The sequence below is a fragment of the Lygodium microphyllum genome, chromosome 4 (genome assembly GCF_053477565.2).
Source record: "Lygodium microphyllum isolate KBCC chromosome 4, Lygodium_microphyllum_v1.1.10, whole genome shotgun sequence".
Taxonomy (NCBI): Eukaryota; Viridiplantae; Streptophyta; class Polypodiopsida; order Schizaeales; family Lygodiaceae; genus Lygodium; species Lygodium microphyllum.
The window spans coordinates 121,551,782-121,623,870 of record NC_141138.1 but is presented as its reverse complement, the minus strand read 5'-3'; the positions used below and the strand labels follow the sequence as shown (position 1 = coordinate 121,623,870).

The 72,089-nt window shown below is 41.8% G+C and overlaps 1 protein-coding gene across 3 annotated transcripts; it reads left to right on the top strand.

Moving 5' to 3' along the window:
- Positions 1–31,129: 31,129 nt before the first annotated feature.
- Positions 31,130–67,933, top strand: LOC148037553 (protein ANTHESIS PROMOTING FACTOR 1-like). Of its 3 annotated transcripts, none has more exons than XM_087676498.1 (11): positions 31,130–31,447; positions 31,561–31,651; positions 46,701–46,801; positions 46,892–46,992; positions 47,109–47,175; positions 66,443–66,542; positions 66,621–66,737; positions 66,937–67,074; positions 67,148–67,232; positions 67,357–67,406; positions 67,543–67,933. In XM_087676498.1, the coding sequence occupies exons 2-11, from the start codon at positions 31,571–31,573 to the stop codon at positions 67,717–67,719; spliced, it is 1,017 nt and encodes a 338-aa protein (XP_087532624.1). In that variant the 5' UTR covers positions 31,130–31,447; positions 31,561–31,570; the 3' UTR covers positions 67,720–67,933. The 3 variants fall into 3 exon arrangements, with proteins under 3 accessions (XP_087532624.1, XP_087532625.1, XP_087532623.1); XM_087676499.1 differs by having other exon boundaries at positions 31,130–31,451; positions 31,565–31,651; XM_087676497.1 differs by having other exon boundaries at positions 31,131–31,451.
- Positions 67,934–72,089: the final 4,156 nt, after the last annotated feature.

Here is a 72,089-nt window from a genome sequence, read left to right as displayed (position 1 = left end):
ATATCAATGAAATGCTTAAAGACACTATATTGATCAAGAGTTTCAAGGGACAACCTATTCGGGATCAATTAGTAGTATACAAAAATCTCCCTAGTGCATGTTTTAAATGCCCGTCATGGGCATTTTATTAAAGATGAAATGGGGAAACACAAACAAGAAAGAAGAGAATCAACCCATTTCTCTTGAGGTGGAAGAATGAGAGTTTAAGAAGGTATAAAACAAGAAGCAAAAATCCAACAACACTAAGAATGCTAATGGGCAAAGAAAAGTTGTCCAATGCAAACATAACAATAATAACATGTATGTAGGTCTACTTATCAACATCAAATATAATTTAGTTAAGATTAAAGGGAAGGGCAATGTCCCTAATGAGGAAACTAATGTGGATCATTTTGACAAAGAGTTTGTTGATGGTACCTAGTTCTTGTAGGCTACACAAGTGCATGATGAATCATTTAAGGATGAGATTAACGAGTACGATCTCAATAGGTCGATGGAGGAAGAAAGCTTTGGGGTGGATAAAATGGATAAATCTCAAGTTGAAGAAGTATCTCTTCCACCTACCTCAACTTAGTACCAACATGTCAGCCCTATCGACAATAAGACCACTTCAAACCCCCTTGGCCCGTGGTCCCCCCAATTCAACTCCAGTAGCTTTGGAGGTAATAAGAGGAGACTATCAAAGTTGATGTAAGCAATGAGAGCCCATTAACCAATGGCAAGGGTGCTAGAGATAAGGATTGCAAATCGAAATCAAGCAAAAAGTAGTGCAGAGCAAACTTAGGATATTGTCTTATAGTACTAGAGGTCTAACAGACCCTATTAAAGCTAGGGTAATTACCAATCACTATAGCATAAAAATACAGAACCTAATATTATATGTCTTTAAGAGATAAGAGTAGTAGGGGCAAGTTTTATTAGAAACCTAAAAGCAATTTCTAATGATTTTGAATGGGTAGCCATAGACCATGAAGGGGGGGTGTAGCCATAGGGGTAAATAAGAAAATTGTCTGCACGGTCAAAAAAGTCATGAAAGACCTTGATCACAACTAGGTAGTAACAATACTAAGGATAGACAAGGAAGTGGTTGTGGTATCAATATATGCCCTTGGAATGTCAGTCAACAGGGCAAGGACTTGAAAGTGCCTCAAAGTAATATAGTGCCCCATCATCTTGACAAGGGACTTTAATATGGTAGAGACATTGGCTAATCGGACATTATAGGTACTTTGGAGAAGGATATCTAGGATAGCCTCACGAGCTTTCATGGTTTGCTTGATGCCAACCCACACCTAGACTAGATGGACAAATAAAAAAAAAGCCCCCATATCTCAAGAAGGCCATATTAGATAGATGCTACATCTCTAGGCTTATGGCATCCTATTTAAACTACCAACAAAAGATACTTTACAAAATAGCTCTATCAAACCATATCCCTATCCTCACCACCCTTTCTCAAGAGGTATGATTTCTTGCCGATATCTTTGCACATCACAGGGATTTTGGGTTCACGAGCACTTCATGTTGCACTTATTGGATACATTGCACTCAAGGGTTGTTTCCCAATTTTGCCAGTTACTTCCATGCCATGGGTTGGGTTAATACACTTTTATGCACCATCATTGAGCACTAGTATGGCATGATGCCCATTGCAGCTATATGTAGTAAATCTTAGATACACTTGAGAGAGCACCTTCATTGTGCACGTATAGTTCACCTATAGTTACGAGATGGGTTGTTTTACATGGTCAACATCATGAGGACCATATTTTTGTTAAGTGACTGTGAGATTTTGGGAGGGTGGAGTGAAACACAACAATTATTTCTTTTGATGAGTGTTGAGAGGTGATATTAAGGATTGTAATTTAACCAAGAAACTATGTTTGCATATTGCACGATGCACGAGCACTCATAGACTAGGCTAGGCACAAATATTTTCAATGCATCCATATCTTTGAGCATAACATTGTTTGTATGATTGCATGGCAAGTTCTGACTTTGCACTTCTTTTCAAATCATGTGTGATTGAGCATGAAGTTCCATCTTCAATAGCATATTTTTTATAAGACCCATTACATTGAGACAAAAGTAGGTACATCTAAATAGTTGATCATTGCCAAGAAAAGGAGGCTTGGAAGTTATTATTATGGTCTGCTTCAGATATACTATATTTGCTCATGTGGTACTGGAAGAATATTCTTGGTATATATATGTACTATGAAAGTCAGAAGGTGATAAAGTCAAGCAATGTTATGCTAGTTGTGGAAAATTTTATGATTATTCCAGGCTCTATATATCTAATCTTTCATACGAGATTATAACTAATAAGCTGTCATAGTTCTTTGGAGGTAAGGTATTGTTTAGGACATGAAAGGTCATGAATGGAAATGGATTCTGGGATGTCTATCATTGTTAGTGGAGGGGAAGATGTCACATGTGTAAATAACAAGCTGCAATAGCTTTGCAAGGGATACCAAGGAGAAGAGAGTGGTTACCAACTATCATGATCTCGAGTGGGGATTTTATTTTTTAGAAGGCTTCTTGAGGGCATATTTGCTCCATATTCCTAAGGGACCACCACTATGGATGCAAGGGGGTAATTCTAATTTTGGAGGGGGTCATCTATTCATCATGTTTGGCTAGGCCTTGCACTGTTGTTTACGTGATTTTGAAGAAGGCTTCTTGAGGGCATATTTGTTCCATATTCCTAAGGGACCACCACTATGGATGCAAGGGGGTAATTCTAATTTTGGAGGGGTCATCTATTCATCGTGTTTGGCTAGGCCTTGCACTGTTGTTTACGTGATTTTGAAGAGGGCTTATCGTTGTCTATTGGAGGAGGAGAAAATGGAGTGTTTAGATTAGTGTGGTTGGAGTATAGGCATGTGTTATGGAGATGTTGTCTACATATTCTCATCAGAATTTACTTGCATTTTCATGGAGGCCTATGTGACTTGGCCGCGGATTTACTTTAGAGGAACTTAAATCTGCAAGTATTTCAAAGAAACTTGCTCCAACTATTGGGATTGTTGTGGACCATCATAGAAAGAGTAGCTCGTGTTTCATGATTTTCTTGGTACCACCAATACTAGAGAGGATGCGAAATAGGGGAGACATTGCTCAAAAGTTTTCAAAGCAATGAGGAATGAATCAAAGGTTGTCAAAGAGGTAGAAGGGGATGAAGGATCTACAAGGGCTTTCTCTATGAACAGTGGGTGGCCAAATTGAGGCTTCATCAAACCATATTTCATGGACCAAAGTAGTAAGTGCTCAGGATTCATGAAGTAAGAGTGCATTTTACAGGTCTACTGACAACAATGTAATTCCAAACAACCATTTCAAGGACTCACAAAACATTGTTAGAACATGGTTCAATAAGCTTGCTCACAAGAAGTGCAAATGTTTAGCGAGGCAAAATAAGGTCATGAGAAACTTACAATGACATATTAGCAGACCTCTCTGGCATATAGTGCACTCTTAGACTCTAAAGTAAAACTCTAAGATCAGAGCTAGCATTCTACAAAAAACTTAATTAAAATGAAATATAAAAAGCATTAAAGCTTTTAAAAGTCCACAGAAAAGCTTTAAGTTTTTTTTTTTTAAAGCATGTTGGTGTTTGAGGGAAGAAAAGAAAACTATATAAACCCTTGAAGGGCTAGAGCTAGGGGCATTCTCTTTTGTAAGCTCAATCCTTGATCATGAGAAGAGGAGGGTCACATTGAAGTTTTTTTAGAGTCCAGAGTATGCTTCTTCAAACTTTTCAAGCATGATACAAGAAACTGTGAAGTGCACAAATCCATGGATAGAGCTTCAAGCTATGTCAATGCCAATGGAGATGCAAGTAGAGTGAGAAAGAAGTAGACACTGTATGTGGGTACAATAAAAATACCACTTTAGGTTTTTAGATAGCCAACCTCCCCCCTAAAAAATGTGCCTAAAGGTAGAGGAAAGAATCAATTAAGTCTAAGTATATACAAAGTAGAAAACCTATACCTATCCAACTCCCATCATCTACCGATAATGAGCAAACTACTCTACTAGAAGACCCTTCGAGAGAAGGTCTACAAGGTAATCATCGATATGTACCTTGACAAGCTCAATGCTCTTACTATCAAGTACTTCCTTGATAAAGTGATACTTCATTTATTTGTGCTTTGTATTCGTATGAAAGACAGGATTCCATGCCCCCTATGAAGGCGAATACATACCCTGAAGTCGACTTTCTACAATTCGGATGACCAAAAGAGTCAACATCCATAAAACTAGTAATAGATGCCTTTTAATTTCCAAAGCAGATGCACAAATCCTTTGTACCCTTGAGGTATCTCATGATATCCTTCATTGCTTTGCAATGCTTTTTGCCATGATTTGCCATGTACTTGCTAACCACTCCCACTGCAAATGCTATGTCAGGACATGTAGCAACCATAGCATACATTAAACTACCGATAGCTGAAGTATATAGAATATTGGCCATTTCAACCTTTTTATCATTAGATGTAGGGTTTCCCTCTGCATCGAGTTTCACATATGGAGGCAATGGAACACCAATTTCTTCCCCCCCCCCCCCCTCCCCATATTGAAACACTGCAAAATCTTGGATACATACCCTTGTTGCGACTGATAAAGAAGCCCCTTCGATCTATCCCTGAGTATCCCCATCCCAAGAATATGATTAGCCTCACTAAGGTCCTTCATGTCAAAACTACTATATAGACTTTGCTTCAGGCTGTCCAAAGCATAAACATCCCTACTTGCAATTAGCATGTCATCCACATATAAAACCAAGATAATCAGGCTGCCATATGTTGCTTTCTTGGTGTATAAGCAATGATCCACTTGATTCATATTAAAACCTTGAGATTGCATGAATGTATCAAATTTATGATACCATTCTCGAGGTGCCTATTTCAGTCCATACAAACTGCTGATGAGTTTACATACCATCTTATGTTTTTGCTTTGCCACAAAACCCTTGGGTTGCTGCATATAGATATCCTCATGTAGATCACCATATAAGAAATCAGTATTTACATCCATTTGCATGAGTTTCATATCCTCAAATGCAACCAAGCCCAAGATGGTCCTCAAATTAGTCATTTTGACTATAAGAGAGAAGATTTCATTAAAGTCAATCCTATGTTCCTACTTGTACCCCTTTGCAACAAGCCATGCTTTGTACTTTGGTGAGGAGCCAGAAGCGAATTTCATCTTATAAACCCATTTGTATGGTAGAATCTTCTGCCCTTTAGGCAAATGCACCAAGTCCCAAGTACCATTCTTCTCAAGAGATTCCATCTCTGATAACAGCCTTAAAACACATTTTGTTGTCGTGTCTGTCCATTGCTTCCTTGAAGCATGACAGTTCACCACAATCACTCAACATGACATAATTAACAGCATATTGAGCACTAGGGATAAATCTATCTAACTATCTTGAAGGTCATGTTGACTTATGGACCAAAGGTTCAACATTTGTGGGCTGTGGGGCTTGTAAATTTGCATTTATAGCTTGCTGTCCTAAAATTTTAAAATGCTATTGTGCCATTTTTGGCTATCCTAACTGCATGTTTTCTTGTTGAGACTATGATACATCATGGGCAACACCTTCCCAACCATTTTCAACATCATTCCTTGCATTTTCAGGGTCATTTACAATTTGTATTTACTATTGTCTAATGGGCATTCTCTGCTATCCTACAAGTACATCTTCCCTGAATACAACCCTTCTAACTTCCTCTGTCTTTTCAAGCTATAAACATGTTGTCTTAATGCAAGATAACATCATTGTTGCGTACTACTTTCCTTTTCTCGTGATCCCATAATCTGTACCCCATTTTACCCTTGTCACCATGTCCTAGGAAAATGCATTTACAGGACTTTGGTTCAAGTTTGTTGTATTCTTCCTTGCTGATATAAACAAATGCCTCACAACTAAACACTCTCAAATGAGCATACGAAGGTGGCTTGCCTAACCACACTTCTTGAGGGACTCTCCCACCCAAAGACCTATTTGGTGTGACCAATTTATCAAGTGAAGTGCTGTCATGGCAACCTCTCTCCAAAAACCATGGGGTAATGTAGCATGAGACAGCATAGTGTAGATCTTATCCTGAATGGTCCGATTCACATGCTATATGACTCCATTTTAGGGTGAATTATGAGGGGCATTGAGCTCCCTCTTTATCCCTTTATTGTCACAAAATCTTAGACACATATTCTCCACCATTATTAAAGCGAAGACACTTGAGTGTCTTATCGATTATATTTTCTACTAATGCCAGAAATTTCATGAATTTATCCAAAGCCTCATCCTTACAGTAGATAGGATACACCCATACTTCTCATGTAGCATCATCAATAAAAGTGACAAAGTACTTCTTTTTCCTTAGAGACAACCCTAGCATTTGAGATATATCTAAATGTACCAACTCTAAAGGAGAAGATTTCAATGAAATAGACTTTTTATGTGATGTTTGAGCATGTTTACCATAGATACAATGATCACAATTGTCAAAATTGACATACCTCAAACACGGCAAATAACCTAAATGAGAAAGCACTTTCATTCAAGTTTGACACATGTGTCCCAATTGGCCATGCCACAAAGAAACACTTGCCCCTTGACTGTGGTAACTACATGGTCACACACACTAGATACATGCAATGGATATAGAGTATCACTCTTAGAGCCTCTAACAATTACCCTAGATCCCTTACATATTTTCCATTTGCCATCCCCAAAAGTAGTGTGATAGCCATTGTCAACTAGCTACAATGTGCTTATCAAGCTCTTCTTGAGCTAGGGTACATGTCTCATATGATGGAGGGTAAACACTAAACTATGCTAAAATTCCAGCTACACACTGCCAATGCTTGCAATATCACATGCATAGTTGTCCCCCAAGTGGACAACACCATGTCTGCCACCACTGTAGTTAGTGAACCACTCATGGTGGGGTGTAATATGAAATGAAGCACCTGAATCCAAGATCCAAGTATGCATGTCATCATTGAAATCTACTATCAGAGAGTATGCACTAAAGAAAAGAAGCAAAGAGGATATCACTACTGCTATCACTCTCAGAGCTGACTACATTGACTTTCTCTATCTTGACATTGCTCTTTTTTGCAAGCTGGATATCCTTCTTCTCATCCTTGCTGTCATTAGTCTTCTTACCCTTGCCTTTCTCTTTCTTCCGATTATAGCAATCACGCTTAAAATGATCTTTCTTTCCATAATGATGGCACTCTACATCTCTCCCCTCCTCCCCCCCCAATGAATTCGATAAAACACAATTCATACAAGCAATCCAAATGTACATTTATATTGCTTTAACTTTTGGTAATAGTACTATTGCTTGACAAAAGAAGAGAGACAAGGTCACCAAAAGCTTGTCAAAATATTGACATAAGCTAACTAAGTGAATTATATGACAATATTTTTCCAAATATGAGGTGCAAGTCTTCTTCCATAAGCATGATTGGTGTATAAACATTTTTACATTTGCATCCATTCCAAACACTTAGAGATACACATGATATAGGTGCTTGCAAGCCAAATATGCATTTTCTTTTACTATACAATCCATGAAATCTCAGAAATTACATGTTGGATTTTTTGCAATGTACACATCACAACACTCCTACAAGACACTTGAGCTAGGTGTCTCTAGTTTGAAAAGCTCATGCTTCAAGGGCATCACCAATGTGTGGCCCTTCACAATTACATTTAGAGCTAATGCTAAGTCTATCCTTTTCCCTATAGCCTATGAAGCATTTCTCTAATATCTATGTGAGCCCTCGTTAGCATCCACTTCTCATGCCACCTTTTGTAAAAACAAACCCACCACCCTCCAACACTTGGATTTCTTTTGCTATCAAATTTATGCCTTGTGGCACTTGCCATACTTGTGGAACTTTGGGTAATGTGTAATGAATGAAAAAACAAATGTTCCATGTGTGGTCCACGCTTACAGAACCACATGAACTTGTGCCACATTTCATGTTGATTGCCAACTTCTCCTCTTGAATTGGACCACTACATGATGCCTCAAAATGAAGGTATAGGCACCCTATGCGCCATGTTTTTTATTGGTTTTTTGCATTTTTTGTGTCTAACTCCCAACCATCCTTGACATTGCACATGACTGTGAGTTAGAATCATTCTTATAGCTCAAATGGTATTGTGAAGGATTGACTCCACCACCATTTTCTTTGAAGAATTTGGTGATATTGTCCATGACTGGGTGGAAGGAAAAAGGTCCTCAAAGTTTAGTTTTCTTGTGCCTTTTCTTCTAGGTACATTTTCTGTCACATACTTAGCCCTGTGAGAGGCATTTTCTTCCTATGACCCCAATTTCTCATCAACCTTTTGTTTATTTGCTATAGTCACATTGCCCCCTCTAAAATTAGGATGTTGATGCAATTCAATTTCTATTGGCACCTCCTCAACCATCCTTATTATTGTTGCTTGAGGTGTGGGTCTAGTTCCTTGTTATAGTTGACTTAAAAGCTTCTCTACATTGGGTCCTACACCATGGAACTTGCCCAACTTGCATGCATTTTTTTCGCGGCCTGCCCTGCCAACAACTCCTTGTTTGGCAAAAAATAAATCCATGTAACCTCCTTTGTTTGGGAGAGGAGACTTGTGGAATCATTGTTTATCAAAGAAGGAACTGCCAGCAACCCTTTCCAATGGAAAAAAATATGCATATCACACTATACACACACACACACACACTAGTTAGTTAATATATACATTAGTAAATTTATTAGTATTAAATTATGAGTTAATTAATAACTAATATTTTAATTATTTAGTTAGTAAATAATATATAATATATAAATGAATAAAAATTAAGTAATTAATTAAAATTATTTTGTATTAATAACAATATTTATTAATATCATTTAGTATAAATCAACCAATAATGCGTTGTCAACAAGCACAATGTCAAGAATGTTGATCCATCGAGGCACATGTTACCACAAGGTGCAAAGAGGCATGTGCAAAGCTAATGTCAAAGAGGTGCAAAAGACCGTAGAGAAAATAGTAAGAGACTTGAGTGCAACTAGACCTTGATACTTGTAAATGACTGTGGCTAGAAGACCAGTGGGACGAGTGTCCTAGTTTGTGAGCAAGATGTTCCCATATCTAACATGAACTTTCAACAATGCTCGAGAAACTCCAAATACTCATTCAGAGGAAGAGGTAATATATTATTCCATTCACGGATACTATGCGTCCCAAAAATATGATAAAAAAGTCATGTATATGAAGTTCAATATTCCGTGCTTGCAGGCTCAAACACATGGTTTGTGTAGCACGCAACACTAAGAGCAATCATGGGACGGAATCTTGTCTTCCAAAGTTAAAGCAATATTGTGTATAAAGAATTTCCCGTTGTAGTCTATCTGGGCAAGACAATGATAATAGGTGCTTAATATTCAAAATGTCAACGACTAGGCCAACCTCAAGGGTTGACTTAGTGAATTGTATGTGAAGGAATGGCACTGGGGACCTACGTAATAGTTGGATATGCTTCGACCATGCACACCACATTAATGATTAGACCATCGTAGCAACACATGTGTATGATCCAAGGTAGTTTCTCTTACACAAATTTATTATCACAATACGAACTTAAAAAGATAGTTCTCCTTAAACTTCAATTTCTATCTTGTGTTTTTGTAGTGACAAGAGTTGATGACTCTAGCAATGTGTGATATGAAGGAAGAGGATACACATGCACAATTATTTTTCGGACAAAGATAAATGAAGTGACGGAAAAGCATGCCACCCAAGAGCTAATCTTTTAGGATTCATGGCAAATGAGACGGTCACCAATTGGAGGGCCATCCACACAGTGTTAAATGGTGGTCCAGACAACATAATGCAAGGAAGGGAGAGATCTTGCTTATTTCATTGGGAACAAACTCTCCAAATACACACATCATAGTATGTGTACAAGAGTTTCCAAGATGAGCATAAGCATTTGTGTAGCATTTGGAGGTGTGCAACAACCACAGAAGATAATGCAATAGTGCAATACTGATTCATTTGGACTTGGTGGGCCTTAGGGAAAGTTGGGGATTGCAATATTTCAACAATGGATTGTTGGCTTAGTTGGTGGCATATCAGATATCCACATTGGAAGTGACAAATTTCCAGTAAGACTAATCCATAAGAGTAGGATGTGATGTGTGGTGCAATTTTTTTCCCATGCTCCATACGCTCTTGTGTGCCGGTATTTGTCTAGATGGTGGAGGACATTAGTCATATGCCAACTATGAACTTCGTAGGAGCCAAAGAACTTGTATTACATTGGATTATGAGATGTGTTGTAACAAATAGTTTGCTCTTTACTTGCATATATATATATATATATATATATATCATACAATACAAAATAATTTTGCAAGCAATCTCGATCTAGATTTGTATTATATTGACCTCTAACAAGTGCACTATTGTTTCACAAATTGAGCGACAATGATAGTAAAAGATTATCATAAAATTTGATCATCGCTAACCAAGCGGGGTATGCCATTATTTTCTTAGCAAAATAAAATGCATTTGCTATAAGAATTAGCATAGTCTTTGCTTTGCTTGTCACACTATGGGTGTTGTTGGGAAAGTTCTTCTACTTCTAGATATGAGATGCAAGTTGTCTTCGATAAAGGATGGGTTAGTGTATAAACATGTTTACATTTACATCCATTCCAAACACATACTAAATATTTTTTTAAACCCCTGGCTTTATCAACCTCATTAACCATTTGTTAAAAAATAAAACTCGTTATTAAAGCTTACACATTCGTGAATTATTTATTGTGGTGGCAAAAGGCGATATTGATTGGTGAAAAGAAGCATAAATTCTATGCTAAATCAAGATGCTTAATGAGAGAGAGAGAGAGAGAGAGAGAGACTGATGCCAGGAGGCATATTACACGGTGGATTCCGTGAGGTTTTACGGTGGATTCCATAAGATTTTATTACACGGGCTCATACACAAAGTGGATTCTTTGTGCGAGAAGTTGATGGGAACGCCTATCCTTTTCGGGCGTTTTGTTAATTTAGTGTGTACATGGGTGATTCCATAGCAGGTGATTCCGCAAAATACATATTTAAATTAATAAACGTTTATGAGTTTAGAGTGCGCACTCGTGATAAATTAAGGTTAGGATTGATTTCTAACCAATTTATTTATGTAGCTGAAGACTGCTAGATATTCACTTTTGTCGGTTTAATTGTATTATTTTACTAACGATTGTGAATGCTTCAGTTGATGTGTAGAGATAGCAGCGGTGGCAGTGGAAAGCATTAGAGGATAGCGTGTATTCAAGTTATCCTCAATATTTTGATGGGCGCATACCTTAGGCATGGCCTCTATATTTTGTCGCGCTTATTTATCAAAGCGTTTGATATTTATTTGTTATTTTTGTATGCGCATGGGCACACGATTTAGATATTTGTATTTGGACATTATATTTGGGTACGCCTGACTTCTTGGGCATCCATTAGCTTTATTTCTATTTGGCACAAAAGCAAATTCAAAAGCTAAAGCGTGCTATTTTGTAATTTGGGCTATTATTTGAGCTTGAAGATGATTAATATATGAAATACATGCTTTGTGGAGAGCTTACACAAGGCATGGGGGGAGATTGCACCCAATTAGTCTCTTGTTCATGTCGTGCAAGCTTTCTACATTGATTTGTGTGCAAAAAGTAGAGTTCTTTTGTTCTTGGGGACCTTCTGACGCTCACTACACACGCTTATGGCATCCGATCTGTGCACCAGAGACCAGCATCTTGATCTCTCATTGTGCATGCCATTGCTAACTTGACATCATGATATTATAATATTAATATTCATAAGCTATAAAATATAGTTATATTTTTTTGAACTAAGTATATATGTGTGCATAAATGTACAAGTGTTAGGACTTCCAATACACACACACACAAGTATATGTATACATACATATGTATATATGAGAGAGAGAGAGAGAGAGAGAGAGAGAGAGAGAGAGAGAGAGAGAGAGAGAGAGAGTATATTAACGTCTCTAAAAGGCCAATGTGGCCTATGAGACCAAAGCAATACATACAATGATGGTGTGTTTCTCATCTGGAATGAGAAAAAAGATGAAAAACATGCCTATAAGACTGAAAAAGAAATGTAGTGTCCTATAAAAGGGGAAACATGTCAGTGATCTGAAAGTGAGAGTAGAGAAAGGAAAACTCTCCATCAATGATATGTCTGTTCTCTAGGGAGGTGTATCTCTACATGGCTGAGGCGTCTCGGCATCTGTCTCCTGTGGCCCTCAATGATGGCTTTAATTTGTCTGTGGTGTGGATGTCTAAGCCTTCGTCCGGGTGGACGTGGGCGCCTAGACCAGCTAAGTGCCACTGCTCTATCCAAAGGGACACCTACAGAGGATGAGGTCCAATGATGATGTACTCCTATAGGCTGTGTGGTAGTAGTAGTGGTATCTGTCATACTCTGTCGTATATCAGTGAAAAAGTCAGTGACTGCTCTCTGTTTATGTGAGCCAAGCTGTGGGAGCCTCCTACTCCGTAGAATTGTTGCTCTGCGCCTCTGGAGCTCCAAGAGGAAAAATCCCAAGCATCTCTGATCCTCAAACTGCATGATCCATCTTAGGGGTCCAAAACCCTCTCGAAACAGACAGTGGTATCTACCTCGTATGTCATAATATATAGTGCATCGGCAGATGTAGTGTTCCTCTGTCTATGGCTCTCTGTCGCATAGTGGGCATATGCATTTTTCTATCTGTATACCCTCCCATCTGCCTGTCTCAATCCTCAGGTGGTGGGATGAGGTGCGAATCTGACCAATAACTGTGCGTAGTCCATGAGGCAATTGTGTGTCCATGTAATTGGGTCGGATGATGAAACCATCCTCAGATACCTGAAGGAAGTGGGTCTGGTAGTGTGCCATCCTCGTGCCATGGGGGGAGGGGGGTCGGATCCAGGTCTTCTCCATATCTAACTTCAGTATGTCTGCTCTGATCACATGGTTTAGCTCTGATCGGCTTAGGTCAAGTGTAGGGCAATCCAGACTATAGTCGAAGGGGGCAGTCTGTCAATCTGCAGCCCATGTAGACTCATCCATGTACTCATCTGAGCATACCAACAGTGTCTGTCACCGTCTGCTGCTAGTTGTCTAGAAGAGGCCAGGGCTAGCCATGGGTATCTATCTTAGGGGAGCTCCCATAGTCTATGTATGAAAGTCACTGCATGGACCAAGGCCTCAGCCACCATGGGTGATGCTCCCAACTCAGCTTTGATAATCTCATGTGGGGTTGAGCTCTTCGCTCGTATCATGCATGAAATCATCATGACTAGTGGTCTTTCCATATGCTCCCATCCGTCATAGTATTCCTTCTTTGGTCCATCCTGGTCCCCCAAAGGCTGTCTCCTCGTGTGAAAGAGACTCAAACCCCAAATAGCTGCCCCATATAGGAGTGTGGGTGTAACCAGGGTGTCAAAAAGCCACAGTTTGGTGTGTGGCTCATGAAATTGTATGTGAGCACATTGCCTCTCCAATGCACCTAAGGCTGCATATGCTTTTGCCAGACAAGCCTCTAATGTCTCTCTCCAAGAGAACTGTGGTCCTTTCAATGTGACCCCCAAATAAACATACTACCTAACCATCTCCACTGGCTCTCCGTCAAAAGTAAACTGGTGCTCAGCTCTTGTCACCCAAGCAGCTGAAGTGTTAAATACCATAACTTTAGTTTTCCCAAGGTTCACCTTAAGATCTCTATCTCTGCAAAAAGCTGATAATGCATCCAAGTGTCTATTTAGTCCCTCAGGTGAGTCAGATATAAGTACAATATCATCGGCATAAAGCAGTAATGGTATTAGTACTCCCGCTAGACTGGCTCCGGCCCCACCAGTCCTATCCACATATTCTGAAATTTCATCTATATACAGCCCAAAAAGTGTCGGTGAAAGTGGACAGCCTTGTTTCACCCCAATGGTGCTATTGATTGTATTTGAGATGCCCTCAGGTGTTCGTACTTTGCCTGTCACTGTCTCATACAGGGCATAGATACTCCACTGTATCTCTATGGGCACATCAATGTTTTGCATTCTTCTCATGAGTCTAGCACGTGGCACTGTGTCAAAGGCCTTGCGAAAGTCCACAAAACAGCAATAGATCTTTTTCTTGAATGCCTTGCCTTCTTCGATGATTGCCCTCAACGTAAAGATATGGTCTAGAGTTGTATATCCCCTCCTGAAGCCAGCTTGGCCTTTTGACCTCAGGCCATGCATCTCGGCCCATTCACTCAATGCTTGTTCCACGATAGAGCCATATATCTTGGCCAGCATGTGTCCAATCATGATAGTTCGGTAGTTACTAGGTAGCGCGGGGTCTCCACTCTTAAAGAGCGGCACAATAATATGGTCTGACCAATAGGTTGGAAATCCCTCACAAACTGCCCTATTAAAGATGTGAGCCAGCGTTGGTGCCTGAATATCGCAGGCATGCGTGAAGTGTTCAGCCACTTAACCCTCATGGTCTTGGGCTCTTCCATTTTTCAGTTTCCATATGGCATTCCTCACTTTTTTTTCTGTGAAAAATCTGCAATTTGCTGGTCTTAAGGTTGAGGGGAGTGGCATAGGCTCTTGGCCAGGAATATCATAGAGTGTGCAAGCATATCCATGCCAATCATCCGGTCTAGTAATTTGTAGGGGTGGCTGGTTCTCGTGCACCTTTTTCCATTCTCTCTTGTTGTCCTGCCCCAAGAACATGGAATACATTTATGTTTCTAGTCTGCTTAGGTATTCCCACTTCTTTTTGCGTACCAACCGTCTGAAGAGTGTTCGAGCATGCTTATGTGTACATATGCCAAGTGCCATCTCTCGCTGAAAACGTGCTTGCGTCTCTCTGCACTCATCATCATACCAGCCATTCTGTGGAGCATTACCTCGTGGAGGTTTATCTGACGGTGTAGTGTGTGGGAAAGCATATGCTGCTGAAGTGTGTATTATCTCGGCCAACTGTCCTGTAAACTCATCCAGAGAGGCCTGTGTGTCTAGCTCCCTCAATGCATCTCGCACAGTAATGTTGTATATGTGTGAGGTCGCTTCCACAAAATCATAGCATGGTAATTTTGGTATGTGTGACTGTGCTTCGTGTATATGCCCATATTGCATTGTGAAAGCTAGAATAGCATGGTCTGCTACTAATCCAATTGGTCTGTCTGAGATTTCAAAACTTTTTATGTCAGGTAGCAAGTTGGGTGATCCAATCAAATAGTCCACTGTGCTTGACCCTTTCTTGTTATTCCAACATGTGAAGCCATTAGATCTTGGCCACTGTGGTAGCCTGTTAAGGATGGCCAAACCATGTGCACTTCCCAGTGCCAGTAGGTGTGTTCCATATTCTGTTATCTCTCTATCTTGGGCTGATCTAGCTAATCCCACTTCATCTAATGCAATATCTCTGAACATCTCATCACTAGTGTCAAAGAAAGCAGATTGGTTGTTTCCTATGCGTGCATTAAAGTCTCCTGCTAGTAGAACATCCCCAATTCTCATGTATCCCATTATGTCCTCATATAGTGGTGCATACGGGGATGTCTCTTTAGGGGCAAACTTAGAGTATGCAGGGGGAAAGTAGCATATGGCAATATACATGTCTCGAGTTCTGCTTGTACGTAACCTAATCCACATGTATCTTGCCTCTACATCTTTATGTACCACTTGGACTGTATCTCGGAGCTCTTCCCATCTATATCCATATACATCAGGTAAACGGCCGTCTTTACATTGATGTGTCTCAGTATACATAGCAATGTCTATACCTTTGAAAGTATCCTCAAAATAACCTACATCTGTCTTAAGGGAGCCATTGCAATTCCACAGTGTGAACTTCAGGGTCTCATAGGCCGCGCACCGTCATGCCGTCCTTTTCTCTATGATGATGACTCTTCCATCTCTGTATACAGCCCATTTACCTGCTTTCCATGCCTCTAGAACACGTGGCATATTTTCCCTCCTGTGGGCTAACTGGGCTGGGGTGAGGTCTTCATCTAGGTAGATCTTTTCTCCTTTGAGAGCGATCCTCTTGGAGAGGAAGGCTCTCTTCTTTTCCAGGTCTCCAAACTTCAAGATGAGGACTTTTGTTTTTGTGTCAGCCTTCCTGACTCGCCAAGCCCCAATAATGGGTACATTTGTAGCTCCAATTTTGGTGGCAAGAGCTGTAGCATCTTCAATTGGGGAGCTTTTCTCATCTAGTCCAACCACTCTTACATGGAGTGTGAGTACCCATCTTTTTGCCTCTTCTTCCAAGGTGGCATTCATGACTTCCACTTTGTTGCCATGCATTCCTTTGTTCTTTTTTTTTTGCCACATCTATCCATTCTGCATTTTCTTTGACGGTATTCTCAACATTCTCCATTTTCTTTTGGGTGCCTTCCACCACACTTGCATAGGTGTGCATGTCCTTTTTTAAAACATCCATTTCTTTTTGTAGTTCCGGTGTGGTTTGTGGTTCCTTTTGTGCATCCAGTTTCTTTTTGCATTCCTCTAGTTCTTCTTGTAGATCGGAGATCAATGAGTCTTTCTCTGCCATGCGTGCATCCAATGTTTGTTGCATCTCCTTTTTTAGTTCTTCCATCATTTCAGCTCAAACTCGTTCTTATATGTCCTTTTCCATTTCCTTCCTCATGGTACGTATTTCAGCATGGAGTATGGTCAACATCTCCTCATATAGTGTTTCATTAATTTTGCAGGATGTCTTCCCATATCTACTCGACCCTGGAGAGACATTCCAATCTCGGGTTTTACGCCCATAGGTGTTGTATCTCGTGTTCTTTGGCGGTGTATGAAACATTGTCTCCATGGTTGGTTTTGTGATTCCTTCATTGTCAGTTTCTTCCATCGTAATTATAGTGTGCGCTATAGCATAAAACTGTTTACAGTCTGAGTAGAATAGTAAACCAGTGACATAAACTATCACTCTAGCATGAACTAGAGACAGTATATCATAGACTGTCAATGTGACTGCATCATAAGATATGATTGTAGCATGAAATGTTAATGTGCGTCAGTCTGAAATCACGCAGGTTTCCAGTCCACACAGCATGCAAGGTTCACATCAGTCTGAGTACATTTGCAATCTCAGTGCATTCACAGTGTCTACATTCATGTCAGTCTGAGAGAGTGTCTGCAATCTGAGAGAGTGTATGCATACGTCACTGCTGCCACAGTACATTCACAGTGTCTGCATTCATGTTAGTCTGAGAGAGTGTCTGCAATCTGAGAGAGTGTCTGCATTTGTCACTACTGCCACAGTACATTCACAGTGCCTGCATTTATGTCAGTCTGAGAGAGTAAGTGCAATCTAGGAGAGTGTCTGCATTCGTCACTGCTGCCACAGTACATCCGTCACTGCTGCCACAACATTCATTCGTCACTGTTGCCACAATCCGTTCGTCAGAGTACACTGCTCTGCCAGATACGTGTGCTGGTGTCACGTCTGTCTTGTCTACATCTGGCTCGTCACACCTGTTGTGTCAGTGTTCGTCCGTCACATCAACATCATGCCCGCCACACCACCATCACGCCTGTCACACACGCCAACGTCACGCCCGCCATGTCACGCCCGTCATACTAGTTCCCCGTCGCGTCAGCTCCCCGTCACTCCAGGCGCCAGCTCCCTGTCGCGTCAGCTCCCCGTTAGCGACCCGCCAGGCGTCAGAGCATACCCGTCAGCGACCCCGTCAAAGCATACCCGTCAGCGACCCCGTCAAAGCATACCCCGTCAGAGAGCATACCCCGTCAGCGACCCCGTCAGAGCATACTCCGTCAGAGAGAGGGAGAGATTTTTAGTGGATAGTTTTTTAAAGAGAGAGAGAGAGAGAGAGAGAGAGAGAGAGAGAGAGAGAGAGAGAGAGAGAGAGAGAGAGAGAGAGAGAGAGAGAGAGAGAGAGAGAGAGAGAGAGAGAGAGAGAGAGAGAGAAGTTCTTAATGAGACACATACACATGTGCACACATACACATACACACACACACAAATAGAGCAATCAAGGTAGGTTTGCTATTGTATATTAAAGAACTAAGGACATAGCTTTAAATATTATTGCTCATATAAAATCTAATCCACCTTGACTAAGTAATTCATCAATGGTTTGTCTAGTCTTTAAAATCCAAAATATATTCTAGGTATTTTGAATGTAAGGAATTTCAATTGGAAAGATACTAGGACGACTCAATGGAGAAGAGAGGGAGGAAAGAAAGAGAAAAATAACTTTTAGATGGAGAGAGAGAGAGAGAGAGAGAGAGGAGATTAAAACAATTATTGATGCAAGAGAGAGTTGTCTGTTTAAAAATAATTTGATAAGAGAGAAGAGAAAGAAATGTGAAAAGTAGTCTCGATAGAGAGGTACCTTTTTAAAAGTAATGCAAGAGAAGCCCAAAAGTAGAGTTATATTATTATAGGGGAGAGTGGTAGAAAATTTTAAAGCCCCCTTCTTTGGCTTTAAAAATTTATACCAATCTCTCCTATAATGCTACCTTGGACCCTCTTCTACATTAATAGCCTCATCCGCACACATACGCTCGCTCACTCATTTACACACACACACACACACACACACACACACTCTCTCTCTCTCTCTCTCTCTCTCTCTCTCTCTCTCTCTCTCTCTCTCACAATACTACAATATTATCGTTAGGCCTTTCCTACACATTGATAGCTTAGAATTTTTATCAAAACACACACAGTCTCTTTCTCACTCTCTTTATGGCTTTAAAATTTTCTAGCAACTCTCTCCTATAATACCACAATATTACCTTTGGGCTTTTGCTATATAATAGCTTTGGACCTTTATCAAAATACACAAGCAGTGTGTGTGGCTTAATTTTTTTAGTAACTTTCTCTTACAATACTACATTTGGGCCTTTCCTATATATCAATAGCTTTGGATCTTCATCGACACACACACACACACACACACACACACACCTCTCTCTCTCTCTCTCTCTCTCTCTCTCTCTCTCTCTATGGCTTAAAACAATTCTAGCAACTCTCTCTTATAATATTACAATACTATCTTTGGGCTTTTCCTACATTAATAGCTTTGGATTTTTATCAACACACACACACACACACACATTCTCTCTCTCTCTCTCTCTCTCTCTCTCTCTCTCTCTCTCTAACTTGTGATCAAATTCCTCTATTTACAAGTTTTTTGCCTAAGTACAATTAGACTAAAAAGACACTTTTTTAAAACCTTGATAAGGCTTTTATTTTTCCAAATACACAATGCAAAGACAATGCCAATATACATTATGCTAATTGTAGTTTTCTAGGAAAAACTTTCCAAGAAAGAGGGTTCTTAGCTAATAATTATTTTTAATCTCTTCTCTCTCATCATACATTATTTTAAAACTCCTCTCTCTCCTTTTCTCTCTCATAAATAAATTATACACACACACACGCACGCACACGCACACATTATTAAGTCCATGACAATGTTTCTAGCAATGCAAAACTGTCTCATGGGCTCCAAGATGATCGAGGGTGTGTTGAACGAGGAGAGAGTATACACATTGGTATCCTCAAAGCTAAACAAGATAGATTGTGTAAGGGTATTGAAGGCCATGGAGAGTTCTAATAAGAAAATTTGAAGGTTGATGGCCATCCCTAAACATAGATTATCCTCATTTGTTTTTATACTATCTACATCATAAGTTTGTCTCATTGTTAGTAAATGACATAACTTTGATTTGAGCAAATGAAAATGTACATTTTCAAAGTTGGGTGAGACAATAGACATTTTAGACCATTTTGCAAGATGGCAGATGTTAACCTCAGTGCAAAGAAAGCAAAAAAGTAAGTGAAAGAAAATTAAAAGACATAGGGCAAAGTGAAAAAAGGTGACCCAACAGAAAAATAGGAGGAAAGCGCAACAACTTTAAAAGTCCACGGTGAGTGAAAAAAGAAAAATGCACATTTTAAATATAAAAATGCACCCTGAATTTTTGTAAAAGAGCACCAAGCTCCCTCTTGTGCAATTTGTAAAAGTGGACGAACATGGGTGAAGGAACAATGTAAATAGGAAGGGAATAGGGAAAGAGGACCTAGACTAAAATGGCCAATCATATAAAAAAGGGATGGGCGCCCAAGGAGGAGATAGGGCATGTATATAAGGCAAAAAGCGAATGAAGAAGCTCATTCTTGTGGGTAGCCAAAACTAGCTCTCTTCTTATTCTCCTTCTTGTTCTTGCTTGTGCTTGCGCTTGAGAGAGTGAGTGAGGGAGTGAGTGTGTGAGGGTGAGAGACTATGGTGGAGAAGCTCTCCATCTTTTTCTCTCTCCTTATTCTCTTCTCTTCTCTTGTCTCAAATGCGGCAATGGAGCTTGGAGCTTGGAGCTTGAGAATCAAGCTTGCACCTTGGATCATGGAGCTACCGAAGAGCTCGTGGGAGGATGCAACTCGATCATCGGGCATAAAGGTAAGCTCACTACACTCATAGGTGTGAGTGCGCATAGCTATATGAGAGAGAGCCATTGCACTTGGCTTGAAACACTCGAAACAATAAGCAATACATGGGTCTTGGCAGTCGATTGTGAGCTCCCACATTTTAATTCCATTGCCGCGGGACTAACGGATTCAAGCTTTGAGTACTTGCACATTCTGAATTGAGCATTGAAGTAGGGTTTGCCTTGAACCAGTGCTTGACATATGTAAGAAGTGAGGGAGTCAGAGGACATTCGATCTCCTTTACAAGTGAGTTTTTTGGTTTTTAAGATTTAGCTAAGTAGGTTGGAGTTGCGCAGGTGCTTGGTTTGTGTTTTGGATGCATTAAGGTAGAAAAAAACAAGGAAAAAAAGGAAAACACATAGTAGGGTTATTGCTGTTAAAATAGGGTAAAATAGAGAGAAAAAGGGTTTAAAAGCATTATGGGAGCAAAGAGAGAGAATGGGGAAGGGGTTTAAGAGGCCAAGAAGTGGGGGAGAGAGCTCATTTGCGTATATTCAGACCCACAAGAGAGAGAGCTTGAGAGAGAAAAAGAGAAAGAGAGAGGGGTACAAGGCAGGAGCACAAATTTGCTCATTGATTCGTATTTCCATATCCCAGAGCCCTATAGGTATTGCTCTGAGTATCATTTGATGCTTGTTGATTATAATGAGGACCCTCGTTGCAATATTAGAGTAGGCACTTAGAGTATTTGATTGAATTTTTTCCATTCTACACCCCCGTTGCTGCACTCAAACGCTATTAGGCCTTGATTGACTTGGATAGTTCGATGTATAGTCCATTCAGATGACAACGAAATCGTCGAAGTCTAAGACTCAAACTCAGACCCTGAACCTCGTTTGGCCTCGAGACGACCAAGGCATCATGCTTGGATGAACATGCAACTTGGACTTGGACATCCGAGTCTATAACTCCACTACAACTCATTGGACAAGTATATAGACTAATAATTTCGGCACATCAAACACATCCCAAGGTTGACAGAGCTTGAATCCAAGCTAGGCAATACCCCCATAGATCTCCAAATACATAGAATGGCTCATAAAGCCTATAGACTCAAGAATCATGACCTAACAGTCGAGAAAACAACTGCAACCATTGACCATTAGTCACTTATCTCGTTAGAGACCTGAATTAGCTAACTGAACATACTATCCCTCAGGTCACATATTTAAAATGAAGTAGAGACTAGAACGGACCATCAAGAGTGGCCGTCACCTATATGAAAAAGTTGTAATTAGCTCAATTTGATTGGAAAGAGTGTGATCTACAATACTTTCATTAAACTCACACAATGTATCACTTAAACACTTATAGTGCACCAAAAAAGCAAAAACCCTGATTTTGCATAGTGTAAAGCACCACTCAAGCATCTGAGTGTATGTAACATTGAGGATTATTTTGAATAACAAGAAGCTCACACAAGATATTATAAGTCAACGAACCCAATAGTAGGAGACCGCCAAACACCAGATGAGTGACCATGAAAACTAACCATTGAAGGCTGAAAGGCTCAAGTCATCAAGTCGCATAGGGAGCAACAAAGACCAATACGATTAGGGATACAATTTTACCTAATCAAATCAATCTGATTATTACCCTAGTTTTTCAGGAAACCACCGACATATCAGGAACTAGCACCATCCCTAGAGACAATGAACTCAACTTGGGAGAATTCCCAATCGATATCCAGTAGCTTGTAAACCAGTATGACATGCGAACCAAAATGGTGCATCATGGTAGACTAGCTGAGGAGATCATAGCCGATCTTGAGGAAGAGATAAAGTCGGCAAGAAAAGCACAGCAAAGCATAGGCACCTACAACCAAGAGCAATGAGCTCAAAAGTTGAGATAAGACATCGAAATCCGTGAGCACTACAAGATATAGACCTTATACCGACGTTTAAAGTGACGAAAATACAAACAACAAAATTTGCCCCCGTCGTCGCAAAAAGCGTCGTTATTGACGACGCCATAGAAACGTCGCTATATGCGTCGCATATAGTGACGCAACTTGTAAATTTGCGACGCTCATAGCGAGGCCAATAGCGACGCGAGTAGTAAATTTGCGACGCAAATAGCGATGGTGACAGGGAAAAAAAAGTTTTGTGGCAGGGCAGCGAGCCATACAAAATAGTTTCTGCACTACTGCATACAAAGTGCTTGCAAACAAAAAGAATGTATACTGAAATCATAAAACTGATATGTGAAATAAATACATGATCGCATAAAATGCAATTGGTACAATCATGAAAGAATATCACTAATACATAGAAAATGTCTACATAGATCAGGTGACTAAAAACTAAAGGTATGTGAGCTCTGAGGATCCAAGGGCGAGCTAGAAATCCTCGTCCCCCGAAAGCTCGTCCCGTCGCAAAGGAGCATCGAACGGATTCTGCAGAAAAAGAAACAACATATCAATCCACCATACAATAATGCATTCAAATATCTCATGGTAACTACGGACAAGAAAGATGAGTGACTTACAGGGCCGCTGCGTCTATACAATCGGTCGATCAATGCATTGAGATCATGCCTCTCTACATATCGAGTCTCAAGGCCTTGCGAATCGCGATTTGTAATGGTGCTGCAAAGAAAACAAAATGCTAACTGTTAGAAACATGATTGTCAGTACAAAGAATATTTCAAAAAAACAAATAAGCAAAACAAAAGAGAAACTTACAAACTCCTCCAAATATGTCCTGTGGCCGCCACTCCCAAGATGATGCACCACTCCGGCCTCGAGTCGTGCCCTCGCCGTCTCCCGCTCTACTGACTCCAATGTCCTGGCGAATCTATAGCCTCCTCCCTCAGTCGGCGCCAGTCGTCTACATCTAACCACTTGGGCTTTGCAGCCCCACTCTTGATTGCCTTGCGTGCGTCGGATCGTCTATGTGACATATATGCACACATGCAATCCGTCATCCAACCCGTAGAGAATCTATCTACTGCGGCGGTTGGCACCGGAAACTCCTCGTGCAAGGATGCTACTATATAGTCCTTGCTCCCCTCCGGTATGTTCTTCCAATGATCCAGGACGTTGTGCCGAAAAACTTGTTGGTACAACTCCCTCATGCGAGCCATCACCCTCCTCCCCTCATCATTCATGATGATGGCTCCTGACCTATTATCAACTAGGTATCCATAACCCCTAGGAGTCTACCTATGATGGGTCCTCTCCCATCTCCGTCCACGCTCCTGGGCATATCTAGGAGACCCCTGTGCATCTGGTGTACCGACGGGAGTACCCTCTCTCGGAGTGCCACTCAAAGGGGTGCCACCTGCTGACGACTGCGCAAAAGCCGGAGTAACTGGAGTAGACGTCCCCACAGGTGTGACAAATCCTGGAGGTGACGCAGCTCCAGCTGAACGACGAGACAGAGACACCACGTCCGTGTCTCCACAGCAGCACCCCCTGATCCCGATGCAGTCCCTCCCTCTGGCCCAAGTTGTGAGCGTTGAGATCGTCTGCTCGAAGCTGAAGCATCTGATCGCGCTGAAGCAGATCTAGTAGAGCGCCCTGACGAAGAACGAGACAGCTCCTGGTCTGCTATCTCTCTGAATCTCGCGAGCTGATCTGGAGACATGCGTGCCATCATGTCCTGAAACTCCTCATCGCTCATCCCTCGACTCATCCTGAAAATGTCACCTGCACAGATAAAAAATGGTGTTAGAATAATCAATTTAAACTATACAAAGCACAGTAATATAAATCATTTTTGAAAAATCCCTCTTAAAATGCATATCTTATGTACCTTTATGGAAGATCTAAACAACGAATTGAGTAATGCAATTCTCCAAGAATGAAGTATTCTATGGTCCCATGTTAATCTCCTGACACAACTCTGCATACACTGGAAGGTCGATAGACATGTCACCATAAAAGAACGAGTCTGTCTCGTTCTCAAAAAATTCTTGGACTTCTATATTTCCATCATTGTTAGCCGATGTGGGCTCCAAACTTGCGGTGGCCTCCACCCCTTGTAATATCGACCCCTCTATTTGCATATTTTCTTCATCTATGCCTGGAACATCGCTTTGACCATATACTCTCGCACTTCGAGGAGTTGAAGGTATAACATACCACCATCGAGGTTGTCGGGGGTTTGGATAGAAGATTACCTATTCACAAACACGTATAAAGCGAGTTCAAACCATTGTGACATAAACCATGTCGTATTACAATTAGCAAGCAAATGACTCTTTGCACCTGTTCACAATGGGCCGGCAACACAAAGGTGTCGCACAAATCCGTCCATTTTTTTTCGGAATCTATTTCGAGAAATCCAGATGGACCTCGTCGAACTGTTGCTCCAGCTCCTCCAAGTACCACTTTGAACCACTGCACATCGAATAGTATCATGGAGAAGCTACGGTAATCCACCGTAATAATACTTTGCAAGTTCCCAAAATAATTCATCTCATCCTCTGCGTCAGAATTCAGCTCGCGCTTCCTCTCGATCTTGCCTTGCAATCTGGTACTTGGCGAGCCACGTCTCCATGGAGGCATGGTGCAACATACAAAAGCGATTCACCTTCTCTTCCATTGAGGCATCCATTCTTTTTTCTACCCCATTTCCAACCACCACATCTCCAGTCAGTCTACTATCGTCCTTCAGCGTCCATAGCATTTCATTGTCTGGTTCCACCATTGGTAGCCATTGTGATATATGCACTAACGCCTCTGACACCAATCAACCTTCCGCCATGCTACCTTCTGGACGAGCTCGTTGTCGCACAAAGCCTTTCAGGGTTTTCATGAAGCGCTCCAGGAAAAACATCCATCCCGTATGGACAGGTCCAGCAATCTCCACTTCGTCCACAAGATGCACAAGAAGGTGAACTTGTATCGTGAGCATGCTAGTGAGCAGGTATTTCTCAAAGAGACAGACCGTCTCAACTGCTCCCCGCGTTGCGGATTTAATAGAGGACGTCTTAATCTCTTTCTGTGAGATCCATTGCACCAAAGTCGACAACTTGTAAATGGCCCCGCGAATTTCTGGAGTAAGGCATCCTGCGATCGCGATCGGTAGGACAAACTGCCACAAATGAGAAAGCATTATGAATAATGGCCACTTTTCAAATTGCAAAATGCCCACGCTAATTACAATCCATTCTGTTCACAAACCTGACATATCTTATGCCAATCATGGGATTTTAGCCCAGACAATTGGTCATCTTTAGAAAATGCGAACCTGAGAGAACGCATCATACCCATCGAAGTGCGGATAGACTTGATTACTTGCTTCACAATGCGCTCTTCTTTGATAGACAAAACCTAGGGAGCGCGAGGAAGCTGCACTCCCCCTTCAGCACACTCAACTGCGGCCAAAGCGCCTCCATCTTACCTACCTCCTTCAAATCCATTCATGACCCTATAGTGTCTCTCTTTCCAGTGATGTGGTCCCATAGCAAGCTGCCCACATTCTTGAAAATATGCATGGGGTCCAACAAGTGGTTGACCTGTAAGTGGGTCCAATATGGCAACTTGTAGAAAACTGAGAACCGTCGCATTCCATTTGGATGTGATTCCGGCTTTACTATTTTCAGCTCATACCAGCTTGCAGCGTTCATACGTGCTGGAGGTCGTCCAAGAAAACCTTCCCTGAGTTTATGATCCTCCGGCAAGAAAGTGGCGTGTCCTTGATATACCATCTTCTTCATGGTTCGTGACCTTTGGGAGTCTAACTGTGGGCCACACAATGGACATGCATGATAACCTGAGGTAACCAGACCTGTAAGGTGAGCCACGACCTAGTGAATACTTGATTGAATGAAATAAAATATAGATATTACCAACGAGAACGGAGGTCTGCTCACTTGAGCACTCTTCCAATCCCGAAAAGTCATGCATCGTCCACATGAGAATGGCTCGAATGTTAGCTGACCGCCGACCATCGCGCCTGCTCATATCTTGCACAATGACCCCCTCCTCCCGCAAAATCTTAAGCTCATCGACTAATGGACGAAGATACACGTCCATATTTTTTACTTTGTAGCGGCCCGGGACGAGCAAGCTAAGGATGAGATGCCCTTTCTTCGTAGAAAGCCATGGAGGGATGTTGTAGTTAACAAGCACTATAGGCCACACATTGTAAGAAGTCGAGCGCAGACCGAATAGGTTCACACAATCCATGGCGAGACCGAGCCGAAGATTCCTTGGCTCTCGCGCAAAGCCTGGGAAGGTAGAGTCAATGTGGCTCCATGCACGCGAATCCGCTGATATTCGTTGAACTCCATCCGTGGACCTATTCTGCACATGCCACGTTGTCAAGCTTGCCAGGCTAGACGTGCGAAACATGTGGTTTATGCGAGGGATGAGCGAAAAGTGTCTGAGAACTTTTTGAGGGATGGTTTGCCCTTGCAAGTCCTGTCGATACCTATGAGCACTACACTTTCGACATGTCTCCATAGCCTCGTATTCATCTCGAAACAATATGCAGTCGTTGATACATGCATGGATGTTATTGTAGTCCATGCCAAGCTTCTGTAAAACATGTCGTGCATCATCACGAGACTCAGATATGGTATTTGCAGGTGGTAATATATGATATTTCAATAACCTGAAAAAAATCATAAAACACCTTGAAAAAGCACAAATGTTTGCAATAATACTGTTTTTAAAAAAAATCAATGAAGCCTATGTGCAAGGTACCTGAATAACTTAGTCACACTCGTATCTCTCCAACCGTATTTTGCTTGCACACTTAAGAGTGCAAGCAATGTCTTCAACCGAGATACTCGGCACCCATCATATAATGGTATGGATGCTTCCTCTCTAAGCGGGTCAAATGTCTCAACATCCATGGGAATCAATGCATCAATCATTGCCTCCATCTCAGGCTCCAAGATTGTAGGTAGGTCGGGAAGGTTGTCTGTCTCCTCTGGCATTGACGGTATAGATGGGCCTTGCGAGTGGTGGATTGGCTCCTGCAATTCATCCATCGCACGTCCATGAACTCTTCTAATTGGTTGCAAAGGGTACACTCCCTCTTGGGTCGAGACATCACCCCCTGGATAGAAAATTTGCCAACAAGACCCAATCTTATTGTGTATGGTTTTCAATTAGCTTGCGAGTACAATGCATGATTAATATTAACTTCAAATTACCGTTTGTTGAAAATCCGCAATCGCCTGATCAATGATCTCAGATTGAAACTCGCCAAATCGTCGTACGTGTTCTATAGACAATTGGCGTTTTCGTCTAATTGCCAACTTGCATTGAGAGCAAGGACATGGGACACGCTGATTAAGATACGTCTCGTGGTCTTGAACAATAAAACCTTCTTCGTTTTTCATCTTATCTACATTACAGCAAACGAGGCTTAAATGGATAGCTTTATGGAGATGTACGTCAAGTTGCAAGTTGACCATAAATTTTGCATTGTACGTCAAGTTACATAGTAGTTGAGAGCTTTATGGAGATATACGTCAAGTTGACCATAGCTTTATGGAGATGTACGTCAAGTTACATAGTAGTTGAGAGATTTATGGAGATGTACGTCAAGTTGACCATAGCTTTATGGAGATGTACGTCAAGTTACATAGTAGTTGAGAGATTTTTCGATGTTATATCTCGGCCTTGTATCATGCTCAAGGATTTGTTTGTCGTGGTAGATAATTATTCGTTATTGTAAAAAACTGCACTAGAGGGCTTTGAGTATAAGTAATCAATTTTGAGCATCATTGAGGATCTCTTAGTCTAATAATAAATCAGTCTCAACAAAAAGCATCTTAGAAATGTGGTTTTTTTGTCCTAGAATCGCGTATTAAAGTTAATGCCATCTATGAAATTTATCAACTATAGTAATAAAATTTATTTCAATCAATTCTACTCATAGTCATAAGACCTGAGAGAAAATATCCTATACTCAATTTAAGGGATTCTTCTTCTATAACAATACTTTTGGGTTCATTTTGATGAAGTACCGTAATGACCATTAGCTAGGGTATCATTTTCTTTTAGTCCTTCCGTTGACTAGTTGGCATGATTTCTAATTTGTTATGCCTATAAAGTTAATACAAAAACAATGAATTATGCATATCACAATTAGATCCCCTACTTGGACATTATGAAGGACATGACCAATTTTAAGCCATCTTAAAGAGTCACCAATGTACGTGGCCCATGGCAAAGCACATTGCATACCATTATCGATAAGTCTATTATCTTAAATTTCCTTCTCCTCCCTCTCCCTCTCCCTCTCTTTCTCTCCCTCTCTCTCCCTCTCCCTCTCTTTCTCTCTTTCTCTCTCATTTCCTCTCCTAAACAAGCAAAAAAGAAAGTGATTCAAACATTAAACAAGCAAGAGGGAGAGTGAGAGAGAGAATGCACTCTCCCTCCCTCTCCCTCTCCCTCTCTTTCTCTTTCTCTCCCTCTCCCTCTCTTTCTCTCCCTCTCTATCTCTCTTTCTCTCTCATTTCCTAAACAAGCAAAAAATAAAGTGATTTAAACATTAAACAAGCAAAAGGGAGAGGGAGAGAGAGACAATGCACTCTCCCTCTCTTTCTCTCTCTCCCTCTCTCATTTCCTTCCCCTCCCTCTCCCTCTCCCTCTCTTTCTCTCTCATTTCCTCTCCTAAACAAGCAAAAATAAAGTGATTTAAACATTAAACAAGCAAAAGGGAGAGGGAGAGAGAGAATGCACTCTCTCTCCCTCTCTTTCTCTTTCTCTCCCTCTCTCATTTCCTCCCCCTCCCTCTCCCTCTCCCTCTCTTTCTCTTTCTCTTTCTCCCTCTCCCTCTCCCTCTCTTTCTCTCTTACTCTCTTGTTTCCTCTCCTAAACAAGCAAAAAAGAAAGTGATTTAAACATTAAACAAGCAAAAGGGAGAGGGAGAGAGAGAATGCACTCTCCCTCTCCCTCTCTTTCTCTTTCTCTTTCTCTTTCTCTCCCTCTCCCTCTCCCTCTCCCTCTCCCTCTCCCTCTCTTTCTCTTTCATTTCCTCTCTTAAACAAGCAAAAGAGAGTGATTTAAACCTTGAACAAGCAAAAGAAAGAGAGAGGGAGACTCACCGATGAGATATGGCGAGCGTGGGGCGGCTCCTCTTTGCGATGAAGGCTCCTCCTCTCCTTCGCGAACAACGGCGGCGACGGCAAGTCTTCTTCCTCTCCTTCTCTCATGACGGTCGCTCTCTCCCTCACTCTCGCTCTCAAAACTCACAATGGAGCAAACAGGAAATGAAAACCGCGCTCGGTTTCGGCCGCGTTTTTTCCCTGCAGCCCGTCGCTATTTGCGTCGCAAATAGCGATACAAATAGCGACGCCGCTATCCGCCGTCGCTAATCGGCATCGCTACTAGCTCAAATCCTTATAATGGAGGTCCAACGCGTCTTGGCTCTCGCTAAAAGAACTAGGGCAAGACCAAATGTCGAGAGGGAGATAACGCTAGAGGTAGATCTTACATTGAGTGAGCTTCTTGTGAAGCGACTCTTAGATAATACAATTGCAAAGTAGAGTGGAGTAGCCTTAGCAACTACATTGCTATCATGGCTAGGAATCACCCCAAACTCTAAAAGTCAAACCAAGATACCTATGGTTGCTAAGCAACTCGACAAATATCAACTTGGCAATGACTTGTACAACTTCGTAGAGCAATTTGAGCAAGTATGCAAGGCGAATGGCCTCACGGACATTGCTTAATGTAGATAAGCTTTCAGAATTTGCCTAGGAGACAAAGGACGTGACATGGTATACTAGCCTAGATAATACCAAACATAATAATTTTAATAATCTCAATAATCTATAAAGAGATTCTCCAAGGAAGGATACTCTAATAACCTCATTGTCAGGTTGATAAATGTTAGCCAAAGGAAGAAGGAGGATATCCAAAAGTGCAGCACTTATGTACGGAGTCTCTTTAAGAGAATCCCAAGGCAACAGAACAACCTAACAAACGAGGGGTCTCCATTGTATTCATAAATGGAATTTGAAGCGAAGAGCTTTACAAGGCCTTTGTGAGCAACTCGAATCTGTAAAGGGACGTGCTAGCTAGGGTCTTCAAAGGAGAGAGAGAGAGAGAGAGAGAGAGAGAGAGAGAGAGAGAGAGAGAGAGTGTGTGTGTGTGTGTGTGTGTGTGTGCATACGCACACAAATAGAGGAATGAGATAAAAAAGGGGAGAGAAAGCATATGTGTGTGTATAAAGGAGAGGGGAGAGATGTAAAAAGGGTGAGAAAGATAGGAGTTGCAACCAGAGGAGAGGAATAAAAAAGGGGAGGGAGGGAGAGGTGGAAAGGAGGGGAGAAAGATGATTCTAATTGACATCCTTAAGTTGCCATACATCACCTAGAGAGAGAGAGAGAGAGAGAGAGAGAGAGAGAGAGAGAGAGAGAGAGAAAGAGCACATACGCGAGAAAAACTAGAAGGAGAGGAAAATGGTGAAAAGAGAGAGAGAGAGAGAGAGAGAGAGAGAGAGAGAGAGAGAGAGAGAGAGCAAAAAATAATAAGGGATTAAAAAAAGATAGAATAGTGAGCAAGCGCGCGATTTCTTATGCTCAAGGGTGCAAATGAAGAATATGTATGCATGTTATAGTTGTGCATATGTGTACATGTTACAATTGCGTGTAGCCTAGCATACCATAGCGAAGCATATGCTTGTTGACACTCAAGAATAACAAGGTTATCATACAACCAGCAACTTCAGTTCCCTCGCACCCTTCTTGAACGCAAAGAATGCTAGTATTGGTCTGAGAGAACCATTCCCAAAGCTACCTATCCCAAAAAGGTAACTAGGAAGCGCTTAGATTAGGTACGTTTTATTTCAGAAATATGAGATCGATAAGAGCACATACTGGTAAGTATTTTCTCGGCCCCGACATAAATTTGGGATCTGCTGATTTTTGAACTGTTTCGAGTTTCGACTGCGACGGAAGCCGGTACATCAATTCCCTCCAAGTGCTTACCTGGGGCGCATACCGAACGTCTTCAAAGCACGTAACCATCGTAACAGATTTCCTCTTCCTTCGACGGATGCCAAACGCAAGTTTTACTGTGGAGAATCAGCTCATACTTCACACTTGTTTGATGGTTGCCCTTCTTGCAGATAGTCAGAGATGAGTAAACCTCGAGTAGTAATGGAGCTTGCTGATCATGTCATCGGCAGCATGACTTTGGGAGCTTCCTTTTCGGACTATGTAAGTATCTGTTACACAGGAGGTTTAGGCAAGCCAAAACATATGAACGTTCCTCTCACTATCTGTCTCACACACATGCACACATACCACCAGGCTTGACCCTCCCACCCCCCTCAAATAACTATTCTTTGAATCCTCTAGCTGTGACACTAGCTTTGTGAAATCGTATACAATCTATTCATGCTAGATGCTATTTCCAGATAAAAGTCACTTCCCAGCTTTGCTTTAATAGCTGTTACACCATTGATGGGCTGTTTGCATGAGCGGTTTTAATACAGTGTCTGTTAATACACTCACATCCCCATCCATGTCGCAGACCTGTTTTAAACTCCCATGTACTTACCCACAATGCCATGGGATACACTCCCCTAATTGTTCAGTAGTTGGGTATCATCTCCCTCTCCTTTCACCCCATGCTTGGGCTATGCGGCATCCAGGAAGTCACTTTTTGCCTTTCTCTTTACTCTCCTGAGTGTAGGTCGCTGTTACGGTTTTGCATGCCCACAATGTAAAGGGTAACGTTGATACATAAGCCAAGGCCATTCCTTCCCCCCCCCCCCCCCCCCCCCCCCGGCCCCCCACCACCACTTCCACAGTCATGCAATCAAGAGGATCACCTGTCTGCAATGATGAATGTTTGGGTGGGGCCTAGCCTATGTAGTTCCTTCTGATAGACCTGTTGCAAAGTGGGAGAACCTCAACATGTAGGTTTTGAATTCAACTCGTCAGCCATCCAGGGCCAGCAGGTACAAGATGAAGTGGAAGTGATAATCCTGTATTGGATAAACACATACAAAAATGTGCTTCTGTAGTACCCAACTTAAAAGGCCTGAAACAATGGATATAGAGGCACAAATTCTATACCTAGTACAAATATACTAAAGTGTATGCCAAAGAAAGTAAAGAAGGGAGGTAAATGACTCCTGCAGACAGCAGACAGCTCCTTGGGAATGTGTGTACCAGCAACAGATAAAGAAAAGCACCAAATTCTTCACCTGTTGAATGAAGGTAACTTGCTGTGGCAGGTTCACATAACAACACTACAGGTTGGAACAGCATCAAAAGCAGCAGAATGTCTCGGGAAAAGTGTATCAACTGACATAGACTACAAGAGGAGTTCAACTGTATTTTTAATGTACAAGATGACTCCTTCATAGCCATAATTCAGCTTGAGCTGGCTGAAAATAGTGAGTTGAGTCCCAGAAATTGAACTTCCTAAAGTGGCTTGCATTGTAAGGTTGTAAAACTTTTTGCTTTTCTGTTTACAACTGCGGATTCCCATTTTAGAACTGGAAATTTGGAAAATTCTAGAAATGATATGCGTAGGGTCGACTGAGTTGACTCAGCATGTGCTGTTGCCTACCACATGGCATCCTATGACACATCCACTTGGGATAATACAAGGAGTCTATAGTGAAGCCCCATCAAATAGATTGCTTTGATTCCAAATATCATATCCATTTTCATCTTTGCTCAATTGATCATCACAATGGAAATAAGAATGCAGCTTCCTCCTTTTAAGATATATTTGGGTCAACTGATGCGTGATAAGTTGAGAATATAATCACTAGCTTTTGTTGAAAATGGCTTTGTACAAACATTTACCAAGTTAAACTTATTCTTGAACTTGCTCTATGGGGAAATGATATTTCACATAAAGATGCTTTGTGGTATTAGCAATATGGTGATCTCTTGCCAATGGGCAGATTCTAGGAGTTCAGCTGTAGACTTTTGGGCAGCCACTTTGATCTTGACTTATTTTCTTGTGTCTCACACACGTGTACTTGTGTAGGCAGCCCTAACCTTGTTCCTATTTGCTACTTGGCCCTTGTTCTACTAGGGCACATTTGCCTCTTGTTAGTGCTCTTGTTGTTGCACGTAGAAGCGCGATGAGCAAACCATACTTTTGGAACGACAAGAAAAGTGGCACAATAGTTATTTGTCCAATTGCTTGGAAAACCCTTACACAAGGCTCTAGTGAGCGTGTATATTAAGAGTTAGGCTAGTGTTTCATGAGCACGTGAGAAGTACTTGGTTACTTGTACATCATGATGTTAGAGTGAAGCTATGCAAAAGCGAATGACCGAGACAAAGAGTGAACAGAGAGAGAAGAGAGAGTGAAACACAAAAAATCTGCAGTGAAGAATGCTGTATAAGGATGCAGAATTATACATGGGTGCAGAGAGAATATCTGTGTATGTCTCCACCTCGAAGATCTCGGTCTTTGTTAGCCCCGAGGGCAATCTCCACGGTTTGCAGCCTGAAATTTATGTGAGACAATTGACAGAGGCTGTTGGAAATAAAGCCTATAAATAGATTGAAAATAATGCATCATATAATGCAGATTGGCTGCAATCAATATAGCTGATTGAACAACAACTGTTCAACTGCTGCCCGACTGCCCAATTGCCACGTGGCACACATCCTGCCCTTGTTGCTTGCCGCACAAGCTGCTCGTGCTCCCCCTACTAGTCTAGGAAATGTCCAGCTCTAACACCCCCTCTTAGAGCCTGGACACAACATAAGACTAAGGGATCTGGAGTGCCGTTGAAGTAAAGCTTAGGGAAGATTCTTAGTATATAAGTTAGCAAGATTGTCTTCGGTCTTAATAGTATCCCACATCGAAAGTCTCATCTTGCAACTCTCATTGTCGCACCGCAAGATAGGAGGACAAGTCTGGGGGCAGCAAGCTTCTCCAACAATTGCCGAAGCCACACTATCTCACATGTGGTAGAGGATGTAGCCCGATACTCTACCTCAGTCGAAGATAGGGCTACTGTGGGCTGCTTCTTGCTACTCCAAGAGAAAGCACTAGCAGCCAAGGTAAAACAATAACCTGTAGTAGACCGCCTTTGATTCACATCACCAGCCCAATCTGAACCACTCCAACCTATAAAAACAAGATTAAAAGCACCTGTATCTATTGGATAGGAAATTCTAAGGTCAGAGGTTCCTCTCAAGAACCGAAGTATCCTCTGAACAGCGTGTCAATGCACTTTCATGTACCCACGTAACATTGGTATCAAAGCCGCCCAGGCCTGCTTGAGCTTGTTCCTCATAAAAGCTTTCGATTGTCCTCGTGAAGGCTTTCTTTGGCCCCCACATGTCACACGTCACACTGGCCAGGCGAGAAGACAGTGCCCCTACACTTCACACTGGCCAGGCGAGAAGACGGTGCCCCTACACGTCACATGGGTCAGGCGAGAAGACGGTGCCTCCCACACATCATACGGGTACTAGGTTTGAGAAGACGCACACGTTATATGTTACACTGGCCCGTATTTTATCATGCACAATTGATTTCGTGAGGCAATAAGCGAATGGCAGTATTTCGAAAGTGCAGTAAACGAACGGTAGAAAAAGCCAGTCGGACGAAGTCAGTTTGACGAATCTGACATAGCAGGCGTACAACTGGTTCACGTGACCGGTGTATTTAGTCCCCTCCTTACTCGGTGTTTCTGCCAATAAGCTTTATTTTCAGCGTGATCGGCTCAGTTTGGGAAAGACAAATTATTCCTCACTCTTCGGGGTTATTACTAAAAGCCATCAACAGTTGCCCTATCACTATAACTAGGGAAGTACTTCACTTTGTACGCAAATTTTTTATATTTGCTTTCTAATTCTAGTGTATTAATGGAGGGGAAAGGGAGAGGGAGTAATTGAGGGTTCTAGTTCTGGGGACCACCCTATGGTAGATCCCCATGAAACGGAGATACAAGAAGAGCAATGGGAAGAAATTTTTGCCACACGAGAACAATTTGATGATCAAACTGCTCGTGTGCAGCCACAAGGGGTTTAAATGGAATTTTTAACTCAAACACTCACCGAAATAAAATCTCAATTAACTTGATTATTAGAAAGGGATAAAAATAAGCTAGAAACCTCGGATATTCCATCTTCATCGAAGGATTTGGATGTGACTATGCAAGATCCTAAAGATTCCCACCACAAGTTGAGGGATAATCCAGTTTTAAAAGATATGAAACCCCCTCAGTTTCACGGGGAGGAAAAAGATAGAAATAAAAACATTATCTTTAATTTTCTCCAAAAATGGGAGGATTTGCACAAACTTAAAAATACTCCACCACATCTCCAAGTGCTGGAGGCCAGTTTTACTTTGGGACCAAAGGCGTATAAATGGTGGTGAACTTTAAAGGAGGCAAATAAAATACCTGAAACTTGGGCTCAAATTGAATTGGTCTTTTTGAAAGAATTCCTTCTTGAAAATGAAATGGAAAGGAATTGGGAAGATTGGGATTATGTCAGACAAAAGGGAAGACCCTTGCTGACATATTTGGAGGAATATCGTGAGATAATCCTCAAATTGGAAGGAATAGATGAATTTCAAAAGACGAGGATTCATTAGGGGACTAGATAAGGCTTGTAACAAGGAAGTGAAAAGGAGTTCATCTAAGTCGCTTGAAGAGGCAATTAAATTTGCATTAATCAATGAAGATATTTCGCGTCCAGGTACACTCACTAGTCTCACTGATATGGAGCCCAAGGCTAAAGAATTGGAAACCTTAAAATTTGTAGGCAAATTTAAAAGGAAAATGCCATTTCTTAAGGGCAAGAAACAACCTTTTGAAAAGAAACAATATGTAAGGCCAAAGTTAAGTCCAGATAACTTTGATAAGGCCAAAAAAGAAAAGCTGTGTTTCAATTGCCTATCCCCTAACCATGCTGCCTAGAATTGCCCTCAAAGGAAAAAGGGGGAAGATAAAGGAAAGGATAAGGACAAGGGCAACGGAAAAGAAAAACAAATCCATGTAGTGCAGACCCTAGAATTAAAGGGGCATGAAAAGTATAAATCTTTAGAGGTTTTGCACAAGGATGTACAACACAGGTGTTGTATGTCAACTTCAATGTGGCAGCCTACCTTTGGGCCACATGATTTAGTTAGAGTTCATGGATTTATAGTTGGAAAGAGGGTTAGAGTCATGATTGATGGCTCCACTACCCACAATTTCATAAATTATGCACTTGTCAAAAAATTGAAACTTCCCCAACAAAAGAGTGGGCATCAATATGTTGTTCGTATGATGCAAGGTCAGGATAATAAAATATGGGATACAATGGTATCCAATTTGGAAATTGAGATCCAAGGATATAAAGATAAACTTGATTTTCAAATTATGAATATGGAAAGAGCCGATATTGCTTTAGGGAGGGAGTGGCTATGGGGATTGGAACCATCCTTAAAACGTAGTTATCATCATAATACACTGGAATTTGAAAGGGATGGTAAGACTTTTGTGATTCAAGGTGAACATGAAGCATCTGATAATCCTTTGTTGTGTTCCACTGAAGTTTAGAAGCTGATAAAGAAGGAAGCTTGTGAGGTATATATATTATGGTCTCTTCCTGTACAAAACACTTTTACTTTGTGTAATATAAAGCAACAATTTTCTTATGTTTGTGAGTTGAATGTAAGTAATGAATTAAGTGGTTTGTTAGATGAATTTAAAGATGCGTTTCTTTCTGATTTACCAAGTGGCCTTATGATTGGTATTCCAATTGTTAAGAACACATTTCCTTTATGCGAAGAAAACTAAATGTGAATTCTTCGCACAAGAGGTCAAATATTTGGGGCGTATTATCTCGAAAGAGAGAATCAAGATGGATCCAGAAAAAGTAAAGGCAATTATTGAATTGCCATCTCCAAGGAACCTGGAAGAGCTGCAGATCTTCTTAGGATTATCTGGATTTTATCGTAGATTCATTCGAGATTATGCCAAAATAGCTGTTCCAATGACAGACCAACTTAAAGGGAAAGGGAAGAGCTTTAATTGGGGAACAAACCAAAATGAAAGTTTTCAAAAACTTAAGGTAGCTATTGCTATAGCTCCAACACTATTAATTGTGGATCCCAATAAACCATTTGTGGTTAAAGCCGATGCTAGTGATAAGGCGATAGGCGCGGACTTATTACAAGAAGATCAACCAGTTGCTTTTGAAAGCAAGAAGTTAGACCGTGCAAAACAGAATTATTCTGTTTATGAGAGGGAGTTGTATGCAATAGTACATGCAATGAAGAAATGGAGGCACTATTTGTACGGTGCTAAACTTTTGATCCTGTCGGATCATGAAAGTATTAAGTGGCTTAATGACTAACCGGATCTACAAGGGCGTAAAGCCAGATGGGCCGAACTCCTCCAAGAGTTCGACTATAAGATAAGGTATAGAAAAGGAAAGTATAATATAGTGGTTGATGCACTCAGCAGAATGCCCATCATAAATGAATTGAGTTTTACTCAGTTCACTTCTGATTTGCTTGAATCCTTAAAAGGGAAATGCCAGGTTGATCCGGCATATTCCAACATATGGGAAGCAATAGAAAATGGGGATTCAAATGGAAGGGCCTCCACTGAGGAAGGAATATCTGAGGATGTTCAACAAGGAAATGGAGCATCAGGGGTTGCTCAAATGGGATTCAAGTGGAAGAATTTTACCATTGATAATGGTTATTTACTCTATAAGGGTAGGGTATGTGTCCCGAAAGATGAAGAAATAAGGCACCACATACTCTTTGAGTGTCATGATACCCCTAGCGCGGGACATCCAGGAGTTAATAAGACTTATAGTCTTATTAAAAGGCAATTCTATTGGCCTGGAATGAATAAGGATGTCCTTGACTATGTGGTCAAATGTAATAAATGCCAGGTTAATAAAGTTGAAAGATTGAAAATGGGAGGACTTCTCCATCCATTAGAGATTCCTTCAAGAAAATGGGAGAGTATCTCCATGGACTTTATTGTTGCATTACCCAGAACATAGAGGGGCCACGACTCTGTGTGGGTGATTGTGGATAGGTTAACCAAAATGGCTTGGTTTATTCCAACTTCAGCTAATGTTAAAACACCAGAATTCGCTAGATTGTTCGTAGAGAACATATACCAATTGTATGGCCTTCTGGCAAATATAGTTTCTGATGGGGATAGAAAATTTGATAGTCAATTTTGGCGTGCAGTATTTAGGAAGTTGGATACTAAACTTAGCATGAGTACGGGGGATCACCCGTAAACATATGGGCAAACTGAAAGGGTTAACCAAATCCTTAAAGATATACTCAGGGCATATGTAAGTAAAAGGCAAACTAATTGGAAAGAGTATCTACCGATAGCAGAGTTTGCATATAATAGTGCCAAGCACTCTTTCATTGGATATAGTCCATTTATGTTAATGTATGGGTTTCAGGCCAGAGCTTCTCATGCAGTGGGATTGCATAAGGAAAAGGTTCAGGCAGCCAAGGATTTTTTGGAGGATATGAATAGTATGTTAAAATTTGCTTAAGAAAATATTAAGAAAGCTCAAAATCAAGCTAGAGCTTATGCAGATCCTCACCGAAGAGACATCTCCTTTGAAGAAGGAGAATTGGTCTATCTTAAGGTGCCTGAACAAACTAAAACCATGAAAACGGGACGATGTCCAAAGCTTTCACCTAGGTATTGTGGTTCTTTCACAATACTTAAAAAGGTGGGAGAACAGGCTTACAAGCTCCAACTACCTACTGGTAGTAAAATACATCCAGTTTTTCATGTAAGTAAGCTAAGGAAAAAGCTGGGTGATTTGGATAATCTAATCTTAAATGATAAACTTGAGGAGCTATTAGATGACCAATCTAATCCACATGAACCAGAAAGAATATTAAATATTCGTAACAGACGAACAAGGAATACTATTTATCAAGAATGTTTGGTTAAGTGGAAAGATTGTTCAGAAGAAAGCTCAACATGGGAGTGAGTAAGTACCCTAAGGAAAAGGTTTCCCAATTTACAGTTGGACCTTCCAAGTATCGTTTTCGAGGACGAAACCGAATCTTAAGGGGAAGGAAATGTTACATTAATAAGGTAAATTATGGGAAATGGGTGCGAGGGATGACCGTCTGGGGGCCTTGGGCACCCGAACGGGGTTTAGGGGAGCCTAGAGAGTTAGAGAGTCCGAGAATAGTAGGACTCACCTGTCCGATCTTAGGATTTCCTATCTAGTAGGTACAAGTGCTTTTGATCTTGTTCTCACAGGTTGGAGTGATTCAGATTGGGCTGGTGATGTGGATCAAAGGTGGTCTACTACAGGTTATTGTTTTACCTTGGCTGCTGGTGCTATCTCTTGGAGTAGCAAGAAGTAGCCCACGGTAGCCCTATCTTTGATTGAGGCAAACTATCGGGCTGCGCTCTCCATCACATGTGAGATAGTGTGGTTTTAGTGGTTGTTGGAGGAGCTTGGCTACCCCCAGACTTGTCCTATTTTGCGGTGCGACAATGAGAGTTGCATTGCCTTGGCATGGAATCCCGTATTCCATACCCGGACGAAGCACATAGAGATCCAATATCACTTCATCAAGGAGAAGCTTTTGGATACGACAATTGATATGGAATACTGTAAGACTGAAGACAATCTTGCAGATTTGTTTACGAAGGCACTTCCCCAGGCTTTACTTCATCGACATTCTAGATCCCTCCGTCTATTGCCTTGTCCAGGATCTGAGAAGGGGTGTTGAGAGTCATCTCCTGCCACGTCAGCAGTGCCACATGGCAGTCTGCCATGTAGCAGTAGTCGGATTGTTCGCCGACTGCAGTGCAGCCGACCTGATTATTTCAGGTATTTCTCAGGCATTCTTTTCAGCCTTTATAAGGCTGAGTTTCCAGCAGACTTCTACACTTAAATCTGACAGATTTCAGCCTGTTGGCGATGGAGACTGCACTCAGGGCTGACGGAGGTCGAGGTCCTCGAGGTGGAGACATATGCAGGTATTTTCTCTGCACCTGCGTATAATTCTGTATCCTTATACAACATTCTTCATTGCAGATTTTCTGCGTTTCATTGTCTCTTTCTCTCTCTCTCTTCTCTTTCTGTTCACTCTTTGTCACGGTCATTCACTTTTGCATTGCTTCCCTTTGACAACTTCGTAATGACAAAAGCATTTTGGTTGTTGCACCAAAGAAGAGAAGGTCTTACTCGAGAAAACCCAATGTTTGCTAGTATACATTGAAGCAAAATTGTCTCGAGTGGAAGAGCACATTACATGGTACTTGGTCTCGTAGACTGTTTCTTATTACTTCAAGAGGTTGCACCAAATCCAAAAGAGAAGTGCAATAGTAGACTTGCAAGTGTCTATGTAATCTGTCCATTTTAAATCTCACTAGCTTGAAAGGGTGAGCCCCTTTGTTGGGCTAAAAATGCATTAGCTTCACTCAAATAGCCCCAAAACATGCTCAATTAAGAAAGAAATCTTGTGTATTTATAAAGAAATGTGTTCCTAGAGAGTGTATGTATCCCATAAGCACAAACCCACTTGGAAGGGCCCAAACTTTCTATGAGTAGGTATATTGCCCTCCATTCAGCCTTGATCTTGTTTTGCAAGTTTTAGGTGTTTTCAGCTTGCTGCCCATATCCCGTTCATGGAGGACATTACAATCCAAGCTATCCATTGCAGTCTTCACTCATCTGGCGCTTGTTTCCAACCCTGCGTCATCAATTTGTTGTTGTTTACAGCCAGGCGACTGCTACTGTCCATCATCTAGCTGTTATATAGCTTGCCATGCTAGCACAGTGCCGTGTTTGCAGGCCCTAGCTGCCGCATTGCAGATTTTCTCTCCTCCAACTATCGCCATCATCTTCTTAGCTTGTCGTTGCTGTTTTGTCTCTCTTGTAGTACACTTTGCTGTTTTCTCTCTCCTCACTTGTGTTTTCAATCTTTCTCTTTTCTGCATTGCTGTTTGCATTAGATCCAGCCTTTCTTGGTTGCGTTTGTTGGTGTTCAACATTCGGAGGCTGCCTTGGTGCTATTTGGGATCCATTCGAAGTATGGCACACTCTCCAGCTCATTATCCTTGCCTTGATCCTTGAGATATAGGAGTTCGAGGTATAGTATTCATTCAGTGTATAGTGTGTTTGCTGCATGAGCATTGTATATTCGGTAGTTATATCACTTTGTTCATTCTTTGAGTTACCCTAACCCTAATTGTGTTCTTTTATCAGTGTGTGCTTTGTTGTATGGTGTTATTTGTGTTTCTATGTTAGGGTATTTTTTTCACACCCTCTTCATAGAGAATCCCAAGGCAATGAGTGTCCTCTAGATGCATGACAAATCTCGGATAGCAACTTGCCAATGGAAAAGGAGAAGCTTTTTCATTAAAGAAGAGAGAAGAGCGACAACATAAGAGTTGTCGAATCGTGTGGATGAGCTATATTAGTGACCCAACGAAACTACGGTAGCAAGATACCATTGCAACTCTGTATGACCTCAAAGAAAAGTTTACACTTGGGATCCATGGGGTTATAAATAGTCTTACAAGCAGCCATTCCAAAGGTGGCAACCATCTTGATGATGTAACATTGCTCCAAGATGAAGATGTCTTGATGTAGTTGATATACGTCAAGGCCTAGGAAGAATTGGAGGACTTTGAGGTCTATCATATCAAACTCCTTGCTAAGTAGCTTTGATGTATGCTCAAACTCCTTAGTATGGTTCCCTATCAAAATAAAATCATCAACATTTAAAATAATGTGAATACAAAGGACAATTAAGGTTGGGATCGCAAATTGATCTCTTGAAACCATGTTGAAGGAAGAAGCAATCAATCGATCCAACCCTAGGTACTTGCTTAAGATCATAAAGAGCTTTCCACAGATGGTAGGCACGATCGATTTTGCTTGGAATACAGAAATCTAGAGATTGATCAATATAAATCTCCTCCTGCAAGATGCCATACGAGAAAGGTTGATTTGGCATCCATTTGGTACATTAGCCAATGGTGATGGTTGCAAAGGAGAGGATTGGCCCGATTGTAGACATTTGAGATGTTGGAGCAAATGGTCTCAACATAGATCAAAGCTTGGCTTCCATACGAATTCTTGAAAGCCTTGTCTAAGGAACCATTAATATGCTAATTGGTCTTGTAGATTCATTGGGTACCAGTGATTTATTAGAAAAGTGTGGAGCAATGGAAGCAAACAAACATTGTCAAAATAAACTGCAATGTATTGAGCTAAAAATACATTAGCTTAACTTAAATAGCCTCAAAACATGCAGGTAAGGAGTTGAAACAAGAAATTGTGAGTACTCCTCATTCTTTTTCTTCAAACACTTTTGTTTTCAAAGGTCGAAATGAAGTAGGTACATCTTCATCATCATCATTTCAACTTAATGCATTTAATGGACAAAAGGAAGCCGCATTATTTTCCACATCTACACCTATCACAAATCCATTTAATCATCCCACTCTTTTTCGGTTGCCACATTCTTTTAGCCTCCATTAATAAGTGCACCGCATGTTGCATCTCATGTAGGATCACGTGTTTTCATTCACCACACAAGGAGGCTCTTCAAGCGCAGGCACAGCCATTAGGACCTCATCTCTTTCTCAGTTGCGTGATGTTTCATCTTTTTCTCATATACTTTCGAGATCATTGCTGCCTGGGTATTTCCCCAAGTCTCTCTTGAGTGTGGATCAGTTGGTGCCACAGCTTGCCTCCATAGTATTATCTAGTGGACTCTCTAGTCGTTATACAGTGTCCTAGCCGATATTTGGACAGGGCTTACGTGTCCCAGTGCCTCCACCTCCAGCAACACCTTATAGAAACATTCATATTCTAGTGCCTCTACATCAATCAGCACTCATTGGACACTCAGTCTATTTTTGCCTATCCACCACTTTCCCCTCCTTCTTATCAGACACCACCACCATCACCACCACCTATCCATCTTACCCCACATTCTTGACACCTCATGGTTCTACCTCACTAAGCATGCATTCAATGACAAGACTCGTTTTAACAGGTCAAATTTTACAACTTGGTCAAACTTGATGAGACATGTCTTTGACTTACAGAACTTATGGAATCTTTTGTAGGCGTTGGAACCCCAACCTAATCCCGTACTTGTTTCATACGAGGTAACGCTCATAGAAGGTTAGGAATGCCTTGGCTATTGTCAAGTTGATGTAAGGATTATTGCTCGAGTTTCATTCTTAGCTTTAACATTTTGACTTAGCATTAGAGCGATGGGCACACTTGACTGACCGTTATTCGGCTCAGGATAGGACTCGTCGAATAAATCTTTATCATGAGCTTCAGAGCTTCAAAATTTCTGATTGGGACAACTTGAAAGTCAAGTTGGTTGAGTATCGGAGTCCCCTTGCCGAATTCTTTACTATAGATTATTAGGTCACATTGTTTCTTAACAAGCTGCTGTGTAAATACTTCAATTTTGTGCAGCAAGTGGTTTCTCTGTCCAATTTATCCACATTCTATGAATTTGAGTGTCAACTATTGTGTTATGTACGGTTGTTTGATTAGTTTCATACAAATACTTTCTCAGAGGGGGCTCTTGTTGCTCGCTCATTCTTAGAAGGGGCAGTAAGGGAAGGGTAAACAAAATCAAACTTCAAATCAAACTTAAAATCAAAATAAAAGACAAGCAAGGGAATCATAAGGAAACTCCTAGTCTCAAATTAAACTTGAGTGGTAGAATGTACCGAAGAAGAATAGGTATTGTCAACATTGTCAAAAGGTCGGCCATTTTGACAAGTGTCGATCAAAGGCAAGAGGCACAACACCAAAATCCAAGTCATAGATCCTCGCTCCTCAGTCGGGCAATCCCCCTCAAGGGAGGCCGGGTGATGGCAAGGGGCAGTGGAAATGTCAGACTCCACTGCCACTAGTCAGCCATCTCAGTCGATAACGTTCTTAACTCCAGAGGGCTTGTCTGATTGGTTTGCAGAGGCCCACATCGTCTCCATAGAGACATCCGATGTGAGTCTCGTCCACATGTGTGAGTTGCCTCTTGGCAAGGTTACTGTAGAGGCCCACTCGTCATAACCGAGCACATCAACATCTGTTTGGATTGTGGATAGTGGAGCTACACATTACACGACTCCTATAAAGGATATCTTTTGTACCCAAGCCCTTGCAGCCGGGCGGGTCTGTGTAGGAAACAACTCCTTGCTCAAGATCTAGGCTCAAGGTTGCATCAGTTTTGCCACTGACAAGGGTCAAGATTTGGCTTCGTTGGACAATGTATACCATGTCTCTCAGGTTGGGGTGAACTTGTTATTTGTTTAGCGACTTTGCCAGTTGGGGAGAGCAGTTTTGTTTATAGCGACGATAGTAGAGATCTTTGACTCTCAGACTGGTTTATTGATTACTTGCGGTGAGGCACAATCTAATGGCCTATACCACATGACCCATTTTATTTCCGAGCCGACAGTCGAGGGCTCTGTGTTTCATTGCTTCTAGGCATTAGCCACAATCTTCTAGGGTAGCTGCAATTGGAGTGGTTGGTAAAGATGCTACAAATTCTACTCCAAGGTTTGATGGTCGTGGGAGGTCGTTGCCCTCCCAAGATGCTTTTTGTGCTCAACAACATTAGTTCGCCCCCTCGTGCATTGATTGCTAGATTGTAGAGGGTGGATCTTGTGGATGTGATTCACAGTGAAATGCATAGATTTCAAGCTACTAAATCAGTAGATGCGAAAGGGAAAGCGGTGGTCCAGTAGATCTTTCCCTCTTTGTTCATCATGAAACTTGCCTTATGGAATGTCAAAGGGGTTTTGTTGCCCAGTAAGTAGTATAGGATGGACAATTTTTGCTAGTAATTGGGATGTTTTTTGTGCGGTGGAGCATAAGTAGCACTCGTTGGCCGGTTCCACCTATGTATATAAGGACATTACAATATTCTTTAGTGGCCAAGTTCCTCATAAATCTGGAGTGATGTTGCCTGTTCGGCCTTCATTGCAGCCTTCATTGGTTCGTTAGGATGTTTGAGGTAGATTCTTGGAGGTGGAGATTATGTATGAGGGGGACGTCTTGTGGTTGGCAGGTGTGTATGCACCTAATACAACCCGAGACCATTGTTGGCTTTGGGAGGATTTACAATCTCTTTACATGGCTCATTAGGGGTTGGTTATGGGTGACTTTAATGTTTGTGTATTTATGGAACAAGTGACTTGACCTCACTTTGTTATGGATAGCCTTGAGCATCAAGCATGGGATGGTGTGGGTGCCTTGGCTTTGAAACAAGACATGTGGTTGTGTTAATATCCTCTCGAGTTTGGTTTTACATATCGATGTCTTCAGCATTCGGAAACCTAGGCTTGACTGGACAAAATGTACATTTGCTAGAGTGATTCCTTCCTTCTAGCAGAGATAGACACATGGGTGGAGAGGCATCATGTCCTTTAGGATCACTACCCCTTGGTTTTGGACATGACTCGTCAGCTGGTGCATGCCTTCAAAGCTCTTCTTGCCCACCTGTCTTTGTGTTTCATGCAGTCTTTTCTATTGAACGATCAATTTTCGGGGTACATGTGTCATGCAGCAGATGATTGGTTAATTTAGCACACAGGCTCTGTCTGGGGACATTGATGCATGGCCTCTCCGCAGGAAGTTCTTTTTGACTAAAGAAGAAAAAGTAAAACTAAACTCTAATATCAACCCATCCTTATAGGATAGGACTACAATACAATATATCAAAAGATCCATGTAGGCATTTTAGATGGTCACGTTCTTCCTGCTTTGGGTGTCCAGAACTTTGCAATAACGGCTCTACCTCATTTGTAGACTGCCCATTTTCCTTGTCTTTGAGCTTATTATGTTTTCTCTTGTGCATGGGAGCATGCCTTTATTTTTTGCTTGTACTTATGCTGTAATTGCTATTTAGGATTCCATAAATACTAATTGTGTCTTGGTTTGGAGAATGTGTGTGTTGGGCTTTTGATTATTGTCATTTGCTTGTGGTCTAATTGTTGTTCCTTCAAGTCATCCAGGCATCAATGAGTTTCTCCCTTGCAGCAACTCATTTCAGTGAATGCTTGCATACCATGTGACTGTATTTGTCAAAAGTGTTTTTGTTTAGTCTGTCAATACAAATTTTTGTTGGTGACTCTTGTGGAACTGCACTTATTTAGGTTGCACAACATCGACTGCCAGTTGAGGACCGTCTTTAAAAAAAATGTTTGGAGGCAGGATACATCAAATATGTGGCATGCTTTATTAGTTCTTTCTTTAAATGCAAAGCTGTTTGACAATCAACTTATGGACCTTGCAGAACTGTAAAATCAATTCACTAGACTTTCATGAGACAGAAGATGTCATGGTTACAGCAAGCGATGACGAGTCCATACGGGTATATGACACAGCTAATGCCACGTATGGATCCTTAACTTCATTTTGGAGAGCACATTTCTGCATCTATTGAAGTTAATATCCATGTTGAACCAGGGTGACTTTTGTATGCAGGCTTGCAAGGATGATTTACAGCAAGAAGTATGGTGTTGATAAGATTTGCTTCACTCACGATAAACACTATGTCCTCTATTCTTCAAAGAATGGCTGGGATGGTAAGTTGTTATGGTTTTGTTTTGACCTGCCAAGTGCTTACAATTGCTATTTAGAGTATGGATTTTGTTTTACACCCGCCTTACAATAGCTAATATGAGGGTGTGTTTGAAGGCAGAATCATTGCGTTTTCTGCGTGTTGCTGATAACAAGTACATACGTTACTTCAAAGGTCACAGAGATAGGTGCGACTTACCCCTCTCCCTGTCTCGTGGCCCCATTTTCTTTTCTTTCTTCCCCCCTTACAAACTTCAAATAGACTAGTCTACACGTCTTGTTGGCTGGTGGCAAAGCCCTTGTAAATCAAATAAACTGTACTGACTTCTTGGCAGGGGTCTCTCGTCAGTTAGATAATTTGCAGGCATAAAAGGATCAAAGAGGTCTATTACAGGCAACATAAAAAGTTAAGAATATGTTTGGAGAACTTTCGAGACAATTGTTCTGAGACACCGCTACTTTTATTAACAGACCAACTGCTTCAGAGTCTCTACTACATATTTTTTTGATTGAGTGACACGAGTATTCTGTTGCCAATACTGGACAGACTAAAGTGAATCTAAGTCACTTTACATCAAACAAAAAGTAGACATATGGTTGCTATACAATTTATGCAAGCATGCAAGGAAAGTCGACACTTCACTAACATGCTTGTTGGCCAAGACTTCATGCATTTAATTGAATGTTCCTAACAGGCTTAATGTCATGACAAACAGGCTAACTACTTTGTAAGTGAATGTTCCTAACATGCTTGTGGAACCAAGGCTTAATGCAGTGACAGACAGGATAACTTTCTTACTTACTTTACTTACATGCAAAGCTGGTACAATTTATGAAAAAATAATTGTAGGTAGATGCAAGAGTGCCAATATGATCTTGTGCCATTTTGCATGAGTTCATGGCCATCATTATAGTTTTTCTTACCATGATAGCTGTCCATCCGGACAGCTTTGGTTCCATATGCATGTTAGGTGCAGTCTGTTGGATGTTGCGAAGTCGTGTATCATTGTATGTTAGTATGGCTAGCACCTTGTTTTGCTGTACGGTAAGTGTAAAGGGATTTATATTTGCATTGATTAGTGTGATCAGCACGGATAGAAAGGTATGTAGTACCACTCAGTTATTATGAGGCAAGTCTTCATCATGGTTTCTAATTGGAAATCTCTTCATATGTCACATCATACTCTATGCTGAGGATGAAGGTTTTTGATTCATGTATGAGTAGTGCTTCTAATTAAAATTTTCGACATTTATTAAAAACCCTAAGTCCATACATTGTGACCCTAATAAATACTCAAAAGTCATGTGTTATTGCTTAATCGTACTATACCTTCTAACAATAAAATAGAGAGCCAAAACTATTACTAGTAAGTTTTCCTACAGGATGACTATTTGTTAATTAAACATAATTGTGAGTTGTGCAAGTAAATAGGCCCATCAATGTAAACTATGAAAAACAAAAAATATTGATTGCTTTGCTTGAAAAAGTTGCAATAATATCCTTTCTCCTTAAAAGCATAGTTGTTAGGTACGATACAGTATAGTACGATAAAATGCAATACTAAATGGTACCTTATGATTTTATAAGGTAAGGTACGATATTAGTATGAAAAAAATTGAACATGATTTTTAAAAAACCATAAATCATTAAATGATAGAATATATGTTTAAATTGAAAATAGCAATTTCATTACAAAATAAGATGAATATATAAGGGTGGACCGTGGCTATCGCGGTTGTATGGACTACTGATACAACAACAGTCTAGTATATACATGGATGATGGTCCATGGATGATGCATTATAGTGGCATCATGCATTTGGATACAAAGAGACCTATGAATCTATAATGAGGCATCACTATCATCATTAGAACCATTTGAGTGCTCATCAAGAGAGTCTGTAGATAGACTCCTCGGCATAAATCGGATGATGAGACACACTTATACTCATCCTTATTGATGAGGTTATCATCATCATCAAATGATAGCTCCTTAGGTGGCGGCTATGTAGGCAAGGGGAAGATGTCATCACGAGGCACGTGATGTGAGCTACTAGAGGCCCACCTTACGTATGTCTACAAGCCACTTGAACCACCCCTCGATGTTGGAGGACGCCGAATGACCATGCCCTTGCTATCACCTCGAACTCCTCGCCTGCGAGTACACTGACTACTAGTATCACGAGTATCTATTGCTATAAGCTCTCTATAGAGCTATGCAAAAATCATCTCATTCTCCTTGTCCACCTCTTGATGTATACTTGGAAGAGTGTCACCTGTCAACTTGAATGTATTAACATTCACCTATACAATGCATATAAGATTGTAAATGGTAAAGTTTAAATTGTAAAGTATAAACTTCAAAGTTCTAAGTTTAAAACAACAAAATTTAAATTTTATGATTAAGTGTTTAAACTTTATCTGCTTCAGACTACCCATGCTCATCATAGCTCTCATCATGCGTTAGTGTGGCAATAGACTAGCCGCTTTAGTTGTTGTGTGTTAAGCTGATTGCGAATCTACGTGTAAATGAGAATAGGCACTCTAGTTTCTCTCACATGCATCCGAAGAGCAATCCTAGGCAAGGATCGTCATGGCTAAAGGGTTGAAGGATCTCCAATGCATATTCAAAGTTTTGCCACTAAAATAAAGACTTCACAAGTGACTCTCTTCTCCAACAAGTGGGAGAAGCAAAAGCCACATGTTCTCTTTGATTTGTATAGCATCCTAGCTTTCCCAGTATTGCATTGTGGTAATCCACATGGACCACATGAGTCAGATAAGCAAGGTGGTCTGAACGAAGCTCTCTATCATCCATGATTGCTAGTGACTTGTAGGTCAGATATGTCAATGTGGAAAAACCATGTATGGGCTTATACATCCATGTCCATCTCCTCTCTACTATCTCTAAAATATGTGCACGCTGTGTCTTTGTGATCATTGTACAAGCACTTGCCTCCACCAATGCCGCTATAAAGAAGTGAATGAGAAGGCCCATGGTAGACCCCTCGCAATCACTCATATGTAACACCCTATAAAAAACAGAGTCATGACAATGACAACGGCATAGACTTTTTGCCAAAACTGCTCATTAGGGCACAAGCGTTGCATGGCTTTGACCTCCTCTGTCTCATGCTCATCCCACTCATTCCATAGAGTGGACACCATTGTTTGGTGTAAGGTAGAGACGGCACATGACAAAGGTGCTCCAGTAATAACCACATGTAAGAAAACCGAGTCGAAGAAGGCTTCTTCAACTTCAATGTGCTATGCTCACGATATATTGCAAGTATCTTTACCTTTACTATGAAGGTGACAATATTCTCCACGAGCAAGTCCAAACAATGACTTGCACATGGAGTCCACACAATCGTGGGAAAGTGGCCTCAAGCAAACGGTCCATGCGCCGACAATTCGATACATTGTCAATAATACCTTGCACCACATTCAAGGGGCCCACCTACAATCACAATTTATAAATTACAACAATACTTGGAGGTTGGAGAGAGAAAGAGACAATTGAGCCTTTCAAGTTTCAACTTTCAAGAATGAAGAGAGATAGGGATTGGGGCCTAGGAGGAAAGAGAGAATCGAGATAGATATTAGAGAGAAATTAGAATAGGGAGATAAATAGTTATGCATAAATCAATTATCATAATGAAAGAAAGTGAAACAAATTTAAAAGGCAATGTATATCTCAATGATAGCTTATCGAATGTGTCGGTAGATGAATGCGCTTGTTGTTTTCCTCCCCCTCTTGTTGGTATCTATGGTCCGTAAAAGTAAGTGCCAAGTGGACAAGAGACGAGTATATTGATGATGCTCCATTTCTTACAATCACTCCATCCGTTGGTGAGAATGGAGCAATCATATTTTATCCATGCAGGCTGAATAGGATCAAGGGCTCTACCAATTCTCTCCTTTTCTTCATCAATCTTTTTCGTCCTCATATCATTGTATGTGACACCGGTCTATCTTTCACATGGATCCACATTGGCAATGGCTTTTACCATCTTCTTGCAATTGCTTTAGGACATTGAATGCAAGATCGCACTCAATCAGCGTGTGTGCAATTTCAATGTCCGCAAGTTATTGCCTTTCTCTAAGAAAGGCAACTGATCCACGCACATGGCTAGGAACTTGAGAGAGAGAGGATTGTATCTCTGGTGCCGCATGAGTCTCGTTGAAGATACACCCACATTTGATACTTCCTCATTAGTAGGCATAGGAGTTGGTGCTGATAAGCTACTTCCTCCTCTTGTGGATCCCCCTCTCATCTTGGCGAGAGTCTCATCCGTGAAGTTGAGGGATCTACTTGCATGGAGCAACTTGCCTACCCCTCGCGTCTTGGAAAGATGTTGGAGAAGTCGGGTTGCACTACTTGTGTCGCACTTCCTACAGTACTTGCACATCCAATTGTAGGACTTGGACTTCTTTGTGTCCCACTTCACATGGATCTTGTGCAAATTGAAGGCCTTGTGCTTCTCACGAGTCATGGTGCTGATGATGGATGGAGAGGCTTGAGAGAGAGAGAGAGAGAGAGAGAGAGAGAGAGAGAGAGAGAGAGATGCTTCAGTCTTGACTCTTGAAACTTGAAACTTGAAAGAGAGAGAGAGAGGGTTGGGGTAAAATTGAAAGAGCAAGAGTGAGAGAGAGGGGATGGGAGATTAGAATGGCAAATGCTTTGATAGGATGCAGGAAAGAGGGGATGGGAGATGAGAATGACAAATCACAAATCAATTCAAGATCCAAGAGAGGGAGATGAGAATGGCAAATGCTTGTTGAATTGGTGTGGAAGCATGGAGGAGAGGAGCATCTTTTGTAGATGAGAGGAGCGTCAAACAATCAAAGAGGGGTCAACAGTCAAAGAGGGCTGCGAGTTGGATGGAATCCAAGGAGGGCTTGGGGGGGAGTACATAGCTGGAAAAGGGGGTGAGATGAGGTATCCAAGGCTTCCCACCCCTCCAAAAGTGCCATGCAGGTAGAAAGTGCAGGCGGAATACAGAGAGACGTGGTGGCTAGAAACGGCTAGTTTGACTGTATGAAACCATACAGATATGTAGGGTACGAATCGTATGGTATGATCAATATTGTATGACGTACGGAGTCAACTATGCCTAAAAGAAAACGACACCGAACTGCGTGGAGGATGTGAATTTTTAACTTAATGCTCTTTGGACTCTTAAGTTTGTGATACTTACGTTGTGCACATTTTGAGGTGCAAATTTGAGATAAGTTAAATGTGTCATGGTGATAGACAATTCTAGCCTTTGCAATAGGAGACATTGGTAGAAGTTACGATGGATAGGTGCCAGTGGGGTGTCCAAGTTAGATCTTAGTCAAGGATATTAATATTATTGTTGTAATTAGGTTTATGAGTCATCTCGAGAAGTCTACCATTGAATCTCGGTCTTTGAGTTTTGCTCAATTGTTTGAAGGTGGAGAGCAATGTTTATGTTGTCGAAACCCTAAACAAAAGTCAAGGTTTTTGAGCTACCTCAAAGTGCATGCCCATTAAACAAAAACCCAAAAATGAGAGCAGTTTGCTGGATTTGAAGTAGTTACAATAGGCCTAATAGAGATTGTACATCCACATTGAAGTTGACTTGCATGTAAGTGTTTTTGATTCGATTTGTGCTCGAATTGTGTTAGAATCAAGGGGCAAATTGGAACTTGATGTTGTTGGTCATTGGTGACAGCCCAAAGTATTGGAATTTCTAAAGAGATGAGTCTACATCTTAGTGTACTACAAATTCAAAATAATACAACGTGAAGAAATATTACAAGGGGTGCTAATTTTGGGGCCAATCGGGTGTTGGTTGTGTAAGATTAATGTGGTAATGTATTTGTTTCGAATTGATGAATTATTTGCTCGCTGTAATTTGTGTTGAATCAGTCATCTACCACCCTATCCGAGAAAGAAGGTTGGTTTTACCAAATAGTTTCTACTCATTGAAGAGAGATACTTTTGGTAATAGTTGCAGCCTATTCCATATTTTCTTAAACCAGTTCAATATTCCTTTGTAATGGGTGAGTGAGAAAGCTTGACCAATATGGTAAACCATGATCATATAGTAGTGCTAGTATAGGCAAACTAGATACCATGTGAAAATTCATGGATCTAGAGCATAGCAACAGTTATGGAGGACGGAAGGTAAAGAGAGGACTCATGAAGACATGACTTAGACACTGGTTTTCACACAAGTGAATTAGGTTTCAAGATTGAGACTTGAACTCATAAACACAATCTTGTGTGTGGACAATGACACTGACACTTTACTGGAAGGAAAAGAGTACTATCATTGCATTTAGAAAAGGAAGCAAGTACAATGCTTTATAGGAAAGTAGTAAACTGCAGTAGGCATCACTGTGCATATGGGATAGGTAAGCCTGCATATCCTTGGCCCTGAAGGTCCATACAAAGAGGCTGTCAGTGGGTGTGATTGTCTGAATCTCAACACCTGGTTGAGTAGTCTCACTTATAAAATAGTAGTTGGATTGCCCTGTGACCGGTACAAGTAAGTCATCAGTGAGCTAGTAGTTGCAGTTTGAACCTATGAAAGGATGTATTACTGTACTTTTGACCTAAACAATTATATTGACCTAAACAATTATATTGCATTTTTGCATTTTTGCTATGTACTTTTGACCTAAACAATTATATTGCGGTCTTGCTCTCATAGCAAACCTAGTGTGTTGTACTCTCCTCAATCATTAAAAAACATAGTTGTATCCGGCCTCATGGAAATTTAACTCCGTACTCACCTAGTTAAGATTTCTTTTTTCCAACCTACTTATGGGTTTTTTTTTTCTTGCTATTTTTTCTAGATTTTGTTGTTTGCTGTGTTTATTAGCATTTTGCATTTATTGGTCCCAACCACCTAGAATCCCTTAGAAAAAATTCATTGATGTTTCCTTGTTTTGGTGGCATGGAATGTTTTTTCATGAAGAAAATACTTAGATTCCTCAAAAACAAACTTGATGAGCAGGCTGTGAAGCTTTTGAAGTAGACCATTTGATTATTCTTGTTTATAGAAAATTAGAAGCATTACAAAGTTCTTGTGCTTGGAAAATTCACTTATTCTCGTGACGTCCACACCATAGGGGTCCATATGGCGATGGCTAGAAACAATGTGGACAGATTGGAAAGCTGCTGTTTGCAGGATCCCAAGGTCAAGAGGGCTGGATTGATTGCTAGGAGCTGATGCAATTGCTCACCATCACAATCTGAGGTATCTGCCACAGAGAGGTGCAGATAGCAGTAGAGATGTAGGTGCCACTGAAGGAGAACTTGAAAACATGAGATAGGTTGAGTGGACATGTTGCCTCCTATTTATAGTTGAGTGGAACCTCTCAATTCAGGGTTTGGTGTATGGGACACATACACTCTCTAGGAAAGCAATCATTTAGTGAAACGTTTGGTAATAAGCATGTTTTGGGGCTGTAGTAAATAGTGAATTGGTATATAATGCAGTTTTTAGCTCAACAAGACCGTCATAATAGCAAGGATGGACGCAAAGAAGACCAAAGATCAGAGCTTTGATCCAATAGAGATTAGCACTTTGACAAGCCCAAAAGATTGGAGTGGTTATGATCTCACATACACTCCCCCAATCCCCCCCCAATCCCATAAATCGAAGGTATCTAAATTGTGCGCCACTTTGCCAAAACCAAAGGGAGTAGTTTGTACTGCCCCCATCTATCGTCTAGTGAAGTATCCCAATATTGGATCAATAGTTGATTAGGTGGGTCACAGCTCTATGGGATAGACTCAACTCTTGAGCCCATTCCTTCCTTGTGAGTTGTCATGATTTAGTCCTTGTACATGTTAGAAGAATTCTCTCCACAAATGTTTTGGACCAAGTTGTCTTCTTTGTAGGAAGTCAAGTCCTTTACACATTACATTATTCTTGAGGAGAAACTCTGAATGCTTTTGGTTGATGATTCCTCTTCCATGATGGATCATATAAACAAAATGGAGGAACTATGGGGTGAGCTTGCATCTCTTAACATGAAGATATCATCTAAAGATATGGATATGACTCTTTTAACTCACCTTCCTTCTCTAAAGTATGATGGTTTCTATACCCAGTTGCTTATCTCTAGCGTTCAAGATACCATTCTTTGGGAGGAGCTTGTGCCAACAATTTTGGAATAGGATGCTAGACATAAGGAGATAGGATCCAATGGAGCCGGATCCATAGTACATGCTTTTGCAGCAGGTTCATCTTTGGGAGGTGACAACAAGAAGGACAAGAAGGCCAAGAACAAGAAGGATTAGGAGGAAAAGAAGGGTGGGACATCTAAAGGAAAGATCAAGTGTCTACACTTTGGGAAAGCCACACATCTTGAAGATAAGTGTTGCTACTAGAAATACCCCCTTTTGAAGCTTGGAGCCACGGATGGTGCCAAATATATTAAGGCTACATCAGCCATGACGATAGAATCAATCTTTATCCATCTCCTTGATTTTGAGGAGATTGCTCTTACTTCTTTTTCATTGGAGAAGCATAGGCTTGTGGACAATAGTGTATAATCTCATAAAACATACTGTTGCAATTGGATCTAAGACCTCCATTCTAGGTAAGGGTATTGAGCATAGCAATGGGGTGAAGGGCTCTGCGCTCTAGGAAGTGTGATTGCCTGATTTGTTGTGACTCCTTTGGTTGGTGAATGGTGAGACAATGCTGCTATAGTGGTAGTGTTTGGCAAGCTGTCTTTGGGGCTAGTACCATGGAAATTTGTAAGAACCCTCTAGCTTATAGTTCACTGGCTCTACCTTTGTCTCTGTCTTGCTCCTTAAAAGTTTCTCTCTCTATGTTTGGAACTTTAATAATAACAATCCCCAACATATTTGATCCTCGTATTGCATCACCCTATTGAGAGGCCCAAATCCATCTTGGAAAAGGCAACGAACTCTCCTCCGATCTCATGATAAATAGTACATGTGCAAATAAAGTGCTTGCGAGACTTAACCTCTTGGTGCCATAGTTGGCAAATGTGTGCATCCTTGAACATGTGTATATACCATCCATCATGTCTCAATCTTCAGTTGGTGTGATGATGTCCAATAGCACTATGTATTCCATGGGAGAGATGCACGCCTATATATATGTTGGCTTGATTATGAATTCCTTTGTTGATACATGCAAGAAATGGTTTTGGTATTGTGCCATTTTTGTATTGAGATGTTTTGGGGGATGTATCCATGACGATTTGTGCCGATCTTGAAAATATTTGATCTAATAACTTGATTCCGCATTGTGTAAGTGGGATCTAAACATGGGCAATCCAAATTGAATTGTGCCAATCTTGAAAATATTTGATCTAATAACTTGATTCCGCATTGTATAAGTGAGATCTAAACATGTGCAATCCAAATTGAATCGTTGCTGGGGAGTGTATCCATTTGTAATTCGTGTGTCTTAAACCACGAGTACATCTTTGCATACTAGCAATGTGTCTCTCCATTATCTAGAGGAAGTCAATACCAAGCGTGGATATTTATACCTAGGGAGCTTTCGTATCCCTTGTGAGTAGGCATTGATTGAAATAAGGCCTTTATAACCACAAATACTGCTCCTATCTTTGTTGTAACAATCTCATGAAATACTGATGGTTTGCTTGTATCATGCAAGCGATCATCCTTACTAGTAGCCTCTCAATATTCTTCCAAGTCTTTTTGCAAAGACCTAGGTCCAATATTGGGGATCCATATAACAAGGTTGGGGTAACCATTGTATCAAATAGCCATAATTTAGTTTGGGGTTTCTAGAATTGAACAAATGTACATTTCCTCTCAAGTGCTCCAAGTGATGTATAACCTTTGTCCAACTTGGCAAGTGCAACATCTCGCAACGTCACGAGTTGATGGGTTTCTTTGTCAAACATCTTTATAGACTTTATGGTTTGCCTGACGAAATAGTTAGTGAGAGGGATCGTAAGTTCACTAGCCATTTTTGGCAAACAGTTTTCCAAAATCTGGAAACTCGGTTGTCGATGTCGTCCTTGGAGCATCTTGAAACTGATGGAGAGATCGAAAGGATAAATCAAATTGTGGAGGATATGCTCCATGTGTATGTATCCCATATGCAATCTCTATAATGGAAGTGCATAGATCATCGATTGACATAGGAGGAGGGAGCCTGAATATATAGGTATAAAATAATGTGAAACATGCATCAGGTCGGTCAGCTGAATAAAATAATAATAATCAGGTTATCCAGCATAAAGTTACAAAAACCTCATAAAGGAGGCACTAGGAAAATACCTATAATACTCTATTGTGCCGAGCCCATTGGGACATGCACAAATGCATACATGAACTAAGATATCTGCTAATAGATTCTTCTTGATACCTAGCACATAAAGAACATATTGCAAGAGCATAGGAGTGTGAGGAACTATGATGACCTGTACATGCCAATGCCTTTGATGGCATACGAGGCATTCTTGGCACACATGATAGCGCCCCCCTAGGTACATAGAGATAGAATGAGATAACTTTTTGTGAGATGTCAAGTGCTTAGAAGCACCACTTTCAGAATACCAAGTTGAAGCAACATCAGAGACTAATAAACACTCATTATGAAAAGAAGGATCATTGAACAAAAAAAGTACAATCTGTATGCTGAGTGAAGTTGACAGTTTCAGTTCTTTTGACATCAAGAGGGCTGTCAGTAGAAGATGTTGAACAACCAAAGTCATTACATGCATTAAAATTTAATTGTATTGCATCAATTCCCAATTTGGTCTCTATTAACGTATTGAATGTTTGGAGGTCCTGTTCTGCGGCCATCTATGTGTTTTCCCCTCTAGTTGGCTGCCTGGTAGTTGCCTTGATAGCAGCCATCATTACAGAGATTATCTATCATCTTCATCACCTACAACTCTTGAGGATTGCGTTTTGCTCCCTCCATTGCTGTCCATCATCACCCGGTGTCTTCTCCAATATCCCCTTACGTGGAGTATTGTGTTTCACTCTCTCCATAGAGCATCCTCATCCATGGGTCGTGCAGCTTGATCAGCCAGGACAATGCAATCATCTTTGAGCTTTGATTAGCATTATTGGCTCAAGTCTACTCACCTCATTGAGACTTGCTCCTCCATTGTATTAGCATTGAGTGTGATTCATTATTTCATTCATCTTCTATGTTAGTTCTTATTGACTCAAGTCTACTCACCTCATTGAGACTTGCTCCTCCATTGTATTAGCATTGAGTGTGATTCATTATTTCATTCATCTTCTATGTTTCTAAGTTCTGTGTCACAGTGTTTGTTGTACACACTCTATGCGCATACCCTACCATTTCTTTACAAAAGAGTATGATTTGGTATCATGAGTGCTACCTCTTCGTGGGGCTGGTGTGTGGGAAATGAGCCTTTGCTTAGTGCCACGTACAATATTACGACTCAGGCAAGCCATTGAGTGTAGTATGCACAAGCTGACCGTTGGAACAACTTCATCAATATTTAATGGTTGTTCTCTCAGGTCGTTAGTGCTTGTGTCAAATAGGAATCCATATTACCTCCATCCATGCGAAGGTCTTTGAGGTGTTTACAAAAGTAAGTAACACGAGCCTAATTTCATGCATTGTAGAGAGAAGCATGCTGATCGCAAGCTTTCTTTACTGTCTTTTCGCTTCACTAATGAGGCAATAAGATCACAGATCGTTGTTGTTGTTGGTCATTGTGAGAGATCAGCAAATAATAATGACCAATAAATGGAGAGAGAGAATATGTGACCTTGGAAGGGAAGGGTGCCCAAACACAAAAATGATAGCTTGCTGGCAGCTTGGAATGCTGGATTGAAGAACATAATATGCCTTTCTCTTGTTGGCAATTCGAAGAAATGGAGAGAAAGAAAGTATGCTGAAGTCAAACATACAAATTAATCTCTTTTTCTGGAGATTTTGGCGGACAAATGAAGGGCAAATTAAGTTGTTGAAGGCTGTAAACTTCCTCAAGTAGATTGCAGCAGCAGGTACTTGATTCGAATGCCAAATAAAACATCCCCAAGTGTACAGGTTGTCTTCAATGTTGATGCGAATCAACTCCAACAGGCCTGGAGATGATCTCCTTGATGCATAGTGACCAATCCAAGGCAATCAGGCGCAGTGTATAATTGACTTGGCTGCTGTCTGCTGAGGCGCTGGAGGCTCTGCACAGGCAGTGTTCAGAGTTGCAGGCCGGCATTGCACAGGCAGTGTTCAGAGTTGCAGGCCGGCATTGGCTGAGAAGCCAGGTGGCTACCACTGCAGCTGGGGGGTGGTGTTCATCAGGTGGACAGGTGGCATACTTGGCTAAGGCGGTGGCGATTTCTGTCAGTAGGGTGGTGAGTAGAACTCTGCAGGCTGGTGGTATCTGTCAACTGAGGTGGTGCTCCTGGAGGTTGCCTGCTGGAAGTGAATGGGCGTTGAGCCAGCTGAGTGGAGTCAAGGCTGCAGAGGTGGCAGCAAATGCTGAGAGGTACTGCTGCCTGTAGAGGCTTCCATCAGCTGGTGGTTGTACAATGAATGTTTTTCATTGAGTGGCAGCAGCAGTTGTTGATTGTTGTACAATTGCCAAGGCAGAATAAGAGCCGGCACAAGGCCAATGGCTCAGGGTGCAACTGGCTAAGTCTGAAGCTCAATGGCCATGGCTGTGTGTACCGGTTGTGAGCAATGGTGGCTTTGATACCACTGTTGGCCAAGGTCTGGAGTAATGGTGCATGCACACCTGATTAGTCAATGGTACTCAAATCACCATGATTGGTGGGTGGGTTTTTGGGGAGAGAGAGAGAGAGAGAGAGAGAGAGAGAGAGAGAGAGAGAGAGAGCACATGATGGCCTAGAGCGATCTTGCATCTTGTAATCTTGTACTTTTTTTTTGTATTAACCAATTACGAGAGAGAGAGAGAGAGAGAGAGAGAGAGAGAGAGAGAGAGGTGTATCTTGTAATCAAGTAATCATGTACTTTTTTTCGTAATTAATACAATTACCTTTTACGAAAAAAAAAAAAGAGAGAGAGAGAGAACTGGAAAGAGAGAGAGAGAGAGAGAGGGAGGATGGCGATGGCGAACCTGTCCGCGACCTGACTGCGGCAGTGTTTTCTCTGCTTCTCTGGCTCGTCCAGGGCAGCCCGTTGTTTCCTGCAGGTGCGAGAGAGAGAGAGAGAGAGAGAGAGAGAGAGAGAGAGAGAGAGAGAGTGCGAGAGCAAGCGCACATGTGCCTGCGTCGGTCGCCCTTGGCGCCGCCCTGCGCGCCGCCCTGACCTGTCGCCTGTCGCTACCCCCTGCGCGCCCTTCGTCGCCCCCTGCCCTGTCGCCCTTCCTCACCCCCTGCGTGACGTTGTTGACCTGCCTGCGTGCTGCGCCGCCCTGCCCTGTGATTTCTTCACCCGTCCTGCCCTGCGTGCCGCCTGGCCCCTTCCCCCAGGGCAGCGCAGGCTTGACTGGACCCTGCGTGAAGCTGGGGACCTGCCATCCGACCCTGCGCAGGATCGACCTCACCTAACCTAGCTCGCCCCCTGCCAGGACGAGTGCGAAGACAGCAGTATGGCTGGCTTGGATATGGATTTTCTTGACCAGACAGTGGCAGCCCTTGGCCCTGATTCCGATGCAGAGGAGCTGGAAGATATGGTGCCATGCACGGAGGAGTTGCCGCCGAGTTCTGAACTGCCGCCTGCCGGCAAACGCTCCAAGCATACTTCTGATGAGCCAATGAGTCCTTCGGAACGCTCCTATGCGCAAGTGGCCTCTGATCCTGTGGATTCGCAGGAAATTGATTGGGAGCATTTGCTGGACTTTGCCAATACTCTGCTCGGCGATTATGTCCAGCATAATACTGAATCTTTTTCTGTTGCGGGAACAGATGATGTGCTGGAAGCCACGGTGGACCCCAAATCAGTCTTGCGATCCTTCTCGGTGTTTTATGACCGTGCAGTTATACTTTTCTTCACTGGCAGGATCCCAGTGCTTTCGCATATTCGCCAGTGGTTGCACCATCTATTGCAAGGGGAGTCTGTTGAGGAGATCTTCCTTGGACCTCGCGGCTTTTATGAGGTGCTGTTGAAATCGGAAACGCATCGAGCTGAGCTCCTGTCCAAGTTGCCACTATTCTTTGATCGCCACCTGGTCCATGTTGTGCCATGGCGCCCCATGGCCGACTTCCAGCGTCTGCTTCAATGCGAATGCCCGGTGTGGGTGGAGGTGGAAAATTGTCCGGCGGTCTATTGGCCCATGTTGAAGGATGCGATGGCGGTTGTGGGAACAGTGCTGGTTCCCCCAAGCCTCAGGGCGATGAACCGCAACCATTTATGCATGCTATGGGACACGGCCAGGAAAAGGCCCGCATGGCTTCGCCTCAATTGTTCGGGCATGCATCCTTTGTATTTTTGCTTAAAATGGGGCAACTTTGCGGGACACTGCTTTTCATGTGGTAAATTGGGGCATTTCATGGCCAAATGCCCTGAAAGGCAACCGTCTTCGGAGGATGCGCAGGTTGTGCTGCCCAAGGATGACATGGTGCTTGATGCCACGCCCCAGGAAGCCCTTCAGTCTCCTCATGTCATGGATAAAGGCAAACAACAGGTCCTGAGTGTGGATTCCCGTCGCACTGACTGGATTGAGGCACGTCCCAAAAAAGGTAAAAAGCTGGATGCAGGGCTGGCGGATCCTGGGCCTACTGCTTCCCAGGATTCCATGCGCACGTATACGCGCCGGAAAGAAATGGCCACTTCACAGCAGGCTGCGCGTCCTACGGCCCCGTCTGCCCCCGTAATCAGTCTCCAAGGAGAGCCTATACCGACGGCCCCAAAGGCCCACCTGCCAAGCTGGCGTTTGATGCCAAAGGTAATGTTATTACACCCTGGGATCGGCGTTATCCTCGCTCCTCTCCCAAGGCAGTGGATTTCCCTTCTACCTCTAAAGCAGGTCGCCAGAATTCTTTTGCAGTATTGGCTGATTTTATGGATGAGGAGGTCCTGGATGCTCTCGCGGAAAAGGTGAAATCGAGGCAGCAGGCGCCTCGTTCCTGACTTCCTTCTTTGAGGATACATGAAGATAGCCACGTGGAATGTGCGAGGCATTTGCTCTCGCCATAAGCAACATGCCATGTGGACCGTCTTGCATGAGAACCAGTGGGATGTATTGTGTGCAGTTGAGCACAAAAGTCACGGTGAAGTAGGAAAAGTGATGGATTGTCATGGATTCCGTCTGTTTTATGCAGGGACCCATGCTACGCACTATTCGGGCGTGCTGATGATTGTCCATGAGAAATATCAGCCTGTCCTTGTTAAAAATGATGTGCAGGGCCGCTTTCTGGTGATCGAAGTCTTATTTGAAGGAGAGATTTTATGGTTGTTGGGTCTCTATGCTCCAAATGATCCCGCATCCCGACGGATCTTTGGTCCACTTTGCAGGGCTCCATGTCACTCGGCCGAAGGGGGTTTTTGATGGGAGATTTCAATATGTGCGTTGACTCTTCTCAGTCCACTTCAGGGCATTCGGTCATGGATACGCCGGAAAGCCGGGTGTGGAGTTTCTTTGCTTTGCACGTACTCAAGCAAGATCTTTGGTTGTGGCTTCACCCTTCTTTTTCAGGGTTTACTTTTCATTCCGCACAATATACAACTACCTGGTCGCGACTGGACAGAATGTATATCATGCAGGGGGATGATTTTCTTCCCGAGATGCTGGAAATGAAGGTCTTGCAGCAATATGCGTTGTCGGACCATTTCCCCCTCCAGCTTGAGATGCGGGCACAATCTATTGCACCTTTTGTGCAATTGCTGGATAGGCTCCCTTTACGTTTCAACTCCTCTTATTTGAAGCATTCAATTTTCCAGGGCTATATGCAGCAGTTGATTGAGAGGTTCTTATTGGACTTCGCCTCTGAGGGCTTGCCTTCATTTGCACGGCTGCTCTCTAATGTGCAGCGGGTTGCTCGACAGTATGGGATCCATCATGCCTCGCTTTGCCGCTGATGTCGACATGCAGCAGAAGACTTACTGGCTTTGGTCCATTCCTTGCTTCTGGATTCCCCAGATGATGATTTTCTGCTGTCACTGGAGAGGCGGTTGGCCCATCTTATTCAAGTGTTTCAGTTGAAATCTTATCAACAGGCCAAGCTGCACAACTTGACTGACACATTGGAAGATAGTGCCTGCCAGTCTCATAAGTTCTTTCGCGCCTTGCATGCGTCTCCGGCTCGCGAAAATATGACTAGACTCCAAGATTCGGAAGGTCGCATGGTCATTGATCCGCAGACCATTGTCACTATGTGCAGAAACTATTTTATGGAAATTCTTGGTTTTTCTTCCTCGCCTTCTAGCCAGGTTACGCATGCCGGCTCGGTCTTCTATCATTTGGTCCGCCAGCAGGTTCCAGTTGATATGCAAGCCACTTTGGAGGCGGATATTTGCGAGGAAGAGGTTATGGATGTTTTGTTGCACTTGCCGAAGGATAAAAGTCCTGGCTGGGATGGTCTCACTAATGAATTCTTTCAGACCTCGGCCACGCAGTTGGTGAAGCCATTGGTGGTCATGTTTCAGTAGGTTTGGGAAACAGGGGTCATGCCCTCCTCATGGAAAGAAGGCCTTATCAAACTAATTCCAAAGGTCCCTTCGCCGTCAAAGCTGCAACACTGGCGACCAATCTCTTTGATGGGCTCCATGCATAAAATCTACTCCAAAGTGCTGGCGAATCGGCTTCACAAGCACCTTCCAGCTATTGTGCATCCTCTCCAATATGGTTTCATTAAGGGCCGCAACATTCTGCATAATATCTTAAATGTGCAAATGGCTATTGACTATGCGCGGCACTCCGGTCAGGAAGTGGTATTGATTCAATTGGACTTGGAAAAGGCGTTTGATTATGTGGACTGGTCTTTCATTGGAGATCTCATGTCTGCTATGGGCTTTGGTACCCGGATGTCCCGATTGATCTACACCATTAGTGCTGCGGCTTCCTCCAGAGTTATGCTTAATGGTGGGGTTATAGAGCCATTTGTCCTTGCACGCTCGGTCAGACAGGGTTGTCCTTTGAGCCCTCTCTTCTTTGCCCTGGCGACTCACCCGGTCCTTTCAATGTTATCCTCCATGGCAGCCTCTGCTCAGCTGGACGGGCTGTCTCTTCCGTTGGGTCAGCACTTCGTTAGCCAATCTTTGGCTGATGACACCTTTATGATTTTGCAGGCGGACAGGGACAACATTCGAAGGGCATTAGATGTTTGGACACTCTTTGGTCAGGCCTCTGGGCTTCGCATCAATGCCTTTAAGTCAGCCATTCTCAGTTGTACGGAGCCCGATTTACAGTCCTTAGGCTGGCAAGGCCAGGTGGTTTCCCGTGGCTCCATTGTCAGGCATCTTGGATACCCATTGGGGGTGGATGTACGGCCAAAAGACGTGTTGGAGTGGATTTCACAAAAACTGGCGGCGAAGTTTATGTATTGGAAGTCGCAAGCGTGGCCATTCCATGTCCGCCTCAAAGTGGCCCAGACAATCATGCTACCAATGCTAACGCATTTCCTGCCTTTGTTGCCATGGACGCCTACTACTTTGAAGGCTCTCACTCATCCCATCCGTTTCATGCTATGGAAGAAGGATTCACTGCAGGCAGGCATTTCGTGGATTTCATGGTCACATGCATGTACCCCTAAGCGCATGGGTGGTGGAGCTATTCTGGATGCACACACTCATATGTTAGCTCTCCGTTGGTCCCTTTTTCGTGCCATGTGTGTGGATCATCACCCGTGGACCATCATAGCCCGTTATTTTCTTGAGGACAGCGGGCTCCGCCATGGTAACACACGGCTTCGGGCCTCCTGGTGGCATGTCCTTAATGCTGACTCTCGTTTTTCCAGTCCCTCTTCCTCCTTGTTACTGCACTTGGTCGGCTCTTGGAAAGTGGTGCTCCAAAAGGCCCGTTGGCACCCAGTAGGGGACCGTTTGCAGACTAACTCCTTTCAGCTGGAATTGTTGGCAGTATCGAGACTCCTTTCATGGGAAGATAAACATCAGCTCAGACCAAGATTTAATCGCATGGCCCGTTTAGGTGTGACGTCGGTTGCAGATGCTACCCTTGCCACTCACAATGTCCTCGTATCGTTTCGGACTGCTAGGCGACTCTTCAAGATCCCGCGTGGATACCGTGATTTATGGGAAAAGCTTTCGTCGGAGCTTCAGGGTAGGCAACCCTTTCCTGCCCTGGCTATGGATCGCCCTTGGCAGGACTGGGACCTTGCAGGCCGGCTGAGTCTGGAAAAGGCCTCTACTAATCAGGTGTATCATCTTCTCATTCAAGATCACCAATGGCTGGGTGAGAAAGCTAATACTGTTTGGGGACTGCGGAAATCGCTGTCATGGTGGCAGAAAACACTGATGGAGGGCTGGCTAAATAAGACACCTTTCAAATGCAAGGTCTTTCTTTGGCGGGTGATGATTGGTGGTCTTCCTCTGGCCTCGGCCCTTGCCAAGCGTCGCATCTCGAATGGCAATTGTTTCTTCTGTACCACACCGGCGGAATCGGCCCGACATCGTTTTCTCTCTTGCCCACTCGCCAAGAATATCTGGTCACTCTTGTCGCACATTTGGCGCGCGGTGGTGGGGTCCTCGCTAACTCCTTTCGATTGGGTTTTTGTGCGCCCGAAGTATCCCACACCGCCACTGTTGCATGTGAAGATCTTATTTCACTTTTTCAGATATTGGGGATGCTGGCACATTTGGACCATGCGCAATGCTTTTCTCTTTGATTCGGCCTCTAATGTACCGCGACATATTGCCAGGCTTAAAGGGCTCTTGCATTGGCAGCTAGATCTCATCCGACACTCCGACTTGCTCCCTCAGGAGGATTTGCATCCGTGGCATATGGCAATTGCCTCTGGGTCGTTGCCATGATTGGTGTAACCTTTTTAGTGCATTACTACGGGGGTTCCCCACACGTTGGCCTAGGGCCCTCGTGTCTCTTGTAATCAGAAAAAAGAGAGAGAGAAAGAGAGAGAGAACCTCTTCACATGATGGCTTTGTGTCATCATGTATCTTGTAATCAAGTAATCTTGTATTTTTTTCGTAATTAATACAATTACCTTTTACGAAAAAAAAAGAGAGAGAACTCGATGAATGAGTGAAATTACAATGATCAAATGACCACATTGCTGTGCTAAAATGCGCAAAACGACCTTAAGTAGAAAACCTAGGCAAACCCTAGCCCTAACTGTGCTCAACTGATAGTTTAGATTATCTAGGAGGCCCAAAACCAGGGGACAAAGGGTATCAATGGGCAGCCCATGAGATGGCCAGCAAAAATGTCTGAATACTGATCTTAGCCTGCAAAGAACTTAAAAGAGTGGAATAGCTGATGCTGGTCATAGTTGTAAATCCTTGCAACCACTTTATGAATGACAAGATCAACATAAGACATGGTAATGTTACCAAGGCTGAATAGATTCCATTACTGAGATAAGGTATTCACTCTTGCAGGGTGGTTTCGTTGAGCATGTGTCCAACGAGTGAGTCCTTTTTATCAGGATCTCTTGATCACACTGTCCGCCTTTGGGATTTACGAAGCAATCTCTGTCAGGTATTATTATTTAACTAAATCTTTATGTGAGGCACCTGGTGTTAGGTCATGTTTAGTTACTATCTCATCTCTAAGCAGGGAATGCTACGAGTGAGGGGACGACCATCTGTCACATACGATAGGCAAGGTCTAATTTTTGGGATATCAATGGAAGGAGGAACAGTTAAACTGTTTGATGCGCGCCATTTCGATAAGGTATGATCTATGCTTTCTTCCAGCAATTGAGCTGTTTGCTGTACACCGTTTTGTTAAGGTAAAATGTATTCAGAACCCTAGATAATGGAATTTGGTCCTGTTACTCATCAGCAAATGGAGGTGTTCATATATTTTCAGAGCTGTTACGTAAAATCTGTGGCTTTATTCTACATGCTAATTCCATCTTGTATCCAAACAGGGTCCATTTACTACATTCCTAGTAGCAGGAGATACAGTAGAAGTATCTGGTATGAAGTTTAGTAATGATGGGAAACTGCTGCTGTTGTCAACTACAAACAGCCATGTCTTTCTTCTGGATGCGTACTATGGAGTCCAGGTAATTTTCCTAACTCAGAATTTGTTATGCTTGTGCTAACTGTATATTCTAAAGGAGTCATGGCTTGGTACAGTTACATGAGTTTGTCCTCGAGCCTGATCCTGATGGAGGCACATTGGAGGCATCCTTCAGTCCAGATGGACAATTTGTGTTGTCAGGTTACCTATGTTTGTGGTCTTTTGATGAAGCAAACTGCTACCTTAAGGATTGGCAGCTGTGATGTAGTTCTTGACAGCTTAAGCTGTATGCAATGTTGGTAATTATGAGCCTGTTTGAATGCAGGTTCTGGAGATCAGACTCTTCATGCATGGAGCACCATCAGTGGTCAGGAAGTATGTCCCTAATTCATGCTTTACTGCTGTGGGATTTGTCTATGTTCTGCAATCCTAATGGAAATACTTGGGGCACATGGTCTTGTGCAAATGGTGTTTGGTCTGAATGCCTGCCCATCTTTTTCCTTGATTGTAGGTTGCGGTTTGGCCAAGCTATGGTGGAATCCCTGCAGTTGTGAAATGGGCTCCCAGACGCTTGATGTTTGCAAGTGCTTCAACAATTTTGTCTTTCTACATTCCTGATGCAAGCAAGTTCAGCTTTCCATTTCATTCAGATTTTTATTCAAATGACGCTGATCAACAAGCTGGTTAATATGTAACTTTTAAGTTCTTGTCACCCTTGTAAATGTGTTGACATTCAGCATACCTTGCGAAGGGGCCAAATCCTGTAGTAGACATGCATCTGAACTAGTTTTACCACTCTACTGGGACTGTAACACCCATGAACCTGTAACATCCTGTACACTCTACTGGGACTGTACGAAATATCTGGTGTACTAATAGCAATTTTAAGAATTTGGTGTGCAGTGATTATTTGCACATCCTCTTTTTTTACACCTTACGAGTCAATAACAATCATATGAGAGAGCTGTAATTGGTTACTATCCACGATGTACATTTCAAGTGTACATCTCAGCCATTATATCCAACAACAATTCTAGTGGTAGATGTGCAGAATTGTATGCTGGCAGGCCTTGAGTAGCCGTTTGACTTCTCAACATTGCATCTTATATGCGAAATAAGGCTCATCAGCTCGCAGGTAGAGCTACCATGTGTTAGCCATACAACTCTATCTGCCTCCTAGCCTAGGGAAACAGTTTATGGTCTTAATCGCATCCAAATGTGGCTTCCTTCGGGCTTGCATGTTTTTACTCACTATTCCCCAAGCATGTTCGAACTTGGCAATTTCTAATGAGCCTTTTTATGATAGGGATATACCTTTGTATTTTTCTTCCCATGGCATTGGTTTTGGCTTAAGCTGTCATCCATACATTGATACCTTAACATGACCACCTTGCATTTTATAAAGGCCGAATCCCCTCATCATGGCAATGCTAAGATGGCCTCACATCTTATCCAAATATGTTACATCAAATTTTCTTTTAAAAAGCATACAAGGTTGTAGATTATTATCATCTTGTACTTTGATAGCATAGCACGACCATGTTGTGTCTATAAGCTATCATTGGTATTGGCTTACAAGTTGTCATCCCATACTTTAATAGCATAGCACAACCATATTGCATCCATAATGTGAAATCCTCTCATCAAGTCAATGCCAATATGGCCTCACACTATTAACTAATCTTCTTGGAGGCACGTGGCTCCATACAATTTCAAAAGAGGCGGGGGGCACTATCATTGCCACAACAAGTACATTGAGGGGACTAGTAACCAAATTTAGTTAAGACACTCCTAATAAAAGTCTCCACGGCATGATCCTCTAAGAGTATTAGAAGTAACCTAAGCGAGGGCATGGCCTTTCAACATGTACTAACATGGCTTTTCCATGTCTTGATTGTGTATTCTAAGGCTACTTGGGGCTTCCAATTCTTGTCAAAAGCAAAGTCAAGGTTTTTTTAACTTTTTTACTCTTTTCAATGTCTCCATTTAAGCAAGGGCTTGTTAGACGGTATGCCCAAGTATGTAGTGAGGCTATCCTTGTAGGCAAAGTTAGAAGTAGGCCAATTTACAGGTGAAGTAGAGAATGTGTGACCATTAGAATATGAGGATATTGAGCCCATAGAGAGTGTGAGATAAGGACCAAGATGTGATCTTGAAATTGAAGAGGGGTTAGATAAACACCAGATGTTGAGTAACAAATGTAAGGAAATAGGATAGAACACAGAGATGTAAGAGAAGTGGAAGCAATGTACTTGATGAGGGAGTGACCTTGAAGGTTAGTAGAAATATCCAATTATAGTCGATATTGAATGGTAGGAGTATCCATGCTGTCAACTAAGAGAGTGACAAGGTTTTGCCTTCTCTTTGCCACTAAAGTAACATAAAAATTACTTGAAGAACACAATTCAATAGAGAGGCAACGGACAATGCCTTCTTGGGCGTTGAGATGTTGGGTACAAAGGGCATCCCTTTCTTCAACTATTGTTCCAATTGAGATAGAGTCCTCTATTTTAGGATATAAGAGGAGAGATTGAGAGGGATGACAAACATTTAGTATGTTGAGTGATTGGGAGACCTAGAACATGCTTGGATGGATGAGTCGAGAGTAGGAGAGCACAAAATGGAAGTCATGACAAAGAGATGGATGTGAGGGGTCTTCATTTGGTAGAGAATTGGGATTGTCCATCTAAGAATTTTCTTATGTATTCCACTAGTTGACAAGAGAGAGTGAACAATGGACTTAATGAGGATACAAGGATGGAACATATGTGTTGCATGATGTGATAGAAATATCTTGTGAGAGACTTTAGTTAAGGGAAAACATTCAGAGTTTAACAAAAGAAGGGAGATTAAATATGTGGCAAGGGCGAGGAGCTAGGAAACTATGTGAAGCATATGTGTGTTGACACAAAGTAATAAGGTAGTCTATGTAAGTGAGGATAACATTATAGATCATGTTTGTGGATAAGGATTAATAAAAGTGGAGGAAAATGGGAGGTCATGTAAAGGCTTGAGCTAGATTAGAAATGAGTGAAGTATATGTGGCATGGATATCTCAATGTTTAAAGGCGAAGAGGGTGAGGTTGGTTTGAGAAAGGATAGAAAATATGTGTGGCTAGGAAAAAGATTCTTTGAGGATAAGGTTGGGTGAGATTTAAATGGATTGTGTGTGGGAGATTACTTTAATGGGTAATGGATGGATGGACCAAGAATGAGGGCAAGAGAGAAAGTGTTTAGACCTTAATATGGCAAAGGACCAAAGGGGTAGATAGGTGGATAGAGGAGATAAGATGAGATATGGATGACAATAATGATAAAGAGGACAAATTTCTTTCTCACTTAAGGAGAGGTGATAATGAAGAAGATAAGAGTAGGTGAAGATGATAAGAATAGAGAAGTAGGTGGATAGGATAAAATGAGATAAAGATAATGAAGATAAGGTGCATGCGGATCAGATTAGTTTACCTTGACATGGATTTAAATCCTACTAATCTACACATAAAACAATTGATTTGGATTGCATATAAGAAATAATCTAAGGATTAATTGAATAGATAAAGCTAGAAGCTAATAACCTAGGCTCTCAAGAGCTTGGTGTGCTCTGATACCATGTAATGAAAGTGATGGTGAGACAAGGAGAGAGATAATGAGCTAATGAGATGGAGAATAATCTAATACTTGTATTGCACACTTGCTTACACTCATACATCAGAATAAGTGTGAGTACATATATATATACAAAGAAGGTGTGGATATGGTAGGTTCTCTTAGTGAAGTATCATCCACACATTCTAGATCCATCTTATCTAGTTCTCCTAAATATTTAGATATTTTCTTCCTAGATATTCTCTAAGTACGTGTTCATATGAGTACATTCTAATATTCTAACAATTATAGTTACTGAATACATCACAACCCAAAAGAAACTTAGTGCTAAGTCTTTGTCAACTCTTTTATGACAACTTTGCCACCTTGATAACGTGCCCATTTTCCCTCCATCTAACTCCCATACTAGTTTCATGTGGTCGTGCTTTGTGTTGCGTTAATATAAGCTCATTTATGATCCATACTATAGTTTCCTTGATACATTTTCATTCCTTTGATACTTTGACTTTATCTTGCATGCCTCTAGACTCCCAAGTTGCTAAATTCTTTCCTTGCTTGATGGTTTTCTATGGTATCATCCACTTAAAGCCTTTTTCTTCAAGAATTGGCATTAGCTTAGTCTCTAGTCAATGTATGCTTGAATGTCCTTGGCACTCTTCATCAGCTAGTTCCTTTTGTGTTTCTCCATGCCATTTGTCAAGGATGCCTTTTGAACATGCATAGAATACAATGTTCTTTGCAATGTAGCTTTATTAACTAGTAAAAAGATAATGCTTATCATTTGCCCCCTTCCTTGCTTTCAATTTCCTTCTCTACTTCATCTTGCACATTGGTTGTTATTTCCTTAACTTCATCTTCAATCTTCTTATTGGTTATAGTCACCTCTATTTCCAGCTTTGCCTCTAGCTTTGCCAAGTATACAAACATTTTAGCAAGGGATGCTTTAAAAACCACATTCTCTACTTTCAAGATGCAAACTTGTTGGTGCAAGTACCTCCCATGGAATTAGTTCTTAAGTTGGTTAGTGATGCCAAGTGTGTTGAGAAAGTCTTTGGGTATGTTTGCATTGTTAGGGTAACAACTTCATTCTAATCCTCATTTGTAGGTGCTACCCTTGCACTAGAGGGTGAGTTTGTTAGGTAGATTAGGAACTACAAAAGCTCTCTTGATGAGGAGACCTTTAAATAAATCGAGGGGAGAAAAAAAAGGAAAAAAGTGAAAGATAATTTAAGAATGTAGAAAAGATGATCAAATTGTGAGGACTTGAGAGAGAGAGAGAGAGAGAGAGAGAGAGAGAGAGAGAGAGAGAGAGAGAGAGACATCCTTTAGTGGTGTAATAATTGAGGTATGGTACAAGGGCTAATAATGTGATACTCTCCCCTACAACATGTTGCAACATACCACAATTCAATGACTAATTTACTGAAAATAAGCTGATGTGCATACTCCTTT

What these genes read in the sequence shown, in the direction of transcription:
- LOC148037553 (XM_087676498.1), top strand. Translation starts at nt 31,571, where the DNA reads ATGAGTAAACCTCGAGTAGTAATGGAGCTTGCTGATCATGTCATCGGC. An exon ending in TTCAAAGGTCACAGAGATAG is followed by an intron (nt 47,176 to 66,442) that starts GTGCGACTTACC and finishes TCACTCTTGCAG; the next exon opens with GGTGGTTTCGTTGAGCATGT. An exon ending in ATGCGCGCCATTTCGATAAG is followed by an intron (nt 66,738 to 66,936) that starts GTATGATCTATG and finishes GTATCCAAACAG; the next exon opens with GGTCCATTTACTACATTCCT.